General features: G+C 43.9%; 1 long non-coding RNA gene across 1 annotated transcript; it reads left to right on the forward strand.

The window, feature by feature from the left end:
• The first annotated feature begins 15655 nt into the window (after positions 1-15655).
• On the forward strand, positions 15656-50089 carry LOC122424818. Its single transcript, XR_006264563.1, has 3 exons — positions 15656-15719; positions 32035-32118; positions 49936-50089. It is a non-coding gene; the product is annotated as an uncharacterized LOC122424818 (long non-coding RNA).
• The last annotated feature ends 22000 nt before the right edge of the window (positions 50090-72089 follow it).

Here is a 72089-nt window from a genome sequence, read left to right on the forward strand (position 1 = left end):
GACACAGGGCACCCAAAGCAGGTGCTCTGTGACAATCTGGAGGGGTGGGGTGTGGAAGGAGGTGGGAGGGGGGGGGGGCTCAGGAGGGCGGGGACATGTATATGCCTGTGGCCAATTCATGTTGATGTATGGCAAAAATATCATATTAAAAACCTCCATGCTATTGCAAAGTAATTATCCTCCAATTAAAATAAATAAGTTAAAGAAAAAACACAGGCTGAGATTCATGCCCTAGGGCTGCCATACATCAACGGTGCTCTTGTAGTTAGCCATATTTTCTCTGTAAGCTGCCTTTTTGTGTCTATAAATGTGAGTTTAATGGTTTTCTCTAGTACTCTGTGGTTCGAGCATTTTTCTGCCTCTTTGTAATTATTTCTTGAATGTCTGACTTCCCTGTTAGCAGCGTGAGGGTAGGATTTTGCCTGTCTTTTCAACCACACGTCTTTGTATTGATCAGAGTGTCACACTTACGGTAGGCACTCTGTTGCTCTTTTTGCAAGAGAGAATAAGGGATATACCCAAGAGCAGCCAGTAATGCCAGTGTCTGCTTTATAGTTAGAATGTTCTTGAGAAAGTCCTTCAATTCTCAGCTTGCTCTTATTGACGGCCAGTAGTAGTAACATCCAGCCTGTGCTTGGAAGAGAGTGTCTCTAAACTAATGATGTTAATTTCTCAGATTGCTGAAAATCTTGAGTTCCATCATTTCTGTGCTTGAGCTTCAGGAAACACACCCACACACATACTGCTTATCTGTGCAAGCTGGGAGTTAAAAAATTATTTGCTAGGGATGTTGAATCTTATAGACACATTTGTTGATTAACTCATCCATCAAATATTTATATGGTGCACATGTGCTGCTCACTACTGTCACGCACTTTTCAAGCACTGAGGATACAGAAATGGTCCCTAGTAACACCGAGGAGAGAAAGCAGAAAAGTAGTAAACTCATGAAAATTGATAGTAGTGATAGTGTTTTTAAGAAAAATAGAGCAGATTATAGAGGGCAGAATGTTTGGGTGGTGAGAAAAGTCCTCTTTGAGGAAGTAACATCTAACTCAACACTTGAGAGATCGTACCAACTGAGCTTTGCAAAGAGTCGCAGGAAGAGAATAAATTCCAGGGGGAGAATGTCAGGCACAAAGGCCCTGGAGTGGGACATACCCAGATATGGATATGCGGGAGCTGCAAGGAAGTGGGTGTGTTCAGAGCCGGGCAAGAAACACAGGGCGTCAGGAGGCCAGAAGAGACAAGACCAGAGAAGAATTTGTGACGATCAGGTCGTGGAGCTTGAATCTAATTTGAAGAGGATCACATGTTTCATTTTGATTTTTAAAAGATAACTCTGGTAGGTGGAGGAGTAGTAGCCTTAGGGAGACAAGAGAGGAAGCAGGGAGCCAGGTTGCAAAGTGACTGCAACAATCCATGTGAGAGGTGTCGGCGCCCAGGAGGAGAGGTCAGCGTCGGGATGCCTTGTGAAAGGAGAGCAGGGAGGATGACGGATTGGATTTGGGGTGATAGAGAAACAGGTGGATCAAGGAGGATTCCAGGGATCCTGCCCTAAAACACTAGAAGACGGCAATGTGGTGATGGCATTTTATAGAGATGGGGAGCAGGGCTATGAGGGGGCAGGAGGGGATGTGATCTTGGGAACAGGAGTGAGCGAGTGATCAGAGTCCATCTGTGCATGAGCTTCAGATGCTGGTGGATACCAACCTGCAGATGTCAGCTTGGCTGTTGGTTTTACCAATATGGATTTTATGGGAAAGATCAGGACCAGTGTAGTGATTTGGGAATGTGTCAAGGCAGGAGGAGAAGGGGGTGACAGAGGATAAGATGGTTGGATGGCATCACTGACTCATATTTATGTCCATGATGACACCATATTCATCATGGACATGAATATGAGCAAACTCTGGGAGATAGGGAAGGACAGGGAAGCCTGGCGTGCTGCAGTCCATGGGGTCGCAAAGAGTCGGACATGATTTAGTGACTGAACAGCAACCATGACAACAAAGAGGTCACAAAGCATGGAGTTGGATGAGGTCACTGGGAAGTTTCTGAGAAGGAAAGCGAAAAGAGAGAGAGAGTTGGGAGACTTGATGGAAGGAGGAGGGCCTGGGCCCCTGGAAGGCTTTTTACAAAGTGGCACCCAGGAAAGAGGCAAACCTGGAGGTCAGGGTGTCCAGAACACCGAGAGGATAAAGCCTTTAGGAGGGGGGAGTGGGGCTCCGTTGTATCAAATGGTTCAGCTTGAAGCTGAAGATATACTGAGTGACAGCACCTACTCCCAGTTCAGTTCAGTTCAATCACTCAGTCGTGTCTGACTCTTTGCGACCCCATGAATCGCAGCACGCCAGGCCTTCCTGTCCATCACCAACTGCCAGAGTCTACCCAAACTCATGCCCATCGAGTCAGTGATGCCATCCAGCCATCTCATCCTCTGTCATCCCCTTCTCCTCCTGCCCCCAATCCCTCCCAGCATCAGGGTCTTTTCCAATGAGTCAACTCCTCGCATGAGGTGGCCAAAGTATTGGAGTTTCAGCTTTAACATCAGTCCTTCCAATGAACATCCAAGACTTATCTCCTCTAGGATGGACTGGTTGTATCTCCTTGCAGTCCAAGGGACTCTCAAGAGTCTTCTCCAACACCATAGTTCAAAAGCATCAATTTTTCGGTGCTCAGCTTTCTTCCCAGTCCAACTCTCATATCCATACATGACCACTGGAAAAACCATAGCCTTGACTAGACGGACCTTTGTTGGAAAAGTAATGTCTCTGCTTTTTAATATGCTATCTAGGTTGGTCATAACTTTCCTTCCAAGGAGTAAGCGTCTTTTAATTTCATGGCTGCAGTCACCATCTGCAGTAATTTTGGAGCCCCCCAAATTAAAGTCTGACACTGTTTCCACTGTCTCCCCATCTATTTCCCATGAGGTGATGGGACCAGATGCCATGATCTTAGTTTTCTGAATGTTAAGCTTTAAGCCAACTTTTTCACTCTCCCCTTTCACTTTCATCAAGAGGCTTTTTAGTTCCTCTTCACTTTCTGCCATAAGGGTGGTGTCATCTGCATATCTAGGTTATTGATATTTCTTCCGGCAATCTTGATTCCAGCTTGTGCTTCTTCCAGCCTAGCGTTTCTCATGATGTACTCTGCATATAAGTTAAATAAGTAGGGTGACAATATACAGCCTTGACATACTCTTTTTCCTATTTGGAACAGGCTAGGCTTAATTGTGCAGATAAATCAGAGTATTTTTCTCTTTTCTGAGATGAGAGGAGAACCATGATCCATTTCTTCCCTCCTTCTTGAATACTGTATGCGGAGACATTTCCCTCAATGCTAGCCAGTTAGCACAGAGTCCAGTAAGTGTAGGAGGAAGATGTAGATTGGTGAAATTTACAAAAGCCAAGCTAACATTTCCATATTTTCCAGCTGCATGCCATCTTCTGAGAAGCTGCAAAGGATATTGCATTCTTTGTTCTTTCATTTATAACTGAGTTTTAAGTAACTTTATTTTCACTTCCAGAGCCCTATATAGAGCAGTAGGAAAAGCTGTCCTTTCCTAGGCAAGAGAGAGTTTGATGTCCCTAATTTGGCTTCCTTTTTTCAGGCTTCCATCTTTCTTTGTTTATTTTGAACTTTCTGAATCGAATGTCCAGGGTCAGTGTCTGTCGCTTGACCTGAGGGCAGCGGCTGCTTTGCTGTGTTTTGCTTTCCGCTTTCCACAGAAAAGGAAAAGATGACAATAGATTTGCCTCTTCCTCTTCGGTTTCAGATCTTATGATGACAAATGGGAAGGCAGTATTTCAGATCCTTCTAATGTCATGGATCATTGGAGCCCCAGGAATGTCAAGGCTTTACTATTTGGACATCATTCTAGGCAACTCAAATACAACCTTTAAAGTTTCCATTCATGTGACCTGGCACTGATGGGGAAACTGCCCAGTGAAACTAGATACTGGAGGCAGCCCACCCAGGGTCAGTGGCAGAGCCACCGATAGAGGAAAAGGAAAATTGTCTGCAGGTGTCCAGTCTGCCCCTGCGTTCTTGCTCCACGACTGAGAGACAGCCTGACTCTTTGCCTTACCTCTGTTGCAGCTCTGTGACCTTGAACATGCCCCTCCATCCCTCTGAATTCCACTCACTGTCTTCATAACACCAGGTTCGTATGTGTAGTACGTAAGGGTCAGCATCAAAGTGAGGTTTGGTGAATTGATAATTACTGTAAGAATGTGTTGTTTTTCAGTTGCCAAGTTGCATCCAACTCTTTGCGACCCCATGGACTGCAGCACGCCAGGCCTCCCTGTCCCTCACCATCTCCCGGAGTTTGCCCAATTTCATGTCCACTGAGTCAGTGATGCCATCGAGCCATCTCATCCTCATGATGCTGTTTATCATATTCTGAATCCTAGAGATCTGTTGTACTTTGATTATTTTGTTTCTTATACTTCTGACCCTCTAGTGAAGCCCTCCGTTCATCACCATTCAGTAAATGCTTGCCCTGCCCCCCACCCATAACAAGATACCTGGAAAGCATCTGAAACCATTCTTCACCCTACATCAAAATGGTGACAAAGTCTGGATAATTCTGTCTCCTTATAAGTTTTTAGTTCCTCCCTCTGCTTTGTGTGTCTTCATTAGTTATTAATAAGATGACACCAGGGTCAGTGGCATCATTAGAGCCCAGGACTCTGCTTTTCTAACTGCTTTCATCACCCTAGCTTCTTATCCCCTGATCCATTTTTCCTGCAGCAACCTTAGAGTGAGGCGTCAAACCAAACCCGAGCAGAATGATCCAGGAATGATCCACTCATGCTCCAGTTAAAGACCCACCAGAGGCTCCTCGATACCAACAGGATAAAATCCCAACAGCCTGGCACATGCTTCCAGGTTTTCCACGGGAAGTGTCCTCCTGTTTCAGCTCTCATCTCGGATCTGGGGGCCTCAGGGCTTCGTGCTGCCTCGACCAACCCATGGGTTTCCACCCGTGCCCTCTTGCGCGGTCCACCTGCTGCCCGGCCTGCCTGGTCATCGGATGTCTCCCCTTCTATGTTTCTGCGCTCTGACCCCACACAATCTGCTTTTTCTCTTCTTGCTTTTAATGCAGTGCAGTTGGTTTACAAAGTTGTGTTAATTTCAGGTATATAGCAAAGTGATTCGGTTACACACTCATATGTACACACACACACACATATTCTTTTTCAGATACTTTTCCATTATAGGTTATTGCAAGATATCGGGTATAGTTCCCTGTGCTATACAGTAGGACCTTGTTGTTTATTTTATATACAGTGTGTGTGTATTTGCTAATCCCACATTCCTGACACACAGTCTTCTTTGATTTCCCCTCTCTGGCCCCTCATCACAGCCAGGATTGACACTCCTTCCATGGTTCTGTCTGGCTCGCCTTTCTGTCTCAGCCTCTGAAACACAGCACATTAGGCGGGCTTTCACATGAGGGTCCCCTTCACTGTGGACACCACATCCTACTTGCCTTATTCATTGTTTCATTCCAGCATCTAGTGTAGAGCCTGGTAATACTCACTGTGACGGAGGAGGGGAGGGAGAGAAGGGGGGAGGGGGACATCGGTTTCTTAAAAACATTCATATTGCAAGTCACATGTACTCCTAATATATAAATAAACCGCCAGTCAACCAACATTTGTCTTCAAAACATTTATTTCAGCATGTTCTACCAAACCTGAACCATACTTAAAGCCTGCTCCTGGCCTGGCAGTTGCTCAGTCGTGTCCGACTCTTTGCAACCCCATGGACTATAGCCCACCAGGCTCCTCTGTTCATGGGATTCTCCAGGAAAGAAGACTGGAGTGGGTTGCCATTTCCTTCTCCAGGGAATCTTCCCAACCCAGGTATCGAACCTAGGTCTCCCGCATTGCAGGCAGGCGCTTTAACCTCTGAGCCACCAGGGAAGCCCCTTGTAAAGGTCCCTGTTTTGTAATGTCTGTGCTCTTTCTCAAGCTGGAGCCTCGGCTCCTGAAGCTGCAGCTTCTGAGAGCGGAGCTTGATGAGCAGGGCGCCAGGACCCCGTCTGGAATCCCCCAAACCCAGGCCAGCCTGCTCCCAGGTCTGCCTCGCCTTCACTGCAGCATCATTCTCTCAAGCGCGTGTGGGGCCTGACGTCCCTCATCTGCAGGTGCTGGAGGTGAAGTCAGGCACCTGCTTCTCTCATGTGAAATGATTTGAAATAAAAGGTCTGCCCCGGAAGCCCCACCAGGAAGCCTCAACCAGACCACAGAAAACTGACGTCTGGCGATCTCTCCTGCTGTTTGGGGCTCAGTGACCTGCAGGAACTGGTTGGACCCCTATCTTCCCAGCCCCGGTCAGTGACAGCAGATCCGCGGGCTGGAATCTGCCCTAGTGGGAGTGTTTACAGCACAGACCGTGCATGGACATCGGGGCGTTTCTCTTTTCTGCAGGGACAATGTGACAGACAATTCAGCACCTTCCCGACCCCATCCTCCCCTCCTGGCCCCCTCCACATTCCCACCCCTCTCCCCAGCCCACGCTTGAAGAGCCCAAGCCAAACACTTGTGAGAAACACGGAGAACCTTTGTGTCCACAGGAAGATTTATTTTTTCCTTCACCTTCATACAGGAAGTCCCCGGGCAGTGATTTTTAGATAGAAGTGCTGAAAGACCATGTCCTCTTGGCTACTCACTTCAGTTTATGTGGCCATTGTTTGCTCAGAAGGTGTTGAAATCTTCCTAGAACACAGTTGATTAAAACTGACCCTGAGAAAGCCCCCTTAGTGGACACAGTTATAAGAAAACACAGACAGACAGACAGACAGAGCTTGACCATGTTCCTCTTCTCTCTTTCCCGTCTCTTAACTCCCTGGGACCACTCAAACAGGGAGAGTTTCAAAATTAATATCATAAGGAGTTCAAGGGCCTGCAGCCCAGGGTTTGAGAAATTTTATAATTGCTTTAGGCTGGCCCTCTCTCTCTCCCTGTTTGTTTAGAAGGTGTTTTTTTAGAAGGAAGTTTATTAAGATGCTAATGAGACAAACCTCAGGGCCTCGCATTTTCACAAGACCCATCCCAAATTACAGTGTGACATGTACTCATGTGTCTTTGAAAATAATCACAAAGGTGAGATTTTTTTTTTGCATTATTTTTCTTGAAAAGTGTCTCCCATGTCGTGCATTTTAGGCCCCACAAAAACTGGGTCCATCTCTGAAGATTATTTGATGTTGGTTTTGCCTAATTTATTTGAAGTCATAATCTCACATCCAACCCTGTCATTCTCATTAACAAAATTCCCATCCTCTGTCTGTCCTTCTAAAGATTCACAAGGAAACCTCTGTGTTATAAAGTTGCTGTTTTTTAAAAGTCTGTGTTACTACTAAGAAAAAGAAAATGAATATTTAACTCCTAAAGGAAAAACATAGGCTTTTAGGCCAAAAAGCTTAGAGCTCAGCCGCCTTCTGGTTTCACTGGCTCAAAAACCTCTCTCCCCAACCTTGCCAGCACATCACCTGCAAGTCAGCCTCTGTCATTAGCCCGAGAACCTTTCCTTGCCCTGATGTTCATTTCATCTTGGGGCCCTTCTGAGGTTAGGAGCCCCTCCTATGAATTACCACTGAACTTAAGCTTCACCCTACAGACCCCTTACGAACCATTTGTTGTTGTTCAATCACTAAGTTGTGTCTGATTCTTTCCAACCCCATGAACTGCCGCACGCTAGGCTTCTCTGTCGTTCACTGTATCCAGGAGTTTCTCAAACTCATGTCCATTGAGTCAGTGATGCCATCCAACCATCTCATCTTCTGTCTCCCCCTTTTCCTCTTGCCCTCAACCTTTCCCAACATCAGGGTCTTTTCCAGTGAGTCAGCTCCTGGTACCAAGTGGCCAAAGCATTGGGGCTTTATCACACGTTAGGGCAGGAGCTCCAAGAACCAGCACAGATGGTCCTGTGAAACCTCCATACATAGTTACTGAATGGATACATAGATTAACAAAGTAATACTTCTCTCTCTCTCTCTCTCTTTTTTTTTTTTTGGCTGGGCCATGTAGCAAGTGGGATTTTAGTTCCCCAAACAGGGATTGAATCCAGTACCCCTTACAGTGGAAGCACAGAGACTTAGCCCCTGGCCAACCAGGGAAGTCCCCAAATAATACTTTTCTGAATTAGCAGTTAGGATATCTGAACTCTGGTTGCCTTTCTGCTCCCAAGAAGCTTGAGATCACCGAAAAAACCTGTACATTCCTTGGACCACATTTTCCACATACACATGTCAAAAGCAGGGATCCGAGGTAGGCTCCAAACCGAGATTATCTTTAGTACCTCCCATGTGTGTAACCAGTCCTTACAAGAAAGAGTGAGGTTCCTCCTAAGAAAGACCACACCCGGGGGAAGACAGGGCCGCTGCAGACACTGTGGTGTGAGTGGGGGGCTGGTGTGAGGAAGGCTGGGCGTCTCGAGCATTCCTGGGACCTGTCTCTCCAGTGATGCTCTTGCCCAGGCCCAGAATGAGATGAACAAGTAAAGTTTGTTTTCCACTTTTTTATATGATTTTCTCCAGTGGGCTTTGGGATCTCAGTGCGTCAGCAGCATTGGTATTGGAGTTTGGGCAGAGGTAGAGTTTGGCCCAGGGGACCTTGGGGGGAGGGTGGCTTGGCAGCATCGCAGCAGTGAGGACCTTCGTGGTGGGCAGTGGGGTGAGCAGCCACTCTTGATGTTGTGAAGAGCCCAAAACGCATCACAGTGAGATGGAGAAAACAGAAGGAAAAAGGCAGACACCTAGTGTCATAAGCAGACAGTTCATAGAGTGTGTATCTTAGACACCCTTTGTTGTTGTTGTTTAGTAAGTAAGTTATGTCCTTGTGACTCCATGGACTGCAGCATACCAGGCTCCTCTGTCCTTCACTCTCTCCCAGAGTTTGCTCAAATTCAGGTCCATTGAGCTGATGATGCCATCCAGTCATCTCATCCTCTGTCTCCCCCTTCTCCTGCCGTCAATCTTTCCCAGCATCAGGGTCTCTTCCAATGAGTTGTCTCTTCACATCAGGTGGCCAAAATATTGGAGCTTCAGTTTCAGCATCAGTCCTTCCAGTGAATATTCGGGGTTGATTTCCTTTAGAATTGACTGGTTCAATTTTCTTATTATTCAAGGGACTCTCAAGAGTCTTATCCAGCACCACAGTTCAAAAGCATCTGTTCTCTGACACTCAGCCTCCTTTATGGTCCAACTCTCACATCTGTACATGACTACTGGAAAAACCATAGCTTTGACTACATGGACCTTTGTTGGCAAAGTGATGTCTCTACTTTTTAATACACTCTAGAAATTTGCAGAACTCTGGTGCAGGAATGTAAAGAGACTCTGTGTCACCCCAAAGCAAAGACATGTGTTTTTACTGTTGTTGTGTGAACCTCTTTTTACTGCAAGGTCTGGATTGGAATATGATTGGGCATTTATTGGGAATTCAAAATTATAAAAGATTATCATAGCACAAAGAACATGATACACGTTCAATCCTCAAATATTATAATCATAAAATGAACAGAATTAAGAATATGTCATTCCATGGCTATAAAATTGGAAAGTTCAGGCCTATGTTTTCTTTTTCCAATACAGTAGGAAGGTTTCCTGTGATACTTACTGCGTGTGTGTGTGTGTCCTAAGTTGCTTCAGGTGTGTTCTAAGTCGCTTCAGTTGTGTCCTGTTCTTTGTGACCCCATGGAATGTAGCCTGCCAGGCTCCTCTGTCCACAGGATTCTCCAGGCAAGAATACTGGAGTGGGTTGCCATGCCCTCCTCCAGGGAATCTTCCCTACCCAGCAATGGAAGTGGTGTCTCTTATGTCTCCTGCATCATCAGGCAGGTTCTTAAACACTGGCACCACCTGGTGCCATGATACTTCATACATGGATTAAATTAGTCAAGTTAGATGACTTATCTGATCCTCAGTTTCTTCACCTGGAAGATGGGATAATAGTCTATACTTTGCAGGGGTCTTGGGAGGGAGTCAACATACAAACCACCTGGGTGAATGCCTGGCGCTCAAGAGTATTTAATAAACATTATTCTGTCTCCAACTTCATGTCCATTCATTCATAAAGCTTCTTCCTCAGTTCAAAACAGAAGTTTAAGGGAGAGAGGACAAGGGCAGAAGGTGGTTCATGCTCTTCTAGAAGTTTCCTTGTGATATTCACTACAGTTTTAAGGGACTGAAGAATCTATGAAGTATAGAAGAAAAGGGAAGCATTGAAATTCGGGTATTGTAACTTCCACTCCATTCTCCGTCCCCCTTCCATCAACCCCTCATGCTTGCTCTCCAGTTGCTGGTGATTTTATCTGTGCTCGTCTTCGCCAACATATCAAGACCATGGTCTATGGGAGTCATCTCAGAACCTGTGAAGAGCTTACTGGTGCTTTTTCTTTCTTTCTCTGGGTTTTGAAAATATAATTTTCATGTATATGTATAGGCTTTTGACCATCAATAGATGTGATTAACATACTAAAATCAGTAACTAACTGTGACACACAGGTAAAAGCAATGCTGTCAGTGGAAGTGGAAGTCTAGGGGTCATTGTGTTCTGTTCCCTATGAACCCCTGCCAAGCATATTCCTGCATGCCAATACTTCTGTCATTATGCATATCTTCCTTTATCAGCAGTTACTTGATTGTGTCCTGGTGAGTGGTCTGGAGCATATATGAGCTTGTGTGTGTACACGCACAATGACGTGTAACATGTTAGAGTGACTACAACATCATTTGGGGGCTGTGGGAGACCTGTGTTTGAATTCCACGTCCCCTACTCAGTAACTCTGTGACCTTGACCAGTTTACTTAACTGCTCTAAGCTTCAGTGTTTTTAATTTAAAAATGAGATTTGGAGGATTTATGCAGAGCACCACAAAGACGATAGCTAAGGTATTAATATTCTAAATATAATGAATAATGAAGCAGTGTATAAACATTACGTGCAACATTGTTAACAAACAGGTTTTATGAGAGTGAGAAACATTTCAGAAATACTAGTTGAGATCTTGTGACAGTCAAGACCACAGAGACAGCCAAAAAGTTTTCTCAGATTTTTCACTAATCAAGGGAAAAGCAAGGCAGCTTATTTAAAAAGTTATTGCTCTATCAGTCCCTTCCAATTCAGTCACTGGGAGTTAACAGTAAAAATACTATGGATCCATCATATTTACTGAAACGTCACCCAGCAGGGACCCTCCAGGGCCTGTGATCTCTCCAGGAGGAGCTCAGTCTTAGCACTGCTGCCTCTTCCAAAAAACCATCTGGCAGAAAGCAGCATCCTGCCTGGAATCCACAGCATTTCTTCATTTGTGAAAACAAACAAACAAAAGTTCATTTCCTCCCAAATCTTCTCAGGATCCTCTCTCTGATTTATTATCTTGTAGGAATCAGTTTTCCCATGGCCTTCTTGACGCCTCCATTAGGGAGAAGGCCAATCCACCGCGCCCCCCTCCCCACTCCCCGCAGGTGGAAGTGGAGCCTTTAAGGGGCATTGTAATGTCACCAGGGTATCTCAGGATTGGGTCTGAAAGGATTCAGTCAAACTCTCCATGGGAATTATTTCTGGGAGATGCTTCTATAGGTGAGGAAGCAGTTCTTACTTGTAAAAAATCTACCTAGATTTTCCAGTTTTTTTACAATAAGTATTTATTACTCACAAGATAAAACACAATGACAGTTGAAACAAAGTGTGGTGATACCAAGATTGCAGCCAGGTAGCCTTTTTTCAGTTTTGTTACTGTTTTCATCTTGATACAGGCTTTGAACTGGCTGTATATTACCTTACTTAATTTTCCCAAACACTTCCACTCATGTTGCCCATGAGAGTTTCACAAGCTGACCTAGGTATCAGAGATAGGAAAACTTGACTGCTACTGAATTAAAATAGCCTTATTTATTTACTTATTTATGGTCATTCCACGTAGCACATGGGATGTCAGCCCAGGCCACCTGCATTGTATACCCAGAATCTTAACCACTGGACCTCTGCGGAAGTCCCAAGAGCTTTACCGGTTTTTTAATTTGTTGTTGTTACTTTTCACTCTGTTTTTGGCTGTGCTGGGTCTTCGTTGCTACCCCAGCTTTCTCTGGCCGTGGTGAGTGGGGACCACTCTTGGTTGTGGTGCATGGGCGTCTCACTGAGGTGGCCTCTCTTGTTGAAGAGCAGCAGCTAGAGGCACAAGGGCTCCAGTTATTGCCTCTGGGGGTTTCAGTCGTCATGGCCCATGGGCCAATTGCTCCACGGCTCGTGGAATCCTCCCAGACCAGGGATTGAACCCGTGTCCCCAGCATTTGGCAGGCAGATTCTTATCCACTGTACCACCAGGGAAGTCCGAGCCTTATCGTTTAACACCTACAAGTAGGTAGCAGTGCAGGAATTTGAACTCAGGTCTGTCTGATCAAAGTCTGTATTTATCACTACTATTAATCCTTCAGACGTATTATTCTGGAGGGGAAAAATCCAGAGTCTGATCAGTGTGGTTTCTTTTTGTAGCCACAGTTAAATTAAGGTGAATGAAAAAAATAAATTTTCTCCCTAACAATCAAATATCCAGTTCTTTTTCCCCAAACTGATGGATTTTGTAAGACCTTTGGCTCTGTTCATGACTCTTTACAGAAAGGGTCCATTCTAAACCTAAAACATCGGTAAAGTGCATCTTCATTTTGAAATATGTAAGGAAGCTTCCAAAGATACTAAAGGACAAGATAATATGATAGATGGAGCAACCAGGTAACAGAGAGAGGCATAAATAAGGCCAGTTAACACCAGAATGAAATAATGCATTCCCCACCAGCAACTAACTAAAGAGGAGATGACTTAAAATAAATTTTAGTAGTGCCTAATATTCTTTTTTTTGTAAACAGAATTTGAAACTCATAATTTTCTTTGAGTTTCAATTTAATGTTCATTAAGTAAGTACCTTCTAAGCCGGTTACATTTTGACTTCCTTTAAATTTTGGGGGAGAAGGTTTGGGGGGCAAATTTTTAAAACTCAAAGGGAAAAAAACTTTGATTTTGCATTAAAAGAATCTTCTATTTATTTTCATTCAGTTCAGGGTGAGAGCCAGGATTATTTCCCTCTCGTGGTGTTCCAGCACATGTGTCAAGTTTAACTGAATGACTAGGGAATGAATCTAATGGCAGCAAATATGAATTAGTCCAACTGGCAAGAAGGAGATTATAAAACTAGTCATGTGATTTTAAAGCAGTCCCACGTTTGGATTTTGGAAAGTTAGATTTAAGAATAACTGAAAATCAACGCCTAAGGGCAGATAGAGGAGGAATAAATCTTACCTGTTCTTCCATCATCAAATTAAATTTCAAACCAACCATCCCCCACCTCAATTTCAAGCAGAATTAGCAGGCAGGCTTAAGAATGGGATGCTCAGGAGGCTGGAGGAACTGAGAAAGAAGGGAAGACAAACTCATGGGTCACACTGCAGAGATTACCGGGTGGAGAGATTACCGGGTGGGTGGAGAGTCCACTCTGGCAACTTGAGAAGTAGCCCTGTTCCCCTCTGAAACCCATCAGATTTGGACAGAGAGATGCTGGATTTTATTATTGTTTATCCCTTGACAAAGAGCCAAAATAAGCCCCAAGCTGAATATCCAGCTTTGCATCTAAGGCATTTTTGTGTCTCTGCTGTGGCAAAGGAAAACACATTTTTTTTCCTGTTGCTATGTATACTGGCAAATATCCTATCCAAAGAATTGTGCTCCAAGAACTCTGGAAACACCTGCCAGCAGAAAACTTGGGAGCTTTGTTTAAACAAGCGGACCTGCCAATTTTCCAGTACTGTTGACTATGCAGGACTAAAAAATGCGGACTATTTTAAAACCTACTTGATGGATAACAGGAACTGGGTCGTGGTGATGTGGCATGGAATGTGCCTAGAATGGTGTTTACCTTTTTTAATTTAAATATTGCATAGTCTGAGCCTTCTGCAAGGACACTGCGGTGTTCATCACCCTTCAGTACTGACCCCACCATGTGGCTATGAATGGGGAAATGCTTGGACTGAATTCAAGATATTTGGCAAAACAGAGTTTCCAGGAAACACTGTGGTAACCCAAAGCACCAGGCTCTGACATGTACAGGCATTAAAACAATGTCCTTTAGGTTATCATGCGTTTCTAGTGTCTTCTGTAACACCCAGTGTGGACTCTCCTAAGTCTTAGTGAGCAATTAAATTCCGAGTCCTAACTGAACTCTCATATGACAAATGGTCCCACTCTCCTCTTCCCCTGTCAAATTAACTACTATATGTGCTTGTCCAGTAGGCAAGATGGTTTCTGGATGTAGTGAATAGAGGCGCTTGGCTGTGTACAGTTCAGTGGTTGACCAAAAAATGCCGTGCTCAAGACAGTAGCATTTAGTGGCATCTGTTTTCATTCCAACAGGCAGTACTTGATTGTTTGAGAGTGACTGAGGTCATCAGAGGAGGTGGAAAGACGCCAGGTGTCCTTGCAGAGTGTAAGGTTGTCCCACTGGATTTGAGCTATTTCCTTGACTAAGGATGCCATGGTGAAGTTTTCTGGAGGGACCAATGCTGTTACTCCAAAGGTCCATCAGCCTGAGGATGTTGGTCTGTTTCGTGTGATCGGAAGGAATAGTGTTGAAAGCTTCCTTCTCAATGTGTCCATCCTCTGACCTGCCATGAAAGTCCTGCCACGTTGAGTTATTCCTTCAGATTGTCTCCTTAGGAAAGTCACTGTGCATCTTAGATCCTCAGTTTCCTCATCTCTAAAAACAGGGATTTAGACTATGTATCATTTAGCTATCACCACAATAAGGGAAGCCTGGAGAGCTGCAGTCCAGGGGATTGCAAAAGAGTCAGATAGGACTTAGCAACTGAACATTAAGACTCAACACCAAGGGTCAACAGGTCAGTTCTGCCCCATATACCACTGGCTAAAGAAAGTCACATAACCAACACCAGAGTCACAGAGTGTGGAAATGCTCTCCATTCATGAAGAAGCCAGGGCAAGGGTGTGGGACAGGGAAGGAACTGAGATTAGTAATTCAACCTACGGTAGACTGGCTCAGTGGGTTCTAAACTTTTGGGCCTTATAGCTATAAGAAATTGTTCTTCAATGCAGTCTGTTATAGGATCCCGAAATTTAAAACATATCAAACTACAGTCATTCTGTGGTCCCTCTAGGGGATTCCTCAGGCATTGGACTTATTTTTAAAAATATTTACTTACTTGGCTGTGCCAGGTCTTCACTGCAAAATGTGGGATCTAGTTCCCTGATCAGGGATCGAACTCAGGCCCCCTGCATTGGGAGCTCAGAGTCTTAACCACTGGGCCACCAGGGAATCCCAGGGCACTGGATTTAAAACCTAGTACACATAAGTATCATGCCATGTGCTTTTAGGTCCTGTGGCCTTCTATGGGACATTAGGAGAATTGAGATGGGGTCTAAAAAGTCCCATTTTTTAATAAAAATCTCTAGATAATTTGGATGCCAGGGCTTTGTGGAGCTTGACTCCTCTGTGATCCCAGGGTTCTAGGCATTACCTCTGTCTTGACAGCATGTGTGAGTACCCAGTACCAGCAGCAGTTAGCTGAGTCACGTGATATATGTCAGCTGAAATATATTACTCTTCTCGTCCCAGCCGATGCGTTTGGCAGGGACAGCAAGTCCAGGAGCCAGTGCCGTAGAGGATGTGGAAGCAGGAAGGGAGCCAAGGCATCTTGTGAAGGTATGAATGTCTCAGATTTTGTTTACAGCAGTCCTAAACAGTGATGCTCTTAAGCGTTGATTCCAGAAGGTCAGAGTTAATATGCAGTTATCCCTGGTGGTGGGAAACTCAAGCAAAACCTCAGTCATTTAATGTATCAGTGTAGCACCAGAAAATAGGACAATAGAACCAGCAGGATGCGGTCCTTCTCTTCTCTTTCTCTTTTTCGTCAATCTCTTCCTCTCTCTATATATTTCTCTCCATCTCTATTTCCCTATCTACCTGTCTGTTTTTCCTGATTGGCAGACGTGGGGCCTGGTGTATACATTTGAAACCCGCAGGGCAGGCCACCGTGTCTCGAGGGCAGACTGTAACTCGGACAGGATCTGACACTGCAGGTCAGAGTTCTGCGGGCAGAATTCTCTACCCTTAGAGTCTTTCAACCGATTGAATCAGGCCCAGCTAGATTGTGGAGGATATTCTCCTTTAGATGTTAATCATATCAGCAGAATACCTTCATGGCAACACCTGGATTAGTTTGACTGAACGCGTGCGTGCGTGCGTGTGTGCTAAGCTGCTTCAGTCCTGTCCTACTCTTTGCAATGCTATGGACTGTAGCCCGCCAGGCTCCTCTGTCCTTGGGATTCTCCACGGCAGTGGTTTGCCATGCCCTTCTCCACGGGATCTTTCTGACCTAGGCATTGAACCCGAGTCTCTTATGTCTCCTGCACTGGCAGGCAGGCGGTTCTTTACTCCTAGTGCCACCTGGGAAGCCTGTTTGACTGAATAACTGGGTTCTGTAGGTTGAGCCAAACTGGCCCTTAATACTGACCACCATAGTTAAGGATTCTTCTTGATTCTTGTCACATTTTTATGTTACTTATAGTCTTACTTAATATTTTCTATTAAGGTGACTCATTTCCTTCAAATTTTAGCCTCCTCCTAAGCAATAATAACTATGAAATTCCTGATTCAATCTACGAGTTATGTAAATTATACAAATGATAAAATTAATTATAACTATTAAAATGCCACCTTAAATAATTCACCACATCCTCTTGGAAATGTTTAACTAGTTCATCAGATCTCCTGCCACAGAGCTGGGTTGAAAAGTTTCCTGTGCAAAAAGGAGGAATGTTAATGAACAAAGTCAGGTCTTTGGTCAGTTGCTCAGCCTAGGCATGACAGAGTACAAGAAATATTTTCTGTTAGAGAAAGCCTTGGTCCGAGCAGGTGTGTGATTGTTTGGGAAGAGGAAGTGAGGACCTGTGCCCAGAAGGAAGGATGGAAGGATGCTTAGGGATTTCTGACAGTTTCACAGATATGTGAAAAATGACTTTAGCTGCTTGTGGGTGGTGCTGGTGGTAAGAGTCCGCCTGCCAATGCAGGAGACATAAGAGAGGCGGGTTTGATCCCTGGATCGGGAAGATCCCTGAAGGGGGGCATGGCAACCCACTCCAGGATTCTTGCCTGGAGAACCTCATGGACAGGGGACCCTGGCAGGTTACCAGTCCATAGGGTCACAAAGAGTCAGACATGATTGAAGTGGCTGAGCATGCACGCATTATAACTGTTAGGAGCACTATGTTGCAAAAAACTAGAAATAATTGAGTTCATCAAACCAGCAACAGATGATGAAAAAGAAATAATCTTTGCCCTTAAAATCCTTATAATCTAGTGGTAAAGATGAATATTGAAAGATGACTGCACAATATTTTTAGACCATGAAATTTTTGCACCTTGTTTTATGTAGGTGGGTATGTTCCGGTGTCTCCAAGTTTATAGTCTGTGGGAGCTTAAATAGAATTTGTATCCTACTACTGTGTGAAAATTGTGTAGATCTTAATTATGTTGAATTGGTTCGTGGTGCTTTTCAGATCTACTGTATTCTTCTGTGATCAGTCACTCAGTTGTGTTCTCCTCTTTGTGACTGCATGGACGGTAGCCCACCAGGCTCCTCTGTCCATGGAATTTTTCAGGCAAGAATATTGGAGTGGGTTGCCATTTCCTACTCCAAGTACTCCATTAAGGAGCTATTTTTAGTCCTTTCCCTTCTATGTATCCTTCTACTTTTCCTATATCCTTCTACTTTTCTGTATATTTATTCTATTAATTTTTGAGAGTTTGATATTGAAACTCCAACTACCAATTTTAATTTGTCTACTTAAAAAATAATTATATTATATAGTGGAACTATATGTAACTTTGTTCTGTATTTTCCCAGTCTCCTGTAAATGTGTTATCATACTTTCATAATTTAAAAAATAGAAAAGAAGAAAGAAAAAAAGGAAAAAAGCAGAGTGAAAAAATGACTGCAGACCAGTGTAGAATATGCTGGTAGAGGCCTGCAGGGGTGATGAGGAAGGGGCCAGGCAGTCAGGAGGACTGTTTGGAGGAGAGGCTGTCAAACTGAGGTTCAAAGAATAACAAGAATTATAATAGCCTGGTAAACAGGGCCTGGGTATTGGGAGTGGGAGGAGCATTCCGTTTAACGTGGAAGCATGAACAAAATCAAAGACTTGAGCTTGCATTGTTTGTGTGTGTGTTTAGAGGACAAAGGCCAGGGGTGGATACAGTATAGAATCTGCATGACCCCTGGTGCCTGAAGCACAAAGTGTGGGGCTTGGGAAGGTGGAGAGGCCAGCACAGGCCGTCCCGATGAAGTCTCTCCCTTCAGCTGCAGGGGAGTGCTGGATTTCTCAATGATCAGATCACACATGTGCTTCAGATGTCACAGAGTCCGGGGAAGGCCATTTATTTTATTTTCAACCAGTTTGTACATTTTTAAAGTAAAAAGTGGTTATTTTAGGGGAAAAAAACCCCAACATTGGATGTTCTTACACGTTACCATTCTGGCGTTGCTTTTGTTTTTAAACTACGTCTGGCAGAATGGAGGTGGATGAGAGCTGAAGTCAAGTACCCTGAATGCAGTGTTACAGCTTTCCTGGATGGGTTTTACTTATTTATTTGGATTTTTTTTTAACCAGAGTATAGTTAATTTACAATGTTGGGTTAGTTTCAAGTGTACAGCGAAATGATTCAGTTATGTGTGTGTGTGTGTGTGTGTGTGTGTGTGTACTTTTCAGATTTGGATGTGTTTTCTCGTATGCCTAACAAAGCCATCCTATTTTAGCAACCTCTCCCTTGTCTTAAGGATTTTGTTTATTTGTTTTCATTTAGTGGTTCTCTGCAGAGAACATAGGAAGTGTGTGTAAGCGTTCCAGTCTGTCACAATGATTGGGATCGCTGATGGTTTTTAAGTGGGTGAAGACCAGGGGTGTTGCTACAGACTGAATTTTGTGTTCTCCCCCCACCCCAATTCAGATTTTGAAACCCTAGTCCCCCTGATGAGGGCATTTGGAGATGGGTCCTTTGGAAGAGAATTGGGTTTAGAAAAGGTCGGAGCTCCGCGTGTATTAGTGTCCTTATAAGCTGAGGAAGACACCCGCTTTTCCTGCCACCCCCATGTGAGGACACAGCAGGAAGGCAGCTGTCGACAAGCCAGGAAGAGAGCCCTTAGCAGACGCTGGCAGCTCGGTCTCAGACCTTGCAGCCCTGAGAACCCTGAGAAATAAATGCTGGCTATTTAAGCCACCCAGTCTGTAGCATTTTGCTGTTAACAGCCCAAGCAGACTAAGACAGGTGTTGTAATCTTCCTGAACCTGGGTGATGGTCCCACTGGTCAAAGTGGCTGGTAAAACTGAGATCCTTTTGTGCTTGAGGAAGGCTTTGGGAAGATATTAAGGTTCCACAGGAAAGGAAAAGATGAGTAAGGACAGCCCAAGACAGAGGCCAGAGGTCTCAGCGTCTTGCTTAGTATTTTTACCACCCTTTCTCATAGGATGGATATGGGGCTGGGCTGGGAGACCCTGCCATTAGAATACTGGGCGGAGCAGGCACGGGAAAGTGCCTCTTTTGGCTCACGTGAGCTGCAGTTAAACAGAAACCACGTTTGGGATAAGAAGGCTGCACCATCATGCCTGCATCCTGTATACTTGCAGGGTCTCAAGGACACTGGAAACTTCACGATTACAGTCAGTCATGTGCAAGAAGCCGGACTTCACAGTGGCTGCAGCGCAGGAAAGACAGTGCCTAGTAATGATAGTCGGGCGTCTGTGAGTGAATGGCTGGGTGGACCCGGGAGGCCAGGGGCCACCCCAGCACCACAGTAGGGCCAGGGAATGCCATCCCCTGCGCGCCCCCAGCCAGGCCGCCTCGGGTCTGCGCGCACTGTGGGCTTCGCTGGGCAGGAGGTATTTTGATTCCCTTGGGTAAATCACGTGCTTTAACGCAGGAGGCGCGACACAGCCCCTCTGTCAGACACACACCCGCCTTTGGTGGCTCAGCGTGTTACTGAGCAAGGGAGGTGGGAAAGGTCCCCAAGACTTGCCCACAGGAGTAGTGGTCCTGGCTGATGCCTCACCCTGTCACAGGGCCATCTCCTCACCCCTGTCCCTAAAAACCATCCTGGAATTTACAAACCAGACCCTAAAGAAGGGGCAGAGAATGGAAGTTTCCTTAGGGTTGTTCTCACCGTGCGCACCTTGGGGAAAGCAGAGACATTTTCCGAGAGGCAATAGGGACCACAGATCATCAGGCACGTTGCTAGACAACCCCACATCCTCCCAGCCCCCGCTGCCCCCTTGTCAGCCGTGGTAACATTCTAGTTCACGCTTGTATTTTCTCAGAAGTCCACAGTAGCTCAAGTGCGTCAGCATCATGTCAAGTTTATTTTGAAGATGCCGAGATCTCCATGGAGACTTGGGGCAAGAAACATAACAAGAGGCCTATCAATTTTCATATCATCTTGTCATGGTTTTACATAATGTTCTTGATGAAAGCAGAAAATGGCAATAAGTAATTAGTTTCTTCAGATAAGAATCCTGTGGGCAGAGAAAACTGCCCGGGAGGCTTCTGCCTCTGAGCCCAGAAAGCTCAGTCCACTTCCTTTTCTCTGTGTGTGGAAGGGGTGCATGGGGCCAGCTGTGCTGTAAAAGGGCCACCGCGGTCCTTGCCACCTTTTCTGCTTCCAGCCTATGTACACTTCCTGTGTTCCTTGGCTTCCTTGTTTGAATGGGGTACCAGCGTCCAACTGAGCCGAGGGCGTCATTTTCAAAGCTGCTGTTTGAGAATGGGGGGTGGGGGGGCTGTGCAGGAAATGAAGAAACCCATAGGCCAGGCCTTTGGACTCCACGCTGAGGCCGGAATCAAGACACTTGCTCTTGAGGACAAGAACTACTTTGTAAAGAATAGCCGATGTACTCCTAGCCCAGAAGGTCTGTGCTCGAGCACCGCCAAGCCCTGAAACTCATTTTTCCATAAACAAGCTTCAGCCTTAGACATAACTCTCTTTAGACGCTCTGATGACTTCATGGACCAGGCATGCAGGGCGCCCAGATGTATGACTTGCTCAGCCTCATTCACTGGGGAAACCGACCTTGTCCTTTGATTTGGTCTCAGCACAGATGTCATTTGTCAGAAATGCTCAAGGAGGTCACTTGTCCGTAACTTATCTCTTAGGACCCCGACTCATTTTGGGGGTGACTGTCTGTCCTCCCCCATCATAATTGCGTCCTCTCTGGCCCCTTCTCAGGGGAGTGAGTGTTTCTTTAATAAAAACCCAGACTGCCCCAAATCTCTGCGCTCTCAGAGATTTCCATACCTAATTGGCTTGAGGTTTTTATGACTTATTATGAAAAAAAAAAAAAATAAAGGAAAGACTTGCAGTCTTCACTGTAATCTTTTTAATGGAAGATAATTCCCAAGACAAACAGTAACATAAGCTTATTTTCCTGTCAAACACGATTCAGATTTGACAAGAGTGTCTCATCTCTCCTGCTGCTTAAGGGAAACAGGGTGATCAGGATCTGAGTAGAAAGAGCTTCATGAAATTCAAAGACTTGTGGGGAGCTGAGGCAAGACAGGCAAAAGAAAACGAGACACTTCCCCAGATTTTGCACAGCTCAGCTCTTTCTGTGGTGGTTTCAGACAGATGGCAGAGGTTAGTCTCATCTTCCATCAGCTGTCAGCCTGAGACCATAGTGAATTCCCTTCTAGATGATCTGCTAGCTTTTCTGTAACTCTGGGCACCACATCTTTGGAATTTTTTCAGGCCACCCTAATTTCAGTGGTTCTATCCCATAGTCTCTACAAATAGCTTGACTTTTTATGTTTCCGTGTCTGTTCAATTCCAGTTCTTTGTTCAAGGAGTATCTGCATGTGAGAACACAAACCTTAAGCGTACATCTTGAGAACGGTACCCACAGACACAGATAGAACATTGCCAGCCTTCTGTGAGGTTCCCTCGTTATCATCGTTCTGCTTTGTTTGGAACTTCACAGAAGCGGGACCACACAGTGTGGAGTTGTTTGGGTCAGGCTCCTTTCACTCCATCTGACCTCTGTGAGACGCACCCATTATGCTGGAAGCAGCAGGAACTTGTCCCTTTGGACTTCTCTGTAGTGTCCTAATTTATAAATACACCAGGACGTTGGACGGGGGAGCATCTTGGCTTTTATTGGTGGACAGTTTGGTCACCATAGCTACAGGGTATCAGACCTCATCAAAGAGTGGGGTGAGGCTTCCCTGGTGGCTCAGTGGTAGAGAGTCCGCCTGCCAGTGCAGGAAACATGGGTTCGATCCCCGGTCCAGGAAGACCCAACATGCCACAAGGCAACTGGGCCCACACACCACAAATACTGACCCTGTGTTCTCGAGCCCAGGAGCCGCAACTAGCAACTACGGAACCCACGTGCCACAATTACAGAAGCCTGCGCGCCCCGGAGCCCGAGCTAAGCAAAAGAGAGGCTGCCTTGATGCCACCACAAAGAGAGAGAGCCCGTGCAAGCAGGCACCCAGCACAGCCAAAAATAAAAGGAAGAGAGAAAGAATCTCAAAAAAGGGGGGGGGGCAAAAATAACAGGGATTTCAAATCCAGTACTGTGGTTCAAACACCCATCAGCTCTGCCACGTATCAGCTTTGAGCCCTCGGCACGTTATTAATATTTATCTGAGCTTGCCTTACATGGCAGAATGTATTTAGTATCTGCCATTACAGAGAATACTACGAATCAAATTCTGGGAATTGGTTCCAAGGATAAGGACCCCCAAGATGTTTTATTTCCAGAGACACATACTAATTATTCACTGTTCATTCAACAAATGATTGTGCAGCAGCCACCGTATTCCAGACTCTGTTCTAGCAGTGGATTGGTCAGCTTGTTCTCATGACAATCGGGAAGCAGGAATACCAAAGAAGTAAACATTTAAATGAACAAGATCATTTTGCTATCAATAAATGTCGATGTAGGGGACTTCCCTGTGGTCAGTAGTTAAGACTCTGCACTCCCAGTGCAGGGGCCTGGGTTCAATCCCTGGTGAGGGAACTAGATCTCACATGCTGCACTAAGACCCAGTGCACCCAAATAATATTAAAAAACTGAAAGTAAATAAATGCCAATGCAGAAAATGAAGCAGGGCAAGGAGGTGGTGTAGTGGGTGTTGGGTGCTGGTCTAGATCAGGAAGTAGGGGAGACCAAGTGGAGGAAGTCATGTGTAAGTAAAAAGCTAAACTATGTGTATGATTCACTTATCTGTCTCTGGGAAAAGAGACTTGCAGAGGGAAAGCAAGTAAAAGTCCTTGAGGCAAAAACAAGTTTGACATGTTTGAAGAACAGCCAGGAGCTCCATGGGGTCTCAAAAGAGTTGGACATGACTGTGCATGCACCCATACACGCAAGCGCCTAAAGAGAGTGGGAATGGGGTTGGGGAGTGAAGTGGGTTGAGATGAGAGAGGCAGGCAGGGGCCAGACCCTGTGCACCCTCCCCTCACTGTCAGTATCCCAAGCTTCTATTGGAGCCTACAGGCTGCTGGGATGTTAAATGACTTCCCCAAGATCACTCAGAACCAGAACTGAACAAGAGGCCAGGTCTTCTGGGGCATGACCATATAACATGTATCTCAGCTCCCTCACCGAGGTTGGGAAATGAGTGATCAGATGTGAATGGTCTTTGGCAGCACCCACTTGAATGAGTTCCGAAGCTTACATTAGTGTGGAGTGTGCTGTGCTGCGGGGGAAGCAGGGTTGACCCCGGGGCCAGATCTGGCTTGCTGCCTGTTTTTATAAGGTCCATGAGCTGAAACAGTTTTTACATATTTATATATTTGAAAAAAATATCAAAAGAAGAATAATATTTTGAGACATGGAGAATTGTATGACATTCAAGCTTGTGTCCACATGGTTTTATTGGACTAGAGCTGTGCTCATGTGTTTCTGAATTTTCTATGGCTGCTTCAGGGGCTCTGATGGTGGAGCTGTGTTGTTGTGATGAAGATTATATGAGCCTAAATGCCTAACATTTTTATTATCTGGCCCTTTACATAAAGTTTCATGATCTCTTCTCTATAGTATAAAATCCCAACAGTTCAATAATTGAAATAGCTACACTCTCAGGATCCAACTTTAAATAATGCAATGTTTTTGGAAAGTCTTCAGGACAAATAAGTTGCAAAATATACTCCTAGACACCCGAGTTCACCTTTTATGTAACTTTGCTGGCGTTAGGCCATTATAGGCACAGTAGAGATTTTGATTATAGAATATTTGATCTGCATGCCTTCTCTCTGTGAGCAATTAGACAGCAGGTCCAGACTCTTGTAGGTCATTAAGGTTTCTACTCATGTATAACAGAAAATTCCTGTTAGTCTATACCATCAGGCTCATCCTTTTCTTTTCTATGACACCAGTGTATGCTAACTAGATGGATCTCGGTCATTGAGAAAGACCAAGCATGGATGGATGGTGGGGAAGAAAAGAGGTGTTACGGCCTGAATGTTTGTATCCCTCGTCAATTCAGAGGTTGAAGCCCTAACCCTGATGTGGTGGTGTTAGGAGGGGAGCCTTTGGAGGCAGTTGGGTTTAGAGGTCATGAGGGTGGGGCCCAATGAGGGGATTAGTGCCCTTGTAAGAGTAAGAAACCAGAGCTCACTCCCAATCTCTGTCCTGTGAGAAAACAGCAAAGAGGTGGCCCACAGATGACCAGACCAAGTGAAGTAAGTCAGAAAGAGAAAGACAAATATCACATGATATCACTTATAGGTAGAATCTGAAAAATGATACAAATGGACTTACAAAACAGTAGCAGACTCACAGACATAGAAAAGAAATGTATGGTTACCAAAGGAGAAGCAAGGGAGGAATAAATTAGAGTTTGGGATTAACATAGTCACACAACTACACAAGTGTGTATAAAGTAAGCACCTACGGTATAGCACAGGGAACTCTACTCAATCTCTTGTAAAAACCTATAATGGAATAGAATCTGAACAAGAATATATATAACTGAAATCACTTTGCTCTACACCTGAAACTAACACAATATTGTAACTCAAGTATAGGTCAGTTTAAAAAAATTGTGGGACTTCCCTGGTGGCTCAGTGGTAAAGAATCTGTCCTCCAGTGCAAGAGACACAGGTTTGATCCCTGATCTAGGAAGATCCTGCGTGCTGCAGAGAACCTAAGCTCGTGCACTACAACTGTTGAGCAGAGCTTAGGCTCCAGACCCCGGGAGCTGCAACCGCTGAGCCCTCACACAGCAACTGCGGACGCCCAGGTGCCCGAGAGCCCGTGCTCAGCAAGAGAAGCCCTCACACGGCAGCTGTGGAACAGCTTCTGCTCACAGTGAAGACCCAGTACACTCAAAAGAAAAAGAAAAAAAGCGGCCTATCCACAAGCCAGGAAGAGGGCCCTCACCAAGAACCGCATCTGTCAGCACCTTGATCTTGGACTTCCCAGCCTTTAGAACTGTGACAAATAAATGTTTATCATTTCAGCCACCCAGTCTATGGTATTCTGTTGAAGACACCTGAGCTGGCAGAAACAAAGGAATAGCAGGGAAAAGAAACTAAAAAGAGACAGACCCGTTCCTATTAATTCATCGGTAATTATTTCTAATCTCTCAAGAGACTTTGCAGCAACCTTGACATTGGATAATACTCACATGGAGTTTCATATAAACTCCCTAAGTCCATACTGACTCTTTACAGTTTACCCTGTTACTTGTATCTGTTAGGTAAACCCTGAGAACCATCTCATATATTCCTGACAGATGATGATGAGTATGGCAAAGTATTCTCATCCATAAAAAAAGGAAAAAAAAAATTTATTGAGAGCCTGAACTGAGCTTACCTTTTTCATACCTTCTCTCTATGTTGTTAGTGGCACTATAAGGTTAGGGAACCCTTATGATTCCTCATTCTACATCAAATGAAACTGAGGCTTGCATACACCAGGTAAGTGATGCTCGAGGTCACATAGCTAGTAGGTGGCAGAGCTGGACCTGCAGCTCAGTTCCCCCTAAAATTGAGAGCAGCCACCTTCGATCAGTCCCTGGATCCTCAAGAATATCTTTCTGCTCCAAGTGCCAGGGAAGAGAAGAACTTCCCTAAAGTATGCTAGTGCATCTGTCGCAAGAAAGACTTAAAAAAAAAAAAAGAAAACTGGAGACTGGGGTGAGAAATCCCCTACAGAAACAACAGCTTTATTTTAGGACCCTAGAAAGTCCCTCCTTTGTCTAACACTGAGGGGTCAGAACAACGGAAGGCCTGCAGCTCAAACCGGGCCAAGCCTTTCCCCGGACTTTCTCCACTGCCTGGACCCCACTGGTAGTCGAGCACCAGCTCTGTACACTTCAGAGTCTGTTGTACAGCTGAAAGTTGGTGTGAAGGGACCATTTTCTGACCTGCTTCTGGGGACATCTTCTCCTCCTTATTTTAGGCCACCCTTCATGGCAGGCATGTGGGATGTCAGTTCTCCAACTAGGGACTGAACCTTGGCTCCTCGCATCAGCAATGCATAGTCTTAAGCACTGGACCGCCAGAAAAGTCCTCAGAGGACATCTTTAAGAAGTGAGTTATACTCAAAACTCTGCCACAATCCTTCTTTTTGTTAAGATGTTGGGAAATCTATCTGCAGTTTCTCTCTCAAGAGAGAGACTTAAATTTTTTTTTAAAATATCTTCCCCCTTAACTCCTGACCCTTGTCATATTTTTCAGCTGCTTTGAATGTTTTTGTTGAGTACCTGTTAAGTACATGGCGCTGTACCTCGTGCATTGTTAAAACCATGAATGTGAATTAAGAAATGGCCACTCCCAGGCTCCAGCCCCAGTCAGGAGTTGACAGTGCAGTGAAATAATCTGACCAGAGTATACGTCTCTTACCAGCGTCCTCTCCTCTTGGCGGAGTTCCTGCATTAATCACTGAGCTCGGAGCTCACCTGTCAAATACAGCAGAGACCTGGCAGTTACCTGCAGATCTGATGTCGGCCTGGCTCCAGTGTCAAATACGGCTTTTTTCTTTCTCTGCATGTGGCTTACTTGCGGTGGTGGTGTTGTTTAGTCCCTCTGTCGTGTCCAGCTCTTTGCAGACCCCGTGGAATGTAGCCCGCCAGGCTCCTCTGTCCGTGGGATTTCCCAGGCATGAATACTGGAGTGGGTTGCCGTTTCCTTCTCCAGGGGATCTTCCTGTCCCAGGGATCGAGCCTGTGTCTCCTGCATTGGCAGGCGAATTCTTTACCACTGAACTGCCAGGGCAGGCCATGGCTTACTTTACCTAGTGGCGTACTCTGTAGTGAGATGGTCCCTCTGACTGTATTTTGCTTGGAATGCATTATATCAGTGATGCATTGACGACATCCTCCAGTGTGGCTTGGTTCAGAGCTGCAGGTTCTTGTCTAACTTCTGTATCTGCTTAAGTGGGGAATAGACAAGGACTGCTATTTAAAAAGGAAAGGATTTTTAATAATCACCTGATTTGTGTGATTAATAACTAACAATAATAATTACAAATGTGTCTCAGGAGACACTTCACAGCTGGAGCATCTGAAGAGCAAGCCTATTTTCCTCCCATTAAGAAGTTCACATGACTTTGTTTTTACGAAGGGAGAGTAGTTTACTGGGGGGTGAATGTCAGCATTGGAGAAACTCTGACTTGGGTTCCAGTGATCCCATCTATTACCCTGTCGCTTTGGACAAGGCATTTAAGCTCCCCGAGGCTAGAATACCTCTTTTAAAGCGAACACGTGGACATTAACTACTTATAGGATCGCCCTGAGTTGAGGTGATGCCCGTGTTTGACACTGTGGAGTAAGTGTTGCGTCAATGTTGTCTGCGGTCTCCATCCTTCTGATCTTGATATGAGTTCATTAACTCCTCCAGCAAAGCATGTGTACTCTTCAGGCAAAGATCCACTTTGTGTTACTTCTGTCTTCCCTTTCTTTTGTGGAGGAACGCCTCATGCTAACATTGGTAGAATCATGGGTGGATTTCATTTTCATCCTTAAACTTTCTTCCCTTTTCTCACAAAGAAGAAAAAGCATACTTTTAGAAAAATATCACATGAATTTGCATTTCTATGACTGAATTATGTGCTGAGTGGTAAGGAAAGAAGCAGGAGTCTCCCAAACACCCCAGAAATGCCTGTTAGTCCACTTGCATGTATATTTGACTGATTGATAAATGGCTTTTCCAAACTCATCAACCGATAAATAAGTTCTTCTCTTGGGTTATGAGAACCATCTAGAAAAGAACGGGGAATGAAGGAAGGAGACAAGGAAAGGAAAGTCACAGTTCTGGGTAGCCCAAGAGGTAAAGGTCACCATGGAGGATGCAGGATATTGGCAAGCATATGTGCTGTAAATTCAAAGGACTACCCTAGCATTCTTGTGATGGAAGCCATCGGCAATCATTCTTCCTGGCAAAACGGGAGTTAGCCAGAGTCACAGTGTGCTTGGGTAATGAGCTTTCATTGTCATAATAACCCCATATCAAGCCCCTGATACTTAACAGGCGCCTAGAGTAGTCACAGGTTTCTAATCTGGATCCTGTGGAAACTGGGGACACTCACTGAGCTCCTTTCATGGGCACGGGATGTGAAGGGAAACACCAAAGGCCTGTCCTTCTTGTGTTTGAAACTGTGGGCTTTGTTTTCATTTTTATTTGTTCATTTTGCAGTGCATTCTGCAAAGACGTGAGTACTCCATTAGAATTAAAAATTTATATCTAAGGTAAATTGAGTCATTATAAAGTGGACAACATCCTGATAGCTTTCTCAGCCTTTCTCACTCCTGGCTGTTTTTAGGCAGCCAAAAAAGTATCTCCTGAATCTACTCACAGCATATTTCTCCTCTTATAAAGGGGACTTGCATCATAAAGGGGACAACCATTATGACTGAATGGCATATATTTTACTGTCTCTCCAGTTCACGTGCCATCTCCCTCATCTGAGAACCACCTCCTTCCCTACAGACCTCTGCTCCAGTCAGCCCTGATTCTCCTATATGCCCTCAACCTTTTCCTATAAAGGAGTGAGGCGGTGCGGAAATCTGACCCTAAGTGAGCCATGGAGAATCTCCCTCCTGGGAAATTGAAATTAATACCTAAAGACAGGGAATCTGCCTCTGCACACACCTGGAACAAGCAACAGGGAAACTCAGATGCTAAGAGGCCACTCAAAGGAGAAAGCAGAGAAGGCCAATTTGTACTTCAAAAGTAGAATGAAGTTTTTCAGTGAAAAAAGGGCAGAAATGAGAAACTTTTGGGGTTTTTGTAACGTTCCATCTCCTAATTTCAGTTCCTTCTGAAAACTTAGCTGTATTTTGACTTTGGGTTCTGTGAAGCACCCCTGGATATTTTTAAGAGATAATTCTCCCCTTCCTCATTTTTTTTTTTTAAATTAAAGGAAGTTTAGATAAACTCCAGTGATTTGGCAGCCAAGAGGCATAATTAGTATAAACTTTTACCAAAGACACCTGTTTTTTTCATTTTATCTTCTTTAGGCTTCCCTGACAAACCAGCCCTCTTGGGGCTGCTTCCTTGATTAACTTAAACCTGCATTGTATTGACATCATTTATAACATGCTCTTGTACCAGATTGTTTGAGCACCTCTGGAGTCATAATGGTCTATTGTGTCAACACAGCATCCATGAGATTTATACAACTTGCATTATTTACCCAACAGACTGTATAACTTCTCTGAATGAACCATTATGACTGTCATGGGGCATAAATCCATCTTCAGGCACTTTTGAAAGTGTGACTCACTGTCGTCTTTTGTGTAAGAGAATTTATGAAATGAGTATTATCCACTCAATGAGCTCTAATGTCTGCCTGGTGAGGTGTAAAGCTAAATTAATCTACTGGGGAAAAGATGAAACCTATGAGTCAAGAAACAACCCCTTATATAAACTGATTCTAGCACCCCTACACTTAGAAACGGGGAACCTCAAATATCAGCATCTACTCTGTCTCTGGACAACCAGTACTTGAGCAGATGTTCACTAGTGTCTAATCTGTTCCAAAGACAGTGCTTATGTCTGTTTCCTTCACTAGATTAAAGCCTAGGGCCATCTTGGTTTTCTCCATGCCCTTGTTATAAACCCTGGCATAGCTAGGCATTTGGCTTCCCTCGTAGCTCAGTCAGTTAAGAGTCTGCCTGCAATGCAGAAGACCTGGGGTTCGATCCCTGGGTCAGAAAGATCCCCTGGAGAAGGAAATAGCAACCCACTGCAGTTGTCTTTCCTGGGAAATCCCATGGATAAGGAGCCTGGCGGGCTACAGTCCATGGGGTCTCAAGAGTCAGACACAACTGAGCGACTAAGCCCACACACTTTGCCGAATGAATGCGTGAGTAAACGCATATAAATTATCTCATTTAATTTCAGCAATTACCCTGTTTTACAGATAAGGATCTGTGACTCGGGTGGCAGATAATTTCTTCAAAGTTGGACACATTTGGTGGGGTTTAAAAATATTTATTTTATTTTGACTGCACTGGGTCTTTGTTGTGGTATATGGGATGTTTAGTTGTGGTGTGCAGACTTTAGTTGTGGGATATGGACTTAGTTGCAGCATTGCATGCAGGATCTAGTCTCCCGACCAGAGATCAAACCCGGGCCCCCTGCATTGGGAGCACAGAGTCTTAACCAGTGGACCACCAGGGATGTCCCCAAAGTTGCATAAATTTGTATAGTGGTAAAACTGAAATCCAGTCTGTCCTACCCCCACAGCCACAGTTATCTCGGCTAAGTCAGAACATAGAAAAAATGCAGAGATAATACGAATCGCACGTTGCTGCAACAACCAGCATAAAATAATACTGTGGATTCCGAATAAGTCAAACCCCAGTGGAGAGAGCCCTGCAGCCTAGAGGACAGGAGGTCTGTGTTTCACACCATCGCTCCTTTCCGTCTGCCGCGTGTATGGCATGAATCCTTTTATTCATCTTTCCTTTCCTACTTGGTGCCCCAGTTCATTTTCTAAAAAGTGCTGTTTGAGATATTTATTCTGTCTTCCTCGGCCAGCACCTGGGAGTGAGTACCTCCTTAAACTTTACTCCCTGGCCCCTGGCTTGCCTCACAGGGTCTTGTCTCTGCTTCCACCAGAAGCCCAGGAGTCTGCTATCCTGGATTCCATCTGCGTCAATCAGTTGTTAACCACGTCTCCCAGAGGCCCTAGCCTAGCTCTCCAAGGAGGTGGAGAATTGGAAGGGATATATATTATATTAGTGAATTTTTTTTAAATAAAAAAAAAATTGACTGGAGTATAGTTGATTTACAATGTTGTGTTAGTTTCGTAAAGCAAAGTGAGTCAGTTACACATACACACATGCCCACTCTTTTAGATTCTCTTCCCATGTAAATCATTACAGAGTATTGAGTAGAGTTCCCCGTGCTCCACAGTAGGTCCTTCTTAGTTACCTATTTTACGTGTGTGGCTTCCCTGGTGGCCCAGCTGGTAAAGAATCCCCCCACACTGCAGGAGACCCCATTTCGATTCCTGGGTTGGGAAGATCCGCTGGAAACGGGATAGGCTACCGCCTCAAGTATTCTTGCGCTTCCCTGGTGGCTCAGCTGGTAAAGAGTCCACCTGCAATGTGGGGAGACCTGGGCTTGGTTCCTGGGTGGGGAAGATCCCCCGGAGAAGGGAACAGCTACCCACGCCAGTATTCTGGCCTGGAGAATTCCACGGACTGCATACGCTGTGGGGTCGCAGAGAGTCGGACACAGCTGAGCGATGTTCACTCTCACTTCCCTTTCACATGTAGCAGTGAGTATATGTCAGCCTCAGTCTCCTTTCCTTTGTCCCTTGGAAACCATTAGTTTGTTTTCTGCACCTGTGACCCTACTTTTGTTTTGTAAATAAGTTCATTTGTGCCCTTTTTTTAGATTACACATGCAAGTGATATTGTATATTTGTCTTTCTCTAACGTACTTCACTTAGTAAGGTTTTAGAGGTTTTTAATTAATGTTCTCTTCCTCTCTTTTTCTTTCTTTTTTCAGTTTTACTGAGTGTGGGAATCTTGCCCAGCCTCTGACATCATACAGGCTGATGACACCGATCAGGTTGCCCTCGTGTGGACCACGGTAAGAGCAAGAACACCGTCCCTCCTCTTAGGTGACCTTGTCAGATGCAGCGGCCGTTACCCTGCGCGAACGCTGCTGTGAGGAGTGTTCCACCCCGATCTGTGCTTTGTGTCCTCTCTAGTGGACGTCCGTGTAATCTTCCATTCACGCCGGCTTCTGGAACAGAAGTGTGTAGTGGCCACACTTTGGGGCAGTTCGGGTCTGTGGCACTCAGAGGGCATGGCCATATGACACACATCTGTCTTTTGTTGAATCCACCCAGGGCTGGGGCCAACATAGCTGGCTGATTGCTCACAGCCTTTGGTAACAAAAGCAGGGGAAATCCACAGCTCCTGGAGATGGAGGCCACTTGTTGCTCAAGAGCTGGGGTGGGCTGAGCTCAAGGGCCCCCTTAGGGCTCACCAGAAATGTCTCCCAAGATTTGTTTTTTTTTTTTTAATACTATATTTTATTTTTATTTATTTATTTATTTTCCATTTATTTTTATTAGTTGGAGGCTAATTACTTTGCAATATTGTAGTGGTTTTTGTCATACATTGACATGAATCAGCCATGGATTTACATGTATTCCCCATCCCAATCCCCCCTCCCACCTCCCTCTCTACCTGATTCCTCTAGGTCTTCCCAGTGCACCAGGCCCGAGCACATTCCCAAGCATTTGAATTGCCCTCTAGAGAATTTTCAGGTAGACAAGTGGGACAGCTCTGGGGAAGAAGGCCTGGGGACAAACCAGCAGGTTTCCTCTCCCTGCAGAGCTGTGGATTCCATTATTAGCTATCAAGCATGGTTTTGAATATCAGGATGAAAAGTTGCGTATATGTACTGTATCTTAAAGTCAACTGTCAGTAGACTAATCAGCTATTGAGTGATGTGAGTTATTTTCAGATAAATACAAACATTGGATGATGGATTTTTCGGGGGCGGAAAACAACCTTGAAATTAACCTGGGGGAAAAAAAAACCCAAACAAATGTAACATAACAGCAGCAAAAACAAATTCCACACAAAAATTAGAGAAGAAACAAAGCCTCATGGATGGCGTTTGAGTGATGATGAAAGACAGACTCAACACAGTGCCTTGTCTTATTAATGCATTGACGCGGCAGAGAACGATGAGCAGCACACACGCAGGGAGGAAAACAGAAATCACCTCTTTTGCCGAGCTCTCCAGAGTTTAGCTGAAATAGCGCCCCGTTCCTATTCGAAGGTGGCCTTGCAGGGCTTCAGAATCAGTAAAACAATCCCTCCATGCGGAACTGGGGGCTTCCCTGGTGGCTCAGATGGCAAACAATCACCTGCAACGCAGGAGACCTGGGCTCGATCCCCGAGTCGGGAAGATCTCCTGGAGGAGGAAATGGCAACCCACTCTAGTATCCTTGCCTGGAGAATCCCATGGACAGAAGAGCCTGGTGGGCTACAGTCCATGGGGTCGCAAAGAGCGACTAACACACGACACACCAGCTAGAATTTGACACTAGGAAGTGAAATGAGTGACAAACTAGGCCACTGCTGAAGATGTGGGAGAATATAGCACTCCCCCATCCTGCTCTGCCACGATCCCCTTCGTCCCCACCGGCATGGCGGGAATGGCTTTGCCTGTGCTGGCAATGGCTTTCCCCCGTCACGGACTGAAAACTCAGACCAAGGGTTTTAGATTCTTGTAACTACAGAGCTAAAAAGCAATTGGAGAAATATATTCTGCACCTTCAGAGGTTTGACGTGACTTTCTGGTGACAGAACAGGGCCGTGCTGCTAAGGGATAATTTTCCTATTCAATCCTTCAGCCTTTTCTAAAAGTGAAAGATTCCTAGCACCACCTTTCGATTAAGTGAATTCAGTTAATTAGCTTCACAAACACAGCCCATGCATTATTCAGCAGCAGCCAATTCCTCAAAACTGTCTCTCTGTGGTTATGGTTATCAGGCAAACCTTTCTGTCACTTCCCCAGGGAGAAGGGGCTGGTGCCTCCTAGAAGGATCAGCATTTGAGTCAAAGCTCATTCCAGGGTGGGGTCTCAGGTGGGAAGACAAGGACATGCTGACCTGTATTGGGGCAGGGGGTGAGTTGGAGGGTGGACTGATGCATCAGCTATGAAAAAGGGAATCGGAATGATCTCATTATTTTTTTTTTTAAAAAGTGAAATGATTCATTTGTGGTCTCTTAGAAGTGTGTGCCCTGGAGAGGCAATCCCGCCTCATCACATTCACCTCCTTGGGATCCAGTAATACTGGTTCGTGGTTTTATCACAGCAGGACAGCACAGCTGGCTTCCCACACCCACCAGCAAAGTCAGAAAGAGAAAGACAAAGACTTTATGATACCACTTGTACATGGAATCTAAAATATGACATAGATGGACCTATCTACGGGACAGAAAGAGACTCACAGATTTAGAAAACAAAGTTATGGTCACCAAAGGGGAAAAGTAGGGGAGGGGATAAATTAGGAGTTTGGGATTAGCATAGGCACACTACGGTGTATACATGTAACCACCTGCTGCATAGCACAGGGGACTAGATTCAATAATTTATGTAATAAACCTTAATGTCCAACTCTTTGCTACCCTGACTGTTTGTAGCCCACCAGGCTCCTCTGTCCATGGAATTCTCCAGGCAATAATACTGGAGTAGATTGCCATGCCCTTCTCCAGGGGATCTTCCCAACTCAGGGATTGAACCCCCATCTCCTACATTTCAGGCAGATTCTTTACCATCTGAGCCACCGGGGAAGCTCTAGGTGGTAAAGAACCTGCCTGCCAGTGCAGGAGACTGAGATGCAGGTTTGACCCCTGGGTGGGGAAGATCCCCTGGAGGAGGGCATGGCAACCCACTCCAGTATTCTTACCTGGAGAGTCACTTGGACAGAGGAGCCTGACAGGCTACAATTCATGGGTCTGCAAAGAGTTGGACTCGACTGAAGCAACTTAGCACACACACAGCACACACAATAACCCATGATATAAGAACATGAGAAAAGAATATATATCTGAGTCACTTTGTTGTATAACAGAAATTAGCACAACACTGTAAATCAACTACAGTTCAAGAAAAAACACCCCCAAATTGAATACCCTATACTACCTCCCTTTTGATGACCTTGGTCCAAGTCACCATCTTCTCTCACATGTAATAAATACAGCAGCCTTTTAACTGGTCCCCTTACTTCCTCCCTTACTTTATATTCTCTTCTTACACAGCAGACAAGGATTTCTACAAATGTTAATTCAGATTACAAAGCCCTTGAATGACCTCCCCTCTCACTCAGGCAAATCTGCACAATTCTAACAGGTCCCTGCATTGTTTTTTCTCCTTCACGCCTTCCTGACCTCTCCAGCACTCTCCTCTTCGCTCACTCTGTCCTGGCCTCACAGGCTTCATTGTAGTACATTATTTTTTAAGCTGTGTTCTATGCCTAAAATGCTCTTCTGTTAATATTCCCCTTCCCTCATAGCTACCTGGCTCAATCCATCACCTCCCACAAGTCGTTACTCTAACATAATGTTTTCATTGTGGACTAGCCTGACCGAGGCATTGTTTTACCTTGGAAACCCTCCTCCAACCCCTGGAATTCCTAATCCCCCTTATATATATATATTTGTGCCTGCTCAGTCGTGCCTGATTCTTTGTGACCTCATGGACTGTAGCCCACCAGGTCCCTCTCTCCATGGAATTTTCCAGGCAAGAATACTGGAGTGGGTTGCCATTTCCTCCTCCAGAGAATTTTCTCGACCCAGGGATCAAACCTACATGTCTCCCACACGTCTCCAGCATCTCCTGCGTTATAGGCAGATTCTTTACCACTAAGCCACCAGGGAAGTCCAGCTCCTGGAATTCCTAATCCTCTTTATCTTCCTCTATTCTTAGTTCTCTGGTGGGATTCCAAAGATTTAGAGCAGTGCCTGGCACTTAGTAGGTCCTTGTGAAATATTTATGCATTTGAGTGATATAATCCCTGCTAAAGTCAGTCTGAGCCCATGAGAACAGTTCAGGGTAATTTGCAGAGGCCCCCATGGCTCATGCCTGTTTAAAAAAAAAAGAAAATAGCTGTATAATCACCATGAAAACTGCCACAAATTACCAAGATCAAAAACCAGAAAGTCTTGCATTTATGAAACACTGAAGCTTGAAGCTAATCTTCCCACCCTGACTGAACCAGTAACCTTTGCATCTCCATGGAGTTCATAGATTATTTCAGCCTCTGAATATCAGTGCTTAAAACTATCAAGGTTCCCAGTTGATTCGCTAATTGGGAGTTTTACAGAACAATAAATGGCTCTTTCTCTCTTGCATTTCTGAGTTCAGGAATAAGGAACAGAGAAATGAATTAATTAGATGAACAGCAAAATACCAACTTTATTTATGGTGTAGGAGAAAGCACCTTGGATCTACAGCCACAACCATGAACCCGGATAATCCTTCTTCCCTTCTTATTTGTTCATTGAGAAAACCCACCGCATCTCTCTGGGGCAGTTTTAGACTCTAAGGGACTGAGGCCGGAGAAAAGAGGCTGTATGTCGTGGTGTGAGGTGAGGGAGAGTGGTTGAAAATAAAGGTACATTTTATCTGGTGCCAGCCTTCACTACAGGGCTGTTGTAGGTGAGGAATGCGTCCTTCAGAATTCAGGTTTCTGTCATTTCATCGGATGACAGGAGCTGGCATATTCCACCCAGTAAGAGAATCTTGTAAACTCTCTGGTGGTGGGGGGTGTCTTGATTTCTTTTTCTGCTTTTATTTAGCCTCCATAAGGGAGCAGAGGAAAGATAGGAATCCTGACATTTCCACTACTTAATTACTTTCTCCTCCTCCTTCTCCGTCTTTCTCTCCTTCTCCTCCACCTTTTCATCCCCTTCCCTGCCTTTTTTCTGGCCACCCCACACAGCATGCAGGATCTTAATTTACTGACCAGGGAACCCATGCCTCTCGCAGTGGAAGCTTGGAGTCTTAACCACTGGACCCCAGGGAAGTTCCTCACTTTTTTTTTTTTTTCTTTCTGATTGCAGTCTTCTTCTTTCATGATTTGGATAGAAGAAAAGCGAGGCTGCAACTTCTGGCTTCTTGAGTCTCTCTTTCTTCCCTTCCCTCCACCTCGCGCTCTCTCCTTCTCCCCTCTTCTCTGCTCTTCCATGCTCTTCCTTCCCTTCCCTCTCCCTCCCTACCACCTCTTTCTCTCTTTGAATTTTGGGTAGATTTCTTTCATTTATTCCACACCACATGAGCCAGATGTTTTAAAGTTAGCTGCAGAGGATTATGTTTTCTTGTTTCCCATCATCCTTTCCTAGCACCATAAATCCTGAAATTCTTGAGCCCACAAATCACCAGCTTACATAAACAAAGACTGGGGAAAGCGCACCATGACGGAGGCGTTTTAAAGGCTGCGGTTATTCCAGCAGCAAATGCTTTCTGTCATCTTCTTGGTCGCTGACTGCTGCTTCAAATGCCACTGGTCCATGAAATAATTTAAGATTCAGTTCTGAAGCGCAAGCCCAACCAATGTTTCCAGACATGTCCTTACTATAAAACACTCAAGGTTATTCGTTTTAACATTCATGGAGCTTCCAAACATGTCAGCGTTTTTATGGCATCACTGGTGACAGCTATAATGTTGAGATATAATACCTCAATCTGTGTTTACAGATTGAGGAAATGTTTGTCATGAAATGTAAAGCACACTATTGAATATCTATATGGCTTAGCAGGAGAAAGGACTCTTAACCTCCTCTTCCACCTGATCCTCAGCTTGTATTTAGGTCCCCACTCCTGTCCTAGGCTTAAAAGTATTCATTAAACCACCCCTTTCTCAATAATCCTTTAAAACTACGGAACAGGGCTGACAAACTCAACTACCTACAGAAGTTGAGAGGTAAATAAGAGAAGTATTTGGATGTAAGAAAACCAATAGAGCAAAATTGACAATAGCTGGCAAGTCAGCTGCAGGGTCAGAGATACAATAGGGAGATGTAGAGACGGGGACCCTTTGGAACACTGCCCGCCCCGTCTAAGGGCACAGATGCTCTGTTCATTATTGCCTGGTGAGAATGTAGCCGTGCATTGCCAGATATTCCAAATTTCTGGAGAAGCTGCAATTTGGATATTGATGTGGAATCTTGTATTAGCGCAGATGCTAGCATCGTTTCAGATTTATCTAGCAGAAATTCAAATAGTGCTGTGTGGAACAAAGATCATCTGAAAAGTAGAACTGGCTCAAAACAGCTATCGCTTTGTTACAGGACAAGTGAAACCTAGCATCTCTGACAGTTCTGTCGCTTTGTCATGAACTTCAGGTCATCAGTTAGCTAATAAAGGAGGAACCCAAAATGAAAAAAAATTAGATTTAATGGTGCAGATGAAGTACAGATAACTTCAATACTATTGGGTTGGCCAAAAATTTTGTTTTGTTTTTTCCAAAACATCTTACAGAAAAACCCAAATGAACTTTTTGGCCAACCCAGTATTTATTATAACAGATATGGGTTGACTACCTGCTTCATACCAGGCACTGGGTGAAATGCTAGGGTCATACTAGTGAACAACACAGATGAAATCTCTAACCTCCTTGAACTTATTAGCCCTGGAGGGAAGATGTATTATTGACATCAATGTTCAGATGAGCCCCCAAATTACAGAAAACTTATTTGAAACCAAGCCTGTGGGACTCCAGATCCTTGTCTATTTTCATCCGTGTGCCCTATTCCATGCTAGTTCCTGGGAGGAGTGGGATGGGGAGATGGCCTTCTTAATAAGGTACTTGTGTGTGTGTTAAGGGAGTGGGGTCTGACAGAGTGGCATCACAACGCACAGTTGTGACCTTCATAGCATATCATCATGCCACCGTTAGGTTTATTATTCTTGGGTGGGGTGGGGTCCACACCATGTGGCATGTGAGACCTTCCCTGACCAGGGATCAAGCCCGGGTCGCCAGCATTGAGAGCACAGAGTCTTAACTTAACCATTGGACCACCAGGGAAATCCATTAGGTTTACTTTTGACTAGAATGGGTCTTCCCAGGTGGTGCTAGTGGTAAAGAACCTGCCGTCCAATGTAGGAGATGCCAGAGACCCGGGGTTGATCCCTGGGTTGGGAAGATCCTCTGGAGGAGGGCATTTCAACCCACTCCAGTATTCTGGCCTGGAGAATGCCATGGATAGTCCATGGGGTCACAAAGAGTCGGGCACGACTGAGTGACTTCCACTTATTCTCATTTTACAGATAAGGTAACTGAGGTTTAAAAAAGATTTAAAAAATAATTCAAGATCACATGGAAAATCAGTGGTAGATAATGCAATTCAAAGTCAGTCTGTCCTGATTTAAAGTATGTGCTATAAACCCTAGCCCTGCTCTGAGTCCCAAACCCCATCCTTTTAAGATTAGCAGAGACAGGGAGTGAAAAGCTGGGCCCCAGACAGCATGTTTGATACCCTCATTCCATTATTGCTGGTTGGCAGGAAGCCCATGGCCAAGGTCCCTTCTGCAGGCTTGTGGTCAGGGGTTTGAACTCAGCCCTGCTCAGCTATGAAAAGCATAACAGCAGGCAGACAAAACCCTTCATCCCCTACTCCAGTCCTTAGCTCAGACGTGGCCACGGTGGATTTGGCTACTGTCCATCACTGCATTCTCTTACTGATGCAGCCAGCTGTCTAAGGAAATTCAGCAGGCCATGTAGATAGCAAAATAAGAAACCCACTAAGCCATCATAAGTGGAAGAAGTCATGTTGTAGGCTAGTCACATTAGAGCCATCTGTTCTTGGTATAATATACACTGAACTAATAATTATCAACAAATATTTTACCTCTCTAATTTGAGGTAAGCTGGGAAAATCTCAGGGCTATTTATAAATAAATGTCTTCTCGTTGAGTATTTATGAACAAGTATTGAGTTCTACAGTTTATAAGTAAACTCTTTATCTTTTCCCACACATCTGTTCCTTGTTTTCTGTTTTTTAATTTTGTCAACTTGCCCAGTGACCCAAGCTAGAAATCTGAATTGTTTAAAAATTTCCCTCTACTTCAGTCTTTGTGGGCTTGCCGAGTGGCTCAGTGGTAAAGAACCCACCTGCCCATGCAGAAGATGTAGGTTCGATCCCTGGGTCAGAAAGATCCCCTGGAGAAGGAAAAGGCAACCTACCGCAGCATTCTTGCCTGGGAAATTCCAGAGGGGCCTGGCAGGCTACAGTCCGTGGAGTCGCAAAAGAGTCAGACACAACCAAGTGACTAAACAGCAAATCAGTCTTCATAGTCATCATCAAAGTCTATCTGTTTGCACCTCTGAAATTTCTCAGAATCTTTTGTTCTTCATTTCTGCTGTCTTTGCGAAGACTAGTCTTGCAGTCAATTGATTGGTCAATTACAATCACTTCCACATCGGTTTTCCAGTTTTCTTTTTTTTTTTTTTCAACATTGCTGGTTTTAAAACAGCTTAAAATATGATTCTGTTCTGTCAACACCCTTCAAGAATGCTTCATGGTTTACAGGGTAAAATTTGAACTCTCTTGTCATGTATAATGTTTAAGGCCTTTTGTTCATCCCAACTTTTATTAAGCTTCTGCTGTTTATTCCCTGACAGTAAAATCAGAAACAAGGACCAATTCCTGTCACTGAGGGAAACTGCCTAGAATCTAGTGGAGGGGTTGTCTGTGTGAAGACAAATACAATTAAGTATGCGAGGTGTTAGAAGTTTGCTTGAGGTGGTGTGTTTCGGTGAAGGAGTGGTTAAGTCCTGTGGGTGAATCTGTTGGTTGACTTCCTAGCATGGGTGCTGTGCTTTCCCACCATCCCACATTGCTCTGCTCTTGGTTTTAGGCACAAAAGGTAGGACGTAGGCTCAGCTAATTAATGTTTCCTTGCCCCAGCTTGTAGTCAGTGGTTCCGGGATGGATTCGTGAACAAGGTCGGTCAAACAAAAAAGGAGTCTCAGAACTTCTGCAGAGGAATCTGGGTCAAAGACGCTCCCGGTTTCTTTCCAGACAAGGAAACCCAGGAGCTGCCTGCAGCCCTCTGAAAAAATAAAGAGGGAGGCCAAGGTCGGGGAAAGCCAGCACTGTGAAAAACAAGGCAGAAAGATGACAGAAAGTGCTATACTGAGCTGAGGGATCAAGCCTTGCTGAAATTTTGCCCTAATTCTGACCTGTTTAGTTAGGTGAGCCAAAGTAGCCTCTTTGCTGGTTTAGCAAGGTTCTTGTGGTTTGGCTCCCAGTCTTCATCCCTCTTCTCTTGGAAACTCTGGGAACCGTGCTTCTAGAGTCTAAAGAAAGGCCTCTTCTCCGGTCTAGATTCTACCCCGTGGGACCTACAATGCTTTTGTCAGCTGTGTTCTTCTGACTTGAAATGCCTGCTTTTTGCTTCAGGACTCTCATTATTAAGTCTTTCTCGCCCTCTTTTTTACTGAAGCACATTCACGGATGGACTGTATTCTGGGTGCCTCCCGGAAATCCACTGCTCACAGTGCATCTTAGGGAACCAGCCCACTCCTGTCCCCAGTCCATACGGTGTGGGCATCTCTGACTGTGGCCTTTAGCTGTACAGGCTCGGCCAACGAGCTTCTCTGGCTACAAAAATATGAAGTTAGCCATGGATCTGTGACTAACCAACACCTCTGCGATGTTGGTCAGAGTCCAATCAGGAAACAGATATACAGGGTTGTCTGAACAGGAAGATTTATTATAAAGTGTTGTTGATGCTTTACAGGGGATTAGTTAAAAAGGGATAAAAGAGTAGCCTAAAGAACATTCTAGGGCTGAGGGACAACACCCAAGGAAGGACCAAACTGAGATGGGACATTCTCCCAGAGGCCAGGATTCAGACCCCACAGGAGAGACTGATTGTAGCCGCTGGATGGTGGGGAGGCTCCTGAGGATGCTCAGACCAGAGCCGGTCCACTGTTGCTGGGGCGTGGCCAGCAGGCAGAGATGCCCCTGAAAGCTGCCTGTAGGAGTCAGTATGGAAACTGCAGGGAATCATGCTGGAGTCGTCAAGTGGGGCTGAGGTTCTGGAGCCGTGGGGACTCTGGGAACCTGTCACCAGGAAGCTGATGGTAAGTGAGCGAGGGCCCTTGTGGAACCCACTCCAGGGAAGCCTGCTGCTTCACCCCTGGAGCTGGCCGGGCAGCCACACACAGGGCTTTGTCCAGTGGCTCTCCCTGCCGGGAACCCACTGGGGGCAGTGACCTCCCCTGAGTGTCCTGGGTGTCAGCCCAACACAGCAGGAGCCAGGAGAGGCCAAGCCTGCTGGAACCAGGAAGCCCCCGTTACCTCCCCGGGGCCTCTCCAGGGCGCCTCCAGCCCCTGCTACTGACAGTTTAACATCATTCCGGCTGGCAAGGGAAACGTGTTCCCGCATCACGGGAAGGGCAGCGGAGGCTAGGTTTGTAGCCAAGAGGCAAGAAATCACTAACTGGCACCTTTGCGATTTTAATTTTTTTTTAATAATTTTATTTGTTTGGGATTTTTATGATAACATTAGGAAAGAGATGCTCTCTGGAACCTACCGATAAACACTCAGAGCAAGACAACAGCTACCTTTCCACCAGGAGGGGAAAGCCTACCATAGGGTCAAGCCAGCACAGAAGAAGCGGATCAGAGATGGGGAGAGGCAGGGTACTGATAGTGCTGTTGGGTTTTTGGATCCAGCCATTTCTTCAACTTACACACATTAGGACTTTTTTAGTTTCAAAACCAATTAGTCCCTCCCCATTGCCATTTAAACCAGTTTGAGCTGGATTTAAGTGTCTCAACCTAAAGAATACTCATCAAATCACAATAAACCGTTAAGCTTTAAACTCAGGTCAGTGTTCCCTCTCTAATCTGCATGTGTTGTTTCTCGTTCTTTGATCCTAGTTCTGGGTACATCATCCTAGAAGCAGAGGTGGTCTCAGATCTGAGAGCTCCGTTGAATCAAGGAGTTTTCTTGAACTTGAAATGAAGGCCACCCTTGCACAATCCCATAAAACTTCGTGTGCGGCATCCTTGGGCTTCCTGTGTCATCCTCGTTGCAAGCGTACCACAGGCTGTTACAGTTTAATCATTTCATTCTCAGTATCCTCTTAATTACAGGGAAACCAATTAGACTGAGAGGTTGGGGTTCTCACTGATGGGTGGGGTTCTCAGTGAGAGAATCCGGGTTGGAGAGCCCTAGCATCTGCTTCCCAGATTTAGAGTAATTTCTGACTGGATGAAGTCTTTAGAGTGAGCCAAGCTACTCAACAAAACCCGAGTATTACCTGCCCTTTTTGAATGGAATGATTTGAACATGAAAGGTGAATGAATAGCTCTAATATGGTCCTATAAACTTAAATGGTTGCAATTTAAAAAACTGAATTGGTTTTGATGGGTACTTTTTCTTGCCGCTGTTGAAAGGTAATTTGCCTGAAAGTCAAAGACAAGGGGAGAGAACTTTGTTGAAGGCGTAGCAGAATGGTTTCCAGGTGAACTGTGAGCTGCTCCATGATCTCAGGGCCCTTGACTGAGGCCATGTTATATCCACAACAGTCACTCAAGTAAGCTGACAGGGGGGACCATTTTCAAATATGTGAGAGCTTGAAACTGCTCTCAAGTAACCTGGAACTGACCTCAGTGATGACAGCCTCTCTGTCTGTCTCATATGTAAAAAAAAAAAAAAAAACGATGTTTGCATTTCCTGTATTCCCACAAATTTAGTCCAAGTGAGTAGGTTTGCAGCAGAACAGGACTTGATTGGAAAAAGAAAGAGAACTGATACACCCATCTCATTGATTTTTGACAATTTTTAACATTTCCCGTGTTACTCTAAAGGAAACTTTTGATCCAAAGTAGGGGAGGTGTGGTAGATCATTTTCATTCAAAGTGGGGAACTTCACACAAAAAAAGGCAGAGAATATCTTCTTCCCTAATATCCTTCTACTTTAAGGAGGAGAACTAGAGTGTGGATCTAAGCTGAATATTTACCTAGAGATTCTGGAACATAAAGGTAAAATATTGGGAATCCCTCCCTCACAAAGGACCATAGAACTTTGAGGACAAACAATGCATATTCCAAGATTTGAGCCCGAAGCTCTCTAGTAGGAGAAGCATGGTTTCTACAGCCTTCGGGAGGGAAAGTTCACGTTTTCTCAACAGGCAGAAAATCTTCCTGAGGAGAGAGAGATCTAAAGGTATGCAACGAACACACCCCAGGGCTATGCCAGCTGATGTTTCCTATAAGCACAGGTTTTGAAGGGCTTACTCTTAAGTTCTTGTAAAAGGAGGATCTTTAAAAGAATCAGTGGGCCCTTGGAAGACCTCAGAGAACCATAATCATTGATAAGCCTATTTGTCCAAGATAGATCAGTATAACTTGCTCACTTCTTTTTTTTTTTTGCAATATCCAAAATGTAGGAGCAGCCCAATTGACAACTGCTAGATGAATGGTTAAGGCTTCCCAGGTGGCACTAGTGAAGATGCATGGTTAAAAAATTATGGAAAATCCATCTAATACTATCCAGCAGCAAAATAAATGAGATCGTGACATGTTACAATACACATGAACTTCTCAATAATTATTCTGAGTGGAAGAAGATAGAGTACATACTGTATGATTCCACTTACGGAAAGCTTTACAAATGCAGATGAAACTATAGTGACAGAAAGCAGGTTGATAGTGGCTTGAGTATTTGAGGAAGCAAGAAAAGATGAGAAGGAGGAATTTAAAAGGGGCACAAGGAAATTTGGGGGACAATGCATGCTTTTGCCCTTCTGATTGTGGTGACTGCTTTCTAGGTACATACATATGCCAGATATTTCAGATCGTATACGTTAAATGATGCTGTTAAATCCCCACACAAACAACTCTGGTCACTCAGTGGCCATAACAATTATGTTTGACTTTGAGACCTTCTGGAAAAGAAGACTGCCTTCCACCTTGAGGAACAGAATATATTTCACATAGATGGCGAGAACATCATTGTGACTTGTCGGCCATGGGCTAGCCATAGAAATGGTGCAATAGCTTCCAGGGTGTCAGAGCTACTGGATGTGAGTTCTTCATAGTGGAACCAAAGGAGAGTTTAGAGGGAAATCAATTAGCTCTTCATGGACGCTGAAGTCCTTATGCCATGTGCTATCCTCAGTTGCTCAGTTGTGTCTGACTCTGCGACCCCATGGACTGTAGCCCACCAGGCTCCTCTGTCCATGGAGTTCTCCAGGCAGGAATACTGGAGTGGGTTTCCATGCCCTCCTCCAGGGGATCTTCCCAACCCAGGGATTGAACCCAGGTCTCCTGCTTTGGCAAGTGGATTCCTTACCACTGAGCCACCTTGGTTATAGGTAAGACTTGCATTGCAGTTGGGGTAGAAAACGACTACATGGTGAGTATTACAACGGGTAAACGTGGACTTGGCGTTTATTACCGTAAGACTAGAGTGCTGGGAAGAGCCTGGGAGGTAGGAAGACCAATCTCATCAGCCTGGACCACGACCTCAGCTTGTCCTGGTTCAGTCTACAAACAGCCACGTTTACCTCTTTGTCTTTATTTTTATTAAGAAGCTGTTTAACAACCAGCAATGTATTGGCCTAGGATAGATAAAGCAGATGAAGTGGTTTCCATACCACATTATGTGCAGAAGAACTAAGACTTCTCCGAGGTTTCAGAGGACTGAGCTTAGAGCAGTGGGAAAAAATTATTGAGGGGTAGCACTTGATTTAATGTGAAGAAGTCATTATTAATATTGGGTAATATTTTAAAAATGAAAAGGGTCGCTTTGTGAGATCGTAGTCTCCTTGTCAGCAAGAGCATTGGAGCAGAAGCTAATTACAGATACTGTTTCTATAGTTTGTGCTCCCTTAAACTAAATTACATGTAGTTTGATTGGTTAATTCAGGAACACAATCTGTATTGTGTAGACCACTATTAGCTATAACATGATAGCGTAGGGGAAAAAGTGTTTCAGGAAGCATGGTATTAATAATACACAGATGTTCAAGTGCTGCTTGCTTACTTTGCATCCATCCCTTTATCCAGTGTCAGCAGTCATGAACTGTGTTGCAATTTTGTGCATTTTTGCAATCTGATTTATGTTCATTTCCAAAATAACATACAATATAGATGATATGGAGGTATATGTGGTCTTCTCAGTTAATCACTTCTCTGACACAATTTTTTAATAAACTGAGATTTTATATGATCACAACCACAACAACTGTAGGGTCACAGCCCCTATGGAAGGGCTGTCATAGACTGGGCAATATTAGACTAGAACTTCTCAGGCAATGATCAGTTCTTCAGTTGTCTGATTCTAATGGTCCTAGAAAGGTTAGCTGATTCATTTTTGCCTGGATTCCTCCTTCTCATTATTCAGATCTTAATTTCAAGTCTCTGGTAGTAAATTTTGGAGGGAAAGGGTCAAAATTTTGGTTTAATCCCTCTTTCAGTTTTTAATGCTTCTTGGACACCCTAAGAAGGATGTGAGTTGGAGATTGTGTACATGAGTTTGGAGTGCTGGGAAGAGAGAGGATTGACTGGGCGGTGCCTATCTCTATGATATTAGACAAGACAACTCAGAGGTGGTGTGGAGGGTTAGCAGAGGATTTTGCTGATATTTACGGATCAAATAGAGAAGACAGGGATGGAGCAGCAGATGAAGTGGGAGCAAATTCAGGTGAGCATTATGTCACAAAAGCCTGGGGAATAGCATATTTCCAAAGGGAGGAAAAGCTCCAACATAATTTATGTGCCCTTTGTACCAAAGATGGTTGATGGAACCAAATCATGGAGAAACATGAGGCAAAGTCAAACTAAGGAACAGTTTAAAAACTAATCAATGGCTCAGAGTCTTCAGTTGTATTAAGTGTATGATACAACAGAATGAGAAACTGTTCCAGATTTTAAAAGGACTAAAGAAGCACAATAATGAAATGCATTGATATAGAAATACTGCTTTTTTCTCTTGCTGTTAAAAACGTTATTGGGCTTTGCTGGTGGTCCAGTGGTTAAGAATCGCCTGCCAGTGCAGGGAACATGGGTTCAATCCCTGGTCGGGGAAGATCCCGCAACTACAGGGCAGCTAAGCCTACGTGCCACAACTACTAAGGCCTGCACTCCAGAGCCTGTGCTCCGCAGCAGGAGAGTCGGGCATCACAGCTAGAGAGTAGGCCCCGCCCACCACAGCCAGAGAAAGACCTCGTGCAGCAACAAGGACCCGCCCACAAATGATGTCCTTTTCATTATAGGGGACTGGAATGCAAAAGTAGGAAGTCAAGAAACAGCTGGAGTAACAGGCAAATTTGGCCTTGGCATACAGAATGAAGCAGGGCAAAGGCTAATAGAGTTTTGCCAAGAGAACTCACTGGTCATAGAAAACACCCTCTTCCAATAACACAAGACGAGACTCTACACATGTATACACCAGATGGTCAATACCAAAATCAGATTAATTATATTCTTTGCAGCCAAAGATGGAGAGGCTCTATATAGTCAGCAAAAACAAGACCGGGAGCTGACTGGGCTCAGATCATGAACTCCTTATTGCCAACTCCTTATTCAGACTTCAGTTGAAGAAAATAGGGTAAACCACTAGACCATTCAGGTATGACCTAAATCAAATCCCTCATGATTATACAGTGGAAGTGAGAAATAGATTTAAGGGATTAGATCTGATAGACAGAGTGCCTGATAAACTATGGACAGAGGTTCATGACATTGTACAGGAGACAGGGATCAAGACCATCCCCAAGAAAAAGAAATGCAAAAAAGAAGAGATGTGAAAAGCAAAGGAGAAAGGGAAAGATATACCCATTTGAATGTAGAATTCCAAAGAATAGCAAGGAGAGATAAGAAAGCCTTCCTCAGTGATCAGTGCAAAGAAATAGAGGAAAACAACAGAATGGGAAAGACTAGAGATCTCTTCAAGAAAATTAGAGATACCAAGGGAACATTTCATGCAAAGAGGTGCTCAATAAAGGACAGAAGTGGTATGGCCCTAACAGAAGCAGAAGATATTAAGAAGAAGTGGCAAGAATACACAGAGAAACCAAACAAAAAAGACCTTCACAACCCAGATAATCACGATGGTGTGATCACTTCCCTAGAGCCAGACATCCTGGAATGTGAAGTCAAGTGGTCCTTAGAAAGCATCACTACAAAGCTAGTGGAGGTGCTGGAATTCCAGTTGAGCTATTTCAAATCCTAAAATATGATGCTGTGAAAATGTTGCACTCAATATGCCAGCAAATTCAGAAAACTAAGCAGTGGCCACAGCACTGGAAAAGGTCAGTTTTCATTGCAATCCCAAAGAAAGGCAATGCCAAAGAATGCTCAAACTACTGCACAATTGCACTCATCTCACATGCTAGTAAAGTAATGCTTAAAATTCTCCAAGTCAGGCTTCAGCAATACATGAACTGTGAACTTCCAGATGTTCAAGCTCATTTCAGAAAAGGCAGAGGAACCAGAAATCAAATTGCCAACATCCAATGGGTCATGAAAAAGCAAGAGTTCCAGAAAAACATCTATTTCTGCTTTATTGACTATGCCAAAGTCTTTGTGTGGATCACCACAAACTGTGGAAAATTATTAAAGACATGGAATATGAGACCACCTGACCTGCCTCTTGAGAAATCTGTATGCAGGTCAGGAAGCAACAGTTAGAGCAGGACATGGAGCAACACACTGGTTCCAAATAGGAAAAGGAGTCCGTCAAGGCTGTATATTGTCACCCTGCTTATTTAACTTACATGCAGAGTACATCAGAAGAAAAGCTGGGCTGGATAAAGCACAAGCTGGAATCAAGATTGCCGGGAGAAATATGAATAACCTCAGATATGCAGATGACACCACTCTTATGGCAGATAGTGAAGAAGAACTAAAGAGCCTCTTGATGAAGGTGAAAGAGGAGAATGAAAAAGTTGGCTTAAAGCTCAACATTCAGAAAACTAAGATCATGGCATCTGGTCCCATCACTTCATGGCAAATAGATGGAGAAACAGTGGAAGCAGTGACAGACTTTATCTTTGGGGGCTCCAAAATCACTGCAGATGGTGATTGCAGCCATGAAAGTAAAAGACTCTTGCTCCTTGGAAGAAAAGTTATGACCAACCTAGACAGCATATTAAAAAGCAGAGATGTTATTTTGCCAACAAAGTTCTGTCTAGTCAAAGCTATGGTTTTTCCAGTAGTCATGTATGGATGTGAGAGTTGGACAGTGAAGAAAGCTGAGTGCCGAAGAATTGATGCTTTTGAACTGTGGTGTTGGAGAAGACTCTTGAGAGTCCCTTGGACTGCAAAGAGATCCAACCAGTCCATCCTGAAGGAGATCAGTCCTGGGTGTTCATTGGAAAGACTGATACTGAAGCTGAAACTCTAATACTTTGGCCACCTGATGCGAAGAACTGACTCATTGGAAAAGACCTTGTTGCTGGGGAAGATTGAGGGAAGGAGGAGGGGACGACAGAGGATGAGATGGTTGGATGGCATCACCGACTCAGTGCACATGAGTTTGAGTAAACTCCAGGAGTTGGTGATGGACAGGGAGGCCTGGCATGCTGCAGTCGATGGTGTTGCAAAGAGTCAGACATGACTGACTGAACTGAACTGAATAGAACAATTGGTGAAATTTGGGTAATGTCTGTAGATTTGTTAATATTATATCAATGTAAATTTCATGATTTGAATACCTGTACTACAGTTGTATAAGATAATGTCTTATGTAAAGAAATTCACGAGGGCATATTTAATGATAAAATGATCATATGTCTGCAGTGTGTTCCCGAATAGTTCAGAAAAAATTATCTATCAGTCTATCACGTGTTTATCTATCATTTCTGTTATCTATTTACCTATCTAATTGTCTACCTATCATGTATCTGTATCTATCTCTAGAGAAAGACAAAGCTAATCCAAAATTTGTGGGGAACTGTGAATGAACAGCTGACTCATTGGCAAAGACCCTGATGATGGGAAAGATTGAAGGCAGAAGGAGAAGATGGTGACAGAGGATGAGATGGTTGGATGGCATCACTGACTCGATGGACATGATCTTCGGCAAACTCTGGGAGCTGGTGAGAGACAGGGAAGCCTGGTGTGCAGCAGTCCACAGGATCGCAAAGAGTCGGCCGTAACTTGGCAACTGAACAACAGCAAAAATGAGAGACATGTGAGAACTATTTGCACTATTTTTACAACTTTCAAATTATGCCCCCTCCCCCCAAATTCTTAAAACTTTGGAGAACTGGAGGAGAAAATAAAAATACAGGCACATGTTTCTGTCAATCATTATTTTCTAGATTGAAAAATGTGGCCCTTCTTAGCCCCTAAAACCCACCATGTTTTATATGGGTCTTCTCACCACACATCTGACTTTTAATAATCTTTCTGCCCCAGATGTTTAGAACATGTTCTCCAGATTCAAGGTGTCTTTGGCTATTTTTTTTTTTTTTGACCCATGGAGGGATTTCTGATGATCCTGGATAGAATCAAGCCCTGATGAAAGAGAACTTCAGTGCAGTTTATGGGCCTGTTCTGGTCAACATATAAGTCTGTTGAAATGGCTTTTCTCATGAAGGGATGCTTTGATCCATTAGAACAATAATGATATTATTGTCACTCAACAATCCTTATTCCAAGAGCTCGAGCTATATATAAGTCAGAAGAATGCATTCATAAGAGTTGGAAAACACAGCTTTGTGAAATTGACAAGAAGACATTTTAGTATCAGAACAAGCACTCTTTCTCAAGAGCATTTCTTTGGGGTCAGGAAAATGGTAACTGGGTCTGCAGGACATTCACACCAGCACTTTTCCTTTTTAACATTTGCAACTCCACAGAGGCCAACATCTCTATTTTTGTTTCCCTTGGATCTGCTTGGTCTCTCAGACATCTGAGTTATTCCTTAGTAGTTACTCACCAACAAAGACTTACCATTCACCAGAGGACTTGAGAGCAAATTCCTCAGACCTGCAAACCATGGATGATTAGAACAGCCAGCATTTAGTAATTAAGCCATGAAATGAATGTGAACCTTGGAAAATTTGGAAGGTTATCACAGAATGTGCCCAGCGGCTGTCAAGCATGAAGGACATCTCTTCCAGGAGAAGCCCGTCCAGGAGAAGCCTGTCCATCTTCAGGATGTCCAGGGAAACCCTCTAGCTCTGGTGCAATTTTTCCCCAGCTGGGAATTTTCTAATATTTCTTAATAGCTAATATAAATCACAAAATTTCATAACGGTAGACAGGCCTTCTAGGGTTGATTTAATATGTATCATCCACCAATTTGCAGTACAACCTACTGGGTAAATCTACATACATTATTTTGATCAGTTTATGCAGCACACTGATAATGGCTTTTTCAAATTACTTGTTTTTCCTTTTTTTATGTGATAGATTTACTGCTCAGGATTGGGAGGGGGACTCAAGGACCCATAACTCTGGAGAAATATCAAAGCTTCACTCCTCATGATAAAACATGAAATTTCTCATGAGTCAAGAAAATGTTCTTTCACTCATTTATCCATTCATTTATTAATTTTTTGGCTGAGCTACACAGCTTGTAGGATCTCAGTTCTCCAACAAGGAATTGAACCCAGGCCACAGCAGTGAAAGCTCAGAATCCTAACCACTCGGCCACTAGGGAACGCCCAAGAAAATGTACTTTATGTTTCCAGAGCTTGCATGATCACAGGACACCCATCAAAATATCTGTCTGTTCAGCACGCTGACTAGCATTTGCTTCCTTAGCAACATTTCCTAACGGAGTCACCATGTCAAGTGATGATCATTGTTTCCTTAGTGAAGAGTAATTTTTTTTCAGTCAAATTAATGGTCAGATTTTTCTAGATGGGTGCTCTTCTATCAACTTAGAAAACATGTACCAAAACTAAAGGAAAAATAAATGAAAATAACAGTATGGTAGGCCTTTTTCTAAGTTTTGACCAACCTAGACAGCATATTAAAAAGCAGAGACATTACTTTGCCAACAAAGTTCCATCTAGTCAAAGCTATGGTTTTTCCAGTAGTCATGTATGGATGTGAGAGTTGGGCTATAAAGAAAGCTAAGTGCCAAAGAATTGATGCTTTTGAGCTGTGGTGTTGGAGAAGACTCTTGAGATTCCCTTGGACTGCAAGGAGAGCCAACCAGTCCATCCTAAAGGAAATCAGTCCTGAATATTCATTGGAAGGACTGATGCTGAAGCTGAAACGCCAATCCTTTGGCTACCTGATGCGAAGAACTGACTCATTTGAAAAGACCCTGATGCTGGGCAAGTTTGAAGGTGGGAGTAGAAGGGGACAACAGAGGATGAGATGGTTGGATAGCATCACCGACTCAATGGACATGACTTTGAGCAAGCTCTGGGAGTTGGTGATAGACAGGGAAGCCTGGCGTGCTGCAGTCCATGGGTCACAAAGAGTCGGACATGACTAGTGACCGAACTGAACTGAACTGAACAGAGACCTTTGTTTAACCTTGCCCAGGGACAGTGAATGAAAAGTAACCCACATTTATTCTGCTTTCCTCAAAAGTCCCTACGCAACAAATAGTCCCTACAGAGAGGAAAGCTGACACCCGAGAAGCTTTATTGTATCACCCAAAGGGAGGATTCCATGAATGGCAGAGCAAGAATTGGGCTCTGGTGTTTCTACTCCAAAGAAGGTCTGGCTTTTTTTGGTGGCTGACTTCATCGGTGTTGAGATTTAGAAAGTCAATGAGAGAGATGATGAAGGGGGCCAAGGCTGCTTCCTGTCAACTGGAAGTCACCCCCCGTGCGCTTGTAAGGACGGAGTGAGATGGTTTAGGGTCCAAGTGCCTAACACAGGGAGGGACCTAGGAGACGGCATGTTATCCTTAGTCGTTGAACCTTGGGGTCTTCATTCCCCTCTCTCTCTGGCCTGCACTTCTGTAAGCAAGTGTCTCTGTGGCCTCTTTTCCCTTTAATGCCCAAATGTCAGCCATGTGCCTTGTCATCCTGACTGTGGAAAGTCTGGTCTGTTATTTCATCCCCTCTCCAAGTGTATCTGAGAATGCCAGGAGACTGTTTCCAGGTTTGACGATTTCCACATGGTTTTCACTTGTCAGTTTCACCAGCCATCTGTTTCATATCTCCTTCCTCAGTGCTGCTACGCCTTCACAATGGGGACCGGCATCTCTATTAATTTCCCGAAAGGACAGTTAAGGTCAAGGTTTGGGAACAAGAGCAGGATAGTACAATGCAGAAAATGTCATTGGATCCTGAGCAACTTTTTGGTCTCAGCCACACAGATCTTCTCTTTCCCTGATTTCGTATGCCACACTGTATTTGGAGCCAACTTCACTGCTTTTTACAAAGGTATTTTGAAGACAGGCTCCCAGATTTCCGTTGGGCTCAGTAGAAGGGAAAGAGTTCTTACCTCCCTCAGTTTAAGATATCAACATTGGTGGGTGTTTTTCTTCCCCAGGATTTGTGAAGCTGAGAATGTTCACTTCCTTTCGAGGAAATATCCATCTCCATCCTAAGGGTGTAAATTGGCCTCTGTGTCTAAAGCAGGCAATTCCAGCCCTCAACATTTCATTTCCTGTTTGGCTGATTCAAGCTAAAATAACACCATGGGGAGATACCAAACTATGATGATACTTTTCCCTAACCCTCCAGCATTTCATTCCTCCTGATGGGCCTTGGTCTCCCAATTTTTAAAAAGATGCCTTTCAAAACACATTCATATTAAGAACAATCAGTTTTCTTGCAAAAGGAAATAGAATGTCTAAACAACATTTAGTAGCTTGGGCTGCATTGTCCTTCCCAAGGACAATGAGTAGATATTTGAATGACCTCTGCCTTACTCAGTGGTCTTGGTAAGACCATCCTGCCCTTTCCAGTAGGACTGACGTGTTTATGAGTGGTGTGTGTGTGTATTTGTGTGTGTAAAGAAGAAACCACAAGGTTATAGAAAAAAGTAAATCCATCCAACTACTGCATTCTTTGACATCATGTTGATGCAATCTATCACAGAAACTGGCAGAATCTAAACACTGATTCATAGCTCTTGCTGGATTTAAAGGTCATTTAATTAGAGGCACCCTGTAATAAGGCTTGGGGGAGTGGTCTCCAAAGAGAGTGCACATACCCTAAAGACAAATTTCACATCTACTTCAAAAGCAAAAACTTTCAGCAATCCATCAAACGGCATTACAAGCATCAACAATTTCTGTTTCCTCCCCCATGGGCAACCCTACTGCCATGCCCTGTTGTTTGCCTTAAAGATAAAAGTGAAGACTGCATTTATACCTCTGAAAATTATTCAGGTCATAGTTTTGCTACAGAATAAGCTTTGCTGCCTTCACTGGGTGGGATCTATGTTTTAAGTTTGGAGATTAAAGAAGGAGGGGTAAAGAAGAACATGCTACTTCACTGAGTGTGATGCTTTTGTAGACACACGCTCTTATGTACCTTGAATCTCTGGGTGTTAGCCTCAAGGGCTGAGAGTAGAATTTAAAAGGTCTGGCGTATTCTGTCAAAGCACCCCCTCCATGAAAAGTCCCTTGGTTTAAGATTATTTTAGAGCAATGGGCATGGGCAATATCTTGGTATCTTTCAGTGGAGGAAAACATTAATAAAGAGAAAGAGGAGGCTTTTATACCTATAAAGAGTAATCTTGGCATCCTCCTTGCTTCATCCTGCAGTTCCCACGATGGTTCTCCTGAGGCCAACCAAGTCATTGACCAGATTAATCCCTGCAGTAGTGAATGCTGGATGCCTGTGGCTTGAATGGCGTTGGAAAGTGGGTAGGAGCTATAAATCAGTGGTTAAATATTGCTAGTTTCTGTGGTTTATTCTTCAAAATGGAGCCAGATAGTAGCAATTTGGAGGATTTCATTTCTTTAGTGACTAGGTATTTCCTTTCTCACACCTGCACTTCCAGGCTGTGCAGTGGTGTGTGACAGTCACTCCCACGCTTTGAACACTTGCAAAGTGACCTATCACTGTGACCAATGGAGGCTGCTTAATGGACCTTTTCTCACGGCTGATCTTTTCTCCTGGCAAAGGGGTCTTTCAAAAACCAAAACGAGAAAGAGAAAGGGAAGGAGGGAAAACATCATAGACATGAGTCAAACTCAGATAGTTGATTTGTGGCTGGTAGGAAATTCTGTGTTTCTCAAAGTGAGGAAGGGCAGGCAGGACCAGTTAGTTACATTTTCAATATATAAGTGAAAACGATGCTGCTGCTGGTGGTGTAGTCACTGAGTTGTGCCTGACTCTTGCGACCCCATGGGCTCTAGCCTTCCAGGATCCTCTGTCCATGGGAGTCTCCAGGCAGGAACACTGGAGTGGATTGCCATTTCATTCTCCAGAAAACGATGCTAGCTCTTAGTGGTTAAGAAGTATAGATTTTCTTCTGACTTATTTCACTCTGTATGACAGTCTTTAGTCCATCCTCATCTCTACAAATGATCTAATTTCATTCCTTTTCCTGACTGAGTAACATTCCAGTGTCACTATGTACCACATCTTCTTTATCCATTCCTCTGTTGATGGACACTTAGGTTGCTTTCACGTCCTGGCTATTGTAAATAGTGCTACAATGAACATTGGGGTGCATGTGTCTTTCTGAAACAAATATCATACATTAATGCATATATGTGGAATCTAGAAAAACAGTATAGATGATCTTATTTGCAAAACGGAAATAGAGACACAGATGTAGAGAGCAAATATATGGACACCAAGGGGGGAAGTAGGGTGGGATGAATTGGGAATGACATATGTGCACTGCTGTGTATAAAATAGATGACTAATGAGAAGACCCTACTGTATAGCACAGGGAACTCCACTCAGTGCCTTGTGGTGGCTTAAAGGGGAAGGAAATCCACAAAAGAAGGGATATATGCATAATACAGCTGGCTCACCTTGCTATACAGAAGAAACTAACGCAACCTTGTAATGCAACTGTACTCCAATAAAAATTAATTTTAAGAAAAGATGAGGCCTAGATTCCAAAAGGTGTCTCTCCAAGGTATAGGTTTTTTGGAAGTAAAATTTTAAGGATCTTGAGGGGCATTTAACTCTTGAGTACATATCACCTCATTTCAAACTTTGAAGACTCCAGTATCGATTTATCTCTGCTGTAGAAATACTACTCTATAAATTATTCAAGTACAGACTCCAGTGTTAAATGTTTCATACAAAATAATTGCTTTAGTTCGCTGAAAATTTGAACACTTGGCTCTCTGGTCCAACTCCCTGGCATGTCTAACCAGGACACTCTCGCACACCTCCCAGCTAGTCTTCCTTTTTCTCCTCCTGCCCTTCTGTAGCCCATTGCATAAAGCAATCAGGACAACTTTAAAAAATGAGATTCTCATTAAGCTTAAAACGTTTCCAGGAAGTTGCATTACACTTGGAACAAACTCCAGTCTCCCCTCTGGGGCCCGAGTGACCCTTCCCAATGGAACTGGTCCTTCCTGCGGATCTTAATTGGTACCATGGTCTCCCCAGCTCACAATGTCCCTGGCCCGAAGGCTGCTAGCCCTCAGCCCCACTTTGCATCTCGTCTTCCTGCTTTGTGCTGTTTATAGCACTGATCCACACTTTAAAACACAGGATAGATTTGTTTACATGTTCATGTTTTGCTCCCTCAACCAGAGCTAAGCTCCCCACGGGCGCAGACTTTGCCTTACGCAGAGTCTAGGCTTTTTCACAGCACCTGTCACAAAGTCACCTGAATGACAGAACTGGTTTTCAGTGAGATTTCACATGCCCACTCTCACTGAGGGATAAGGGGTGTTGACGAGGGGGAGAAATGCGTTTTGTCCTGAGTCACTGGCCTTCCCCTAGGCACAATCTCAATTCTTGCTCTTTGGTGAGCAGATGAAGGCATAGTCTGTGATATTTAGGAGCTCCCATAGCCACTGAGCCACTGAGGTGAGGGCAGGAATAAGCTTGCACGCCAGCAGTACATGAGGAGAGAGAACTCTGGAGCACAGTGATGCATCTCTGCGAACAGAGCCCTTGACGGCGTCACTTTAATCTTCCTGTTAGTCCTGTATAGGGAAGGGCTTTGGGCTCAGAGTCACATACGGAATCAAGTTGGGTTCTTGCAACACAAAGGCCCCTGCATAGACTGGGCCTGTTTTCTCATCTGTGATCTAATAGAAAGAGCTAACATTTTTATTGCATCCTTACTGCATTGCAAACCCTATGTAAACATTGGTTTTAGTCACAAAATCGTGTCTGACTCTTGTGACCCCATGGACTGAGGCTGCCAGGCTCCTCTGTCCACAGGATTTCCCAGGCAAGAATACTGGAATGGGTTGCCATTTCCTCCTCCAGGGACTCTCCACTCCCCGCCTACCCCACCAGGGATTGAACCTGGGTCTCCTTCATTGCAGGCAGATTCTTTACCAACTGAGTCACCAGGGAAGCCGCCATGTAAACACTGGCAGGTATTATTGTGCTGGTTCTAATGAGCACTTCTATGATATAGGTGTTATTGCTACTCCTTTCCCCACTCCCACATCACAGAAGGGGTTGCTGAAGATCAAGAGGGGTCTGTAATTAAGCAAGAGCTTGCATGGAGTCATCGTCAGGGCCTTGATGAAGACCTTGTGAACTTGGAACTCAGGATCTTCACAGATAGACTCTGTGGTTCCGGTACAACTGGGAGGACAGAGTGGAATCACTATGTAGTTCTAACTGACTTGATCACAGTCTTGTAATCGTCATGAGCACATGTTGCCTGCACCGTTAGACTGGACCCGGCCAGGGGCAGGGGGCGGGGGGCCGTGTCTGAAGCTTACACTCATGCCTTGTATCCATCTTCGTGTTTCTTGAATCTGACATGGACCCTGGCTCATGAAAGGTATATATTTTTAATAGCTCTCTTGCCTCGCTGACTCCCCTCCTCTCTTTCTCTCTCCTTGGAAGACAGAAGTTGCATTTGACCCACAGGCTCATAACAAAGGCGTGCAGGTGGAAGGAGTAAGAGGCAGGGATATCTGGGTACACGCCCGCTCCCTCTTTCAACCTGCTGATGATCCACACACAGCAGCTTGGCCGAGGATGCCAGGCGATTCCCGGGCAGGTTGGGGTCAGTGCTTGTTTAGAACACAACTCTAAGTAGACAGGAGTTTTAAAGTCCTAAGAAGTATCATTAACTCTGTCTGAAGCCTAGGGCTTGGCCTTATTAACTATCTGTACAGGCGAGGGACCGAAACCCCTGGCCAATGGTTGTGTGTAGTCAAACGTGTTGATTTCACAGAAGAGGGCAACAGCTCTGATTCAGGATCGAGAGGTGGGGATGCATCAAATCCTATAGAATACACAGGGTTTAGGAAACATAGATTTTTTAGTGCCACCTACTGTTGAAGTTATGGGGAAATCATCAAGTTCTTATTTATTTGCTGGGTTCAATGTCAAGGCCCCAAAGGAAACTGTAAACAGCTGCTCTCAGCTGTGTGGTTTTTGTTTATTAATGTTGTAAGTTTGTGATTTGTGCAATATGTAATTTCTCTTTGGGCCCTCTTATTTATGTAGATGGTAAGTAATAATGGAAGAGTCCACACACCACGATGTGTTTCTTTTTCTTGGGAGACAGAAAATTGCCAGTCGTTTTGCAGATAGGAGGGACTAACATCTCCAGAACAGTAAATGGCATGTTCTGAACCAGAGGATCTTACAGTCCTGAGCAAGACAGATGAACAACAGCCAAATCTCAAAATTCCCTCATTAATTTAGTAATCAGAATCATATTATGTGGAAGCACATTGGAAAGAAAACAAGAGAGTAGGCTGATACTTCAAACTAAAAATAAGCTTAGGGAGTTCTGAATTGTTTACCTTGGCTGGTCTCTGCCCTTTCAATGACCTTGACTGGATAGTCAGTTGGGATCCTAACGGCTGATCTATTCCCTAAGCAAATAAGACTTTCACTGCCGTTACCGGAAGTTGAGTATTAGGAAAAAGAGAAAATGTGCCAACCCATCTGCTTTTTTGCTCATTTAACTTCTTGATCTATAAATGGCCCTTACTTGGGAAATGAAAACAGATTCTCTATTGTGGACAGGTGCACACGATAGGAACAAATAAATGGATTCACTTTTTATGTTGAGATTTGCCTAGGTGATTTAAAATGCTACAAATCAGTGCTGATCGAGCCTCCGCATTCACACACTCTGCACAGAATCCTAGGTCCAGACGGAGTGCTAGATTGCCCAGAACTGTGCTCTAATTGAAAGGGTGAGAAAACAGGTTTCTTGGAAGATTTTTGCAACCACAATTTATCTCTTAGGAGGCAGGGGGTACCACAGAATTTTCTAGAAATGGTGTATATTTTAACTGGGCTGTGGGTCAAACCAATGCATGCATCTGTCCAGGCTTTAGCTAACATTTGCAACCAGTAGCATGACAATGACTTGAACCCACTTCCTTTGGTTTTTAGTAATCTTGTCAACTCCTTTCCTCTGCTTCACCACCAGCACCATTGATGTACAATCCTGCATTTAAAATTCTTCAATCAGCATATTTTGAAACAGATTTCCAGACTCTTAACCCACTCATTTTCCACCTTCCACCATCATATTTTGTGTTGGACATTTTTTTTTTAAACAATACATAAGGAAATGTATGAAGTAAGATTGTGCTGTTACACCTTCTTGCCTCTAGAACCTATTCTATAAAATGACATCTGATTTCTGGCCTTAGAGTGGAGTTATTTCATGGAAATAGTGGGGGGTTGCAAGGTGAACCACAGTAAGAGCCCTAAGGTATTCCACTGATGGAATTTATTTTTCAAGATTTTTTTTTTTTCTGAACGGAAACAGCTGGGCAGCAGTCCCATTGGAAATGAGGGCCATGTTAACTATTCATCATAAGCTACAACCACTTACACAAAGAAACAGCAGAAGTAGGTTTGGACATGTTTATTAATTGCCAAAGCTATTTTTTAGTACCTGCCTTATTATCTTACAGTCACTGTAGGAAATCAGAGAAAAACTACTTCCCTTCAAGATACACTGAGAAAGTGTTGTTTTAACATACCTGCCAATTTGGAAAGATAACAATTGTTTGCTATTTTAAAATTGCATCTAGATCTCTGGCATTTTTTTCTTAACTGTTCTTTAGTCATAACAATTAGAATATTAAAGAAGCATAGAGAGATTCCTGGGGGGAGAAGAAGCAGGCAGTTGTTTCTTAAACAAAGCTTCCTTTTTATTGTAAGAGAGGACATTATAGGTGCTAAGGAACTTTTTCTTATTGTTTTGCCGAATTCACTGTGCTCCAGAGAGTGACCAGCACTCTACAAGGACCATGGGATCTTTACCAAGTAGGGAATAACTGGTCAGTTGGCTCTGAGATGAAGAGATGCCTGTGCTGAGTTGAGCTGGTGATATTAGGGTGTGATAAATTGAATCTGTTGGTGGCTTATGTTCTTTGTATTATCAAAAGGAGTGTGAGATGACTTATACCAAAAGATACAGACACATTAAGAGAATCACACAAGAAACAGAAAGTTAAACCTCATGTGGAGGGTTTTTGCAAACAGGCTCCCTGGCCGGCTATGCCTGAGGCTGCCTCTCCCACCTGGTTCTTCCGATGACTCTGAGGAAAGTTCCTGATTCTATATTTCAGTAAATGACACCTGTTGTTCATGCCAAAACTAGAATCATTTTCCCTTTCCTCCTCCCAACTCCTTTTAAATTCAGAGTACAATTTATACACAGTGAAATGTACAGGTCATAAGTGTAGAATTTGATGAGCTTGGACAAATGTGTGTATCTGTTTGACTCACGCCCCAGTTAAAATGCAGACTCTTTCCAGAACATTCTGTTGTACTGCCTGCCTCCTAAGAGATAAACTGTGGTTGTAAAAACAATTTATTTGCTTTCCTTCATTACCTGACAGCACTTTTGTGACTTCCTTTGACAGATACCAGAGTCAAGAGTATGGAAACCATAGTGCTCTCTGTGACCTTGACTGATGGGGTGTTTAATGAATTTCTAGGTGGTAATTATCAGTGATGATTTTATACAATCTCTGAAAATAAGACAACACAGTCAGAACGCCCAGGTTCTCAATATAAAACCTTTGTTTTGCTTGCTGTAGAAGCAATGTGTTGCTGTACATTAAACACAGTGGATTCTAATGCCAAGGGTGTTCCCCGGGTTTTAGGGCAGGAAATATCGGGAGGTGCCTTTTTATGACTCTCCAGCTGGTAAAGCAAATTCCCATCTCTCTCAATGGGGGGAACTTAATTTCAGAAAGAAAAAGCACTGGGGAAATAAAGTTTCACATGGCTAACCGGGGAGAATTCTGTGTGTTTTTATAGCTGGCCCTTGAAAAGTCTTTGAGCTGAGTATATCACTCACACCCTGGGGTAGCCTGGTCACGTGACAGCCAGGCTGCAAGTCGCTCAACCAATGTTTTGTTGAAAGGCTCCCAAATACTCAGCATGGACTGTGGACTCAACAGCAAACAGTTACTGAATACACTCTGACTTTGGGGACCAAAGCCCTATGCAGACACACTGCCTTACAGACTACCACCCGGTTTGTGGAAGCACTTGTTAGGGAAAGGGTGAGAAAGAGATTTATCCTGCTTTTTAAAATTAAAGATGCCTTTCCCATCCTAGGGCCTCCTGAGAGAAACATGAACTCCCATTAACTGGACTTAGTGCCAGCAGCAGAAGCAGCACCGCGGGAGTTGTCTAGCTGAACTGGGCTGACGCGCTCCAGTTTATTTCAGATTAATGGGCTTCTCTGGTTTCAGTCCCAAAGTCCTCACCAGTAGATGTGGACATTTCTCCAGTCCTAGAGCCATTCTACCTGCCCTGGGTCCTTAGCATGATTCTGCCTACAGACGTCATCATTTATTTATCTCGGACATAGGGATTGTTTTTATTTAGGAATAGAAGCCAAAGGATGAAAGAATGATAGTTTCCTACTGGGAGACTGGTCTGACTAAAATTTGTCTGTGTATTTGTAGAAACTCCTTGTAGAACTTCAAGAATATGTTTATTCCCAAGTCACTGCAACTTAACCCTGCTGAAGGAATTTTGGAAGGATGTAGTTATGGAGATGCAGTTATTGAAAATGTGGTGGCATTACTCATGAGGCACCATGGCCTAGGAGCCCATACTGGACTAAGCCTGGGGACCAAGGTTCTACCCCCAACTTCATCACTAAATTGATGGGTCACTTACATCAATTCACTTACAGGGAAATTAGAAAGGGATATGTTCTTAGGTCTTTTCCAGTTATAAATTTCCATGTATATAGATAGCAACAAGTCAGATTCAATTTTATGGGGATCAAGTTAAAATTTTATGATTGGCACTAATGATGACCTGAAACTCCCATAACATTTTCCATCAGCAAATCTTTTAATAGAATATTACTACTGATTTTTTGCAATGAAATTTTTTGCAGGTAGCTTACATAGGTCAATTAGACTGCTTAGAAATCTCTAAAAGCTGAGTAAACTGCAAACAAAACTAAACAATCTCCCTTTCTCCTAGCTGTTTGAAGACCTTGGAAAGCAACCATGATTTTGAAGAAAAATGTATCATGGTGAGTCTAGGACTCCTGGCTACTTTTCTTCTTGACATATTTACTAATTTATAAGAGGTGGAGGGCTAAGAAAAAAGCAGAAAAATGACAGCTCAAGCCTACTAGTCTCACTAGCTTGAGGAGACAATTTTGGTGCTCATGGTTATTATTAAATAGCTGGAATTTGAGGGCCTATTTTCTCAGAGGAAAGGGAAACTCCAGAGAAGTGGTTCTAAAATTTTATTCAGGTTTTACCTGCAAAACACTTGCAAAATCATAAACTACGTGTAGTAGAAGTATATACAAGGGAAGCAGAGAACAGCAGCTAAAAGCTAAAATGTTAATTAAGCACAGCTTTGTAACAAACCTATCATGCTGGTGAGAGAGAATTTGAATTTCAGGGCTCTTTGAAGGGAGTTCCTGGTGTATATGCTGGGATCTCATTTGAGAAGACTGGGAATAAATGAAAAATTAGAACTAGACTAGCCCTCACAAGGACAAACTCTCAAGCTGAAAACATCTCAATTCTTGATCAGATCAGATGATTTGCCCCCAGTCTATCTTCCTGTCAGAAGAAAATGAAATTTTCTCTGAAAAAAGTAACTTCACACAGAGCCTCTGTAATACTTCATTTGCAATGTCCAGCATTCGTTCAAAACTACCAAATATGTCAGGAGACAGAGCAAAATAAGTGTAACTAAGAAAGAAAAGAAACCGTCAAGAGAAACAGGCCCATAGGTGATCCATGTATCAAAACTCAAATAGGGATGGAATTTAAAATAGGAATTCCCTGGCGATCCAGTGGCTAAGACTCCATGCTCCGGGGCCTGGGTTCAATCCCTGGTCAGGATACTAGATCCCACATGCTGCAACTAAAAGTTGTCATGATTGAAGATCCCAGGAGATTCCCTTGTGCCACAGCTAAGACCTGGCAAAGCCTAAATAAATAAATAAATATTTTAAAAATATTTTAAAATAAATGCAGTTTATTCTTAGAGTGATAAAAATGTTCAAAAAGTGATGTAGCTATCATTGTGTAATGTGAGTATGCTTAAATCCATTGTATTTTTTATTTTAAATGAGTGAATTGTACTATCTGTGAATCATATCCTAAGTGAAATTGGCAGAAAAGCCCCAAACCTAAAAAACTAATGCACCAGAAAAACATGTAATGATACTAAATTTGTATACAGTGAGTTCTCTACATGCAAACGAGTTCCATACCAAGAGGTTGTCCATAAGTCCAATTTGTTCATAAATCCAACAAAGTCAGGTACCCGACAAACACAATCATCTATATAGTACTGTGCTGTGATAGGTTTATAATACTTATATTACTATAAGTAATAATTATGATACTTATAATACTTTTCACACATATAATACATTAAAAACAAACACAAAAATATGAAGAAAACATTTTTAATCTTACAGTAGAGGACCTTGAAAAGTACAGTAGTTCAGTACAGCAGTTGGCATAGAGGGGCTGGCATCGAGTGAACAGGCAAGGAGAGTTACTGCCTGGCGTAGGGAGAGGAGGTGGGAGACGGTGGAGCTGAAGAGTCGTCAGTAATAGGAGATGGAGGGTGAGCTGTGATTTCACTCATGCCTGACAGTGATGGAACACACGTTTGCATCTTTGAAAGTTCACAACTTGAAGGTTTGTATGGGGCGGGGGTGCTTCCTCTATTCTACTTGGATTGGCAGCGCCAAGGTGCTAAAAAGGAGGCAAATAGAGTGTTTATTTAATTCAAGGTAAATGGCTCTGTAGATCATCCATGCTAGATCTAGAGGACAGGAATGAGTAGTATGTACTTTTCTGTAGAAAAAAAAAAAACTACATCAGGAAACACGTTAATATCCCCACTATCCACTCCAGAACATTGGCTTTCTCTTCTCCAAAGATGTGGAAATTCAAGCGTGAAATTCTGCAGTTAAAAACCTCATTGTTCCTCTTCATACAGCACATAAGACCTGAAAATACAGTTTAATTATTTAAAGGGACTGCATTATAAGTAAATGATTGACTGCTACATCCCCTGGTTAATAAGTGAAACCCTATTGGTGCATTTAATTCTCTGGGTAGTGAGCAGTGACTTCATTTTGATTAATGGTTTCACATGAAGCACTTTAAATTTTGGTCTCTGAAACAATAAAGATTAGGTACAATTAAAATAACCTTAACATTTTAATTTGGAGAATGCTTTTGGCCTGCTTGTTGCTTCATTATTTAACTGGAAAAAAATGCATCAAAAGCATGAACAACTTTCTTTAAAAAGCATCTAATTGATTTTTGCAGACATTTTCTTGGTAGACTTAGACTGTTGAAAGAACACTTGATTCTGGCAAGTCCTAAAGTCACACTTGCCTGAGTCCCTGGTGACATGCCAGGGTCCTTTCGATTTGGGGTCCTGAGCTTTCCCTGTGAGCGCAGGTTTACCTGAGGGTGATGGGCTTTCCTGCCGCCGTCTGACAAAGTGACACTTTGAACATATCCAGACCTGCAAAGGCAATTTTTAAAGAAGGCAGAATATATGTTTGCTCTTTTAGAGGTGATTTTCAGCTTCTCCTGCCACAGACCCTTGGTCTAAATAGCTAGTTTTCTATGGGAAGGTGGGAATTTCTTCACTAACAGGGGAGTCAGGCAGTCCAGGAAGCAAAAGGAATCCATGAGCTGTCACCTGAATTCCCAGATCAGGAGCATCCTCTCCGTTCTTTCAATTCCCAGACCACGTGAGCTGAGTCTCTCTTACCTCCAGGTCAGTTATGACTCAAAACTTAATTTTCCAACTGTCTTCAGGACACCCCACTCATTAATGGACTTCCCAGGTGGCACTAGTGATAAAGAACCTGATTGTCAATGCAGATGTAAGAGACCCAGGTTCAGTCCCTGGGTCAGGAAGATCCCCTAGACGGCAACCCACTCCAGTATTCTTACCTGGAGAATCCCGTGGACAGAGGCGCCTGGAGGGCTGCAGCTCATAGGGTCACAAAGAGTTGGACATGACTTAGCAGCACTCATTAACACTGGGGAGTCTGCAGAAGACTTGAGACACTTTCTGCTCACCTGCCTGCCTTCTCCCTCCCAGAAGCAGGACAGATCCCTTTTCTTGTCCATCATGCCTTCAGCATCCCATCATGAACAAAGAATCTTACCAGGAACAGGGTGGCGGGATGGGCATATCAAAGAATTTCTCCCGAGTGAACAGTGTTCTCTCTTTCCAGAAATACTTCTGGTGCATAGAGTTTTGGCTGGTACTAAGCTAAATATTTATTTCCTCTGAGTCATCTCAAACTTTAGGATAGTGGAAAAATCATGAGCTTTAGAACAATTTAACTGCATTCCAGTTCTAGGGTTCTAGCTGGTAGCAGTTATCCCCTGTAACTCGGCTTAACGGACAGTAAATGGTCACCCACAAAGCAAGGTCTAGAGCTCCCAGAAAGAGTCTGGCAGTTTCCCCTTCCCCTTTCCCTTGTTTATACTACGTGCAGCACTCAGCATAGCTGCTGGCGCCTGGGATGTGTTTACACTGAAACCAGCTTGCAGTGGACTTCGGAAGAGTGACTTCTTTATCCTGGAAGGTCTTTACAGAAAGACCAGTCTGGTATGGAAAGAGAGCTTACTTGAGTTTTAAGTGGCCATTTCAGTGCTGTTTTTCAGAGATAAGGCTCTGCAGTGCTGTGTATAGTTATGATTATGTAACATTTGCAGCTCTGGACATTCAGCAGTGAGCTTCACATCATCAGGCTGCAGAACGAGGTATTTTGAAAAGCTGGCTCTTTAGAGCAGAGCTATGAAACTGAGGGAGAAGCAGGCAGGGGATGGAGTCTGTTGGTGGTAGGGAAAGAGGGTAGGGTGATGGTGAGGTGATTATTTGGGGGGTTGAAGAAAATAAAATATCTGTCTAATCTCAGTCTTCTGCTATAAATACGCTTATCTCTCTACAGACACAGAGTCTCCCCCAAATCCAATCATACCAGATAATTTCTATACTTAGCTCCTTCTCACCTTAATGTCTGCAAACTTGGAGTGCTCCCTATTGTAAAATCCAATAGAAACAAAGGGCTTGTTTTCCATGTAGGTTGTTTTCCTAACGGAATCTCTCCCAATGAGCTTAGTGAGTGTTGATTCAATTTATAGACAGTGTGATTTCTTCAACAGCCCCGAAGTCTATAAAAACCACGAGAGGAAAATATTCTTTCTCCAGGTGGTAAACATAAATGCAGCTCCCTATCCACCAGTTTTCATTTAATCGTGGATTGTTTGCCTCATTTTGTTCTTCCCACGTGGAATGGAAATGCCTGGTGTTGGCAGAGAGAAGCCAGCCACACTGAAACATTTCTACTCTGAAATCCTGAGTCGGTTAGAAAATAAATCCAAACTTATTTTTCTCTTGTTTAGAATTAGATTCATTCCCGCCCCACTCCACCCTGGTCTAAGCCAAATATAGTTTGCAAGTTGAATTTTGCAGTTTTTGACCTGTTCTTTGGCTAGGAAAAGACAATGTAGAATATGATTGGTTGATCATTTTTCTTTCTCTAAGATTTTCCAACTCTAGTCCAAAGACTTCCATTTTCTCCTCTCTAGTGTCAAGAGTTTCAAAGCCTGAAAGGGAGCAGTGAGAGAAACGGAAAAGATGATGGGGATTTAGAAGCAGAACCCAAAACATCTTAATCTTACTCTGGGTTTCTCTGGCCCCGCCCATACTAGTCCATTTTTCAATGAGCAGATGAGCCTTTTCACATAAATGAAGATGCCTGTGACATGATTCCAGAACTGATGGAATGCAGATCAAATAGGAAAGGGAGGAACTATAAGTAAAAGATTGATGAGGAGCAAGAGTGGAAGGGGAGGCAGTAGCTCCCCTCTCCTGTCCGGTTCTCTGACAGCAGGTGGGCGCAGAGTGAAGGGGGGTAGTCTGCACCATCTCCTGTGAGATACTGTTCAGTCTTCCCCTGTAACATGATTCTGTTATACGATGAAGTGGAAGTTCAGGAAAGCTGAGGAATATCTTGCCCCACATCACGTGCTCATTAGGAGGTAGATGGAGTTTAGGCTAAATCTGTTGTTTCCATGGCAACATCCCCTTTCTTGGGTTAGGATTAAGAAAGGATTAAAAGATAAAGGAAAACAGACTAAAAAATATAAAATTCCACCAGATAATTGCTATGTTTAATACAAAAAAAGTGTCTGTATGTATAGGATCAAGAAATTGGAGAATCCAGTAAGGTGTAAAAGAGGAAGTTGAAATGATCTCAGTACCCCCAAAATAGTCACTGTTAGTTTTCAGTACATTTCCTTCCAGGACTTAAAAATTTCAGTATTCAGCTGTATGTTGAAGTCATCTATCTATAATCTGGGCTTCCCTGGTGGCTCAGTGGTAAAGAATCCACTTGCCAATGCAGTAGACATGGATTTGATCCCTGGGTTGGGACGATCCCCTGAAGAAGAAAGTGGCCACCCACTCCAGTATTCTTGTCTGGGAAATCCCATGGACAGAGGAGCCTGGCAGGCTATAGACTATGGGGTCTCAAAGAGTCGGATGTGACTTAAAAACTAAACAACAATAGCAATCTGCAATCTGCTTTTTTTCCACTTAATATATCGTGAACATTTCCTTTCTACACATTCTCTCCTTTAATATGATTTTATTTTTAAATATTTTTTTATATGCACTATTTTTAAAATCTTTATTGAATTTGTTACTATGTTGCTTCTGTTTTATGTTTTGCTTTTTGGGCCATGATGCAAGATCTTAGCTCCCCAGCCAGGGATCAAACCTGCACCCCCTGAGTTGGAAGGCAAAGTCTTCACTGCTGGACCACCGTGGAAGTCCCTTTAATATGATTTTAAATCATTGAGTAATTTGTCCAATCAAAAGAGTTTTATCGAACGCATCTTATGAACCAGGCACCATTCTAGGAAATTGGGATTCACAAAATTAAAAAAAGAAAAAAGAAAGCTAAAGATGTCCTAGCACCAGGCAGTTCTCATTCAATGAGAGGAGGCACATAATACATGGTAAACAAGTAAGCATGATAAATACAGAATCTGATTTACAAAGTATTATGAAGAAAGTACATAAGGGATATAATAGAAAAGAGCTCTGTCTTCGTTAGGAAAGTCAGAGAGACCATTTTTGAGGATGTGACAGTGGAACGGAGAATTCAAGACTAAAAAGGAAGTTAAAAGAAAACTGTATTCCAAGCAATGGAACAGCAGACCAGACAAAGGGCCCAGGAGGTCAAAAGACTTCAGACAGGAGAGGTCTTCTTCTGTTCAGGGTGGGGACAGGGCTGTGCTGCTGGGATGTCTGAAAGGAGGGGAGGGAGTTGGGGAGATGAACCAGCGGAGGGACACAGGGCAGAGCTCATCAGGGTTTGGGAGCCACGACCTTGATTCTTACCCTAAGCACAGCCGAGAAGCTATAGCGGCTTGGCGAGCCAGGGGAGACCGGACTTGATGAAGGTGTAACAGGCACGGGTGTCTTAGCCACAGGCATGGAAAAATGGAATTTATTTCATAACCCAATTTAATTTCTGATTTTTAGCCCCGGGCTGCCCAGCAGCATGACTGCAATTGCAAGTTTTCTCTTGGTTCAATCCAGTGGCTTTTTAGTAAATCCGGAAGTATAATTCAATCACCCCTTCCTTTTCCAGGGAGTAGGGGCTTGCGTGCATCCTGCCGAGATGTACATGGTATGTGTGCAGAGGTGATGGTCTCTGTGATGGTGGTGGGGCGCTTGGATCGTTGCTCCTTCTCTAGTCATCGCTGCCAGCACTTAGGCCCTGTCCTCATCCCCGTGGACCCCTGGCAGTTGTCCAGTTGTCTTGCGCTGGAGACTGGCCATCAGTTCTGTCTCCACTGACGTGACTCTGGCTCCACCAACCCTCCAGTCACCAGGCCTGGGAAGGCTGCCCCTCTCAGCAGTGGGCCCTCCCTCAGACCTTCCATGGCCTCCTCCTGAGATAGGATGGGGTCGGGGAGTCTCCTCTGCCTTTGTGAGGCTGCAGGGGATCAGGGGATGGTGGGGGAGGTGGGGAGGAGTGAAACTGCTTTCAGACCCTCACAGGAGCCCTAATCCTCATTCTCTTTTCCAGGCGTCTAGGGACCTATAATTCTGACAAGCAGGGGTGCAAGTTCACTCTGTCCTAGGATTCCCAAATGTAAAGAAAGTTTCCACTGGACACAGACCCCAGGGCAGAGGTGACTAGACATTAGGGGGCTCTCCCACCACCCATCCCAAGGACTGCCGTGTCTGTTGCCCTTTTTCTTTCTTTCTTTAATTAGGATTATAGTTGCTTCCCAATGTTGTTAGTTTCTGCTGTACAAGGAATTGAATCAGCTACTTGTATACATATATCCCCTCCCCTCCCTCTTGGACCTCCCTCCTGCCACCCCTCCACGCCCCATTCCACCTGTCTAGGTCATCACAGAGCACCGGACTGGTGTTCAGTGGCTTCCGACTAGCTGTCTATTTTACATGTGGTAGTGTATATGTGTGTGTGTGTGTTTGTGTGTGTCAGTCCTAATCGCCCCTTCCCGCTCTGTGTCCACACATCCGTTCTCTGCATCTGCATCTCTATTCCTGCCCTGCAAATAGGTTCAGTTGCACCATATTTCTAGATTCCACATGCATGCATGTCTGCACCACAGTACCTCTATGCATTTGCTGCCCTTGTTTCAGCTTTCTCTCTCCTTTGTCTCTGGAGACTGTGGGAAGGTAGCAGAGTGATGGTCAGAGCTTCCAGCTTCCCTGTGGACCCGGATGAGTGTTGAGGGCACTTTCAGGGTCAGGGCAGTGGTGCCCACCATGGACTTCTCACCAGTCTCTCAAGGCTGCCCGCAGTCGGTCCTGCTACCCAGCTGTGAGCTCAGGGGAGTCCTGCATTTTCTCAGGTGTGTCCCTCGGTTACTCTGTAGTTGAGTTCTGTGCTGCTTACTGGGAAATCAGAATTTTGTTGCCTTTCTGTAATCTGTTAACACTTAAAGTTTGGGGTGTATGTTTATACATTTTCCTTTTTTCCAACATTGATCTATTTCTGTTTTTTTTTTTTTAACAGTTTGTTTTCTTTTTATATATTTTTGACCACTTCAGTTAGAATTTGTAAGAGAAGGCTTTAATATCCAACCTTTCATCACCTACTCATCCGTAGGCTTTGTTTGAAGATGTTCACCTGTTTAATAATCTGGAATCCGTTTTGATGTTTTGTGTAAGGTGATGTTCTTGTTGCTGTTCAGTCACTCAGCGGTGTCCAACTCTTTGCAACCCCATGGACTGCAGCACGCCAGGCTTCCCTGTCCTTCACCATCTCCCGGAGCTTGCTCAAACTCAAGTCCATTGAGTCAGTTATGCCATCCAACCATCTCATCCTCTGTCCTCCCCTTCTCCTCCTGCCTTCAATCTTTCCCAGCATCAGGGCCTTTTCCAATGAGTCAGCTCTTTGCATCAGGTGGCCAAAGTATTGGAGCTTCAGCTTCAACATCAGTCCTTCTAATGAATATTCAGGACTGATTTCCTTTAGGATGGACTGGTTGGATCTCCTTGCAGTCCAAGGGACTCTCAAGAGTCTTCTCCAACACCACAGTTTAAAAGCATCATTCTTTGGCACTCAGCCTTCTTTATGGTCCAACTCTCACATCCATACAGGACTACTGGAAAAACCATCGCTTTGATTAGATGGACCTTTGTTGGCAAAGGAATGTTTCTGCTTTTTAATATGCTGTCTAGGTTAGTCATAGCTTTTCTTCCAGGAGCAAGAGTCTTAATTTCATGGCTTCAATCACCATCTGAGGTGATTTTAGAGCTCAAGAAAATAAAGTTTGCTGCTGTCTCCATTGTTTCCCTATCTATTTGCCATGAAGAGATGGGACTGTATGCCATGATCTTAGTTTTTTGAATGTTGAGTTTTAAGCCAGCTTTTCCACTCTCCTCTTTCACCTTCATCAAGAGATTCTTTAGTTCCTCTTCACTTTCTGCCATAAGGGTGATGCCATCTGCATATTATATTATTGATATTTCTCCCAGCAGTCTTGATTCCAGCTTGTGCTTCCTCCAGCCCAGTCTTTCTCATGATGCACTCTGCATGTAAGTTAAATAAGCAGAGTGACAATATACAACCTTGACGTACTCCTTTGCCAATTCGGAACCAGTCTGTTGTTCCATGTCAGGTTTTAACTGTGGCTTCTTGACCTGTATACAGATTCCTCAGTAGGCAGGTCAAGTGGTCTGGTATTCCCATCTCTTTAAGAATTTTCCACTATTTGTTGTGACCCACACAGTCAAAAGCTTTAGCATAGTCAATGAAGCAGAAATAGATGTTTTTCGGGAACTCTCTTGCTTTTTCGATGATCCAGTGGATGTTAGCAATTTGATCTCTTGTTCCTCTGCCTTTTCTAAATCCGGCTTGAGCATCTGAAAGTTCTCAGTTCATGTACTGTTGAAGCCTGGCTTGGAGAATTTTGAGCATTACTTTGCTAACATGTGAAATGAATGCAATTGTGTGGTAGTTTGAACATTCTT

The sequence above is a fragment of the Cervus canadensis genome, chromosome 22, assembly GCF_019320065.1.
Source record: "Cervus canadensis isolate Bull #8, Minnesota chromosome 22, ASM1932006v1, whole genome shotgun sequence".
Lineage (NCBI taxonomy): Eukaryota > Metazoa > Chordata > Mammalia > Artiodactyla > Cervidae > Cervus > Cervus canadensis.